Genomic DNA, 68890 nt, shown 5'->3' with positions numbered 1-68890 from the left:
GTAATGAAATGTTTGGTCTTTGTGTGTACATAATTTTTATGCTGGTATTTATTCTTGTGCTATTCATTTACTTTTTTGTTATTATTAAAACAGACAGAACCGTATTGAAGTTTGACTTTACTTGACACCAACTTGAAGTTTTGCACTTAAATTGGTATACTGTCGCGGTCCAAACTAACATCTTTCGCAAACTAGTGACACTTCGTTAAACATTAAAACTTCCCAAATTTGTCGTACGTGAATATTCTTTCACAGAAATTCTTATGCTTTTACTATGAGTTGTTGTTGACAACAATTTCAATCCTGAACGCTCGTATAGATCGTCGCTCCCAATGGCGCAAACAATATTTTATTGAATGTAAAATAGTTTTAATTGGCGCTGTTTACATGACATTATCCACCTCAACATGGGGCTATTGCTTCTCGTTTTGCTTCTCGCACAATAGCGCCTAACTCCGATATTTCACCACAGTTCCCTTGTAATGATGGTATGAAGCAGCAACTCCCTATGTTGATGATTTACAGCAAGTGTGCTTCTCAGTGCTACGGGCACCCGTCTAGATACATAAGCTAAACACACCATCCAGGCATTTAGGGCTCGCACACAGTAGGTAGCTCTCAGTAGCACTCAGCAGGTCATGACAACCCCCTGCGGTGTTTGAAGCACACCGGGAGCTGAAGTGCGATAAAACGTGTAAACGCCGCATGTTTCAGAGAATCCGCCATGATTCGAACGATAGCGTTACCGCTTCGAACATTCTGGTTGAGGGAATTTAGCCAATGCGAATGGGACTCGCACATGAATACAAATGTTTCATAATACGATTATCGATACGCCAGTGAACCGCCTAATGTTCATAATTGGTCAAGTCAATTAACCAGTATCAATTTGTTTTCTAAGGATGCCACTAACGAATACTTACATAGCTGTGACTCGTCCCATCATATGATTTATTTTTCGTGTAAAATTAAAGTCGTCAACGAACAATGATACCACTTGTCACGTACTGTCTCCCTATTCGAAGTCAAATTTGCAGTATAGTGTGTGCCAACACATGAACGTTTTTTTCTGCTTCATTGTTCAATCATGCATTCGTAATAAAAAACGACAATGTTTGCTTCCCTCCATTGCATCAATCGTTATGTATCAGAAAATAGAGATACGTGATCAGTAACCCAATTGGTCCCAAGAAGAGCAAAAAACAGCATCAACACCTTCAGTTTTGTAACTGAACACTTGAAAACGTAACTCTTCTTTTTATGGTGTAATTACCAATATTTCGTGGAAAATGAGTCATGATTATGGGTATTATCAATATTTTTATTATTATTTAACCATAGTCGTTCACTAAATATGCACAACCGAAACCACGCGTCTCCATTCAGCTATGGTTGCGATAAGGTCACTGGAAAGTACTGTACGAAAACTATTCCTCGATAGGGACAGAACATAGATAACGCAAAACGCAGAAGTCATGTACCGCTAGTGACACATGTTACTCACAGCGCACACAACACGATGCCGCGACCTGTTTTGTTCCGCCTATTCTTGCATTTCTTCTCAGGCTTCGTTTCTCTATCATCGCATCAATGTCAATGTCTGAAACACTCGTCAACTCGCATCCCGGGAATTCCTTCAATCCACACGAAGATGCTCGCGTGAAGAAAGCAACAGCCACAACGGCGTTCCGTAAATTCTAGACACAACAAACCCCTCATTTGGCATTAGTATGATTAATGATCGCGCTCTTTTTAAAAATAAATCTTGCGCCCGTGCAGTCGAACGATTTTTGAGATGTTTGGTAGAAACCACAGGAGTAAAATTACCTTTTGCTCGTCAGTATCTTTGTGGTTTTCTTCGATCGTATCAGGATGCACCTTTTACTAGTGTTTCAGTTTTAGCTTAACAACAGTTTTAGTTTTATCATTTGTAGATCATGTGTTAGTAATTGTGGGTGTATGTTGGTGCTTAGGTTATTTCTATTATAACATCAGTTCCAGAAAGTGCTCTGCTGAAAGTTATCGCCCTCTTCGCTGTTTGTGATGTATTCAGACACATGGTAAAAGGTGCCGCATCTTCAAATACCATATTTTGCTGACGGCCATGTGGGTAACTTGAGTGATTCTCTTCTGTAGCGATTCACAAGTGTTGATGGTTTATACATCAACACATGCATGCCGAGTTTTTATTCAAGTATTATGCAGTCTGCCTAAGATTGCCGAGAATCCGAGGCATGGGTTCGTTGTTTCTTGTGCAAAGGTGGGCACACTTCAAGCAAAAAACTATTAAGCCCTCTGACACGGCCGTGACGTAAGACCAAGGGGCAAAAACACGCGCGTACTCAGTACAACGGAATCAGCAACTACGGCACCAACGGAAAGGTCGCCGTAAAGGTACAAATGGGCCGAGGTTCACCTAAAGAAAACGGAGGAGAACGGAAAACACATCAAAAAAAATATCTCAACTACTCGACAGCGTGGCAGGAAGTGGAATGAAAAAATATCAGCGGTGAAGACTGAAATGCTCTCTCATGACAAATGAAGTAAAATAACAGGTTGCACAAAGAATGATGATTTCTAAGCTCCGGACATTCGAATGGCGGCACGAAACGTGTGCATGTGCCGACTTAAATTCACGTGCCGTCGAGTTTTTGCCTGTTTATGTTTTGCCACTAGCACGAATGCATTCCTAAGGGCTTGAGCTTTTTACGTTTATTATTATTTGTTGCAGCCATGTTATTCGTCAGTCACCGGTTCACGTCGACTGACGGATCACAGTAAGCATCCGTCAGTTACATTACGTCTGCTTTGCCTGTGGTTGACCACAAAAACACATCGCTTCCGAGTGGCCATTTTTCATCGCTACAATATTTAATTTATGCAGTTCATCAAAGCAGGCCTGAGCCGGCAGATGGTTGGCCGATAGTAGCAATAAAGGTGTACTCTTGTCTGGTTTCGCATCCGCATTTTTCGTTACTGTAAAAGTACGCAGCTATGTTGAGAAATTATCGCTGCGTGCAGCGATAAATGTTCGTTTGAGGGTTTCAAAAAAGTCGACAAGGGTCGTTTGGAATAGCTTTCGCTATCTGCAACTATTTTAAGATCATATTCTAATGAGTAAATAAAGTTTATTTTGTTTTTCGTAGCGTTCAACGTAACGTAACATAACAACATAACATAAACAATTATGCTTATTAACATAGCCAGCGGGGAAGAAAAGAGCTTGAATGAAATGTGCTTTTGACGAATGATTTGGCGACCTACGAGCTTTGGAAATAAATTTTTCATATTTCCCAATTTTCTGCAACCAAAATTATATTTTATGCATAAATGTCATGAATGATCCTTTCAAACAAATATTCAACAATTGAAAAATATTCAGCCGTTTTTTTATATAAGCAAATAAAAAAATGTGTCGTCACCCTGTATTTAACTTGAAATAGTTATTCTCGAAAAATTCGTAACATGTTCTCCAAGCAAAGAAATGTCAAACTTTTGATTCCTTAAAAAAGGGTGAAAGGGAAAATAATTGACAAAACAAAATGTTTTCTTTATTTTTTTTTTCATTTAAAAATGCTTTTTACTTCGCGTAAAAAGCGTGGCAAAGACTCTTTTATCTCGAAGGACTCTACGTACCAAACGTGTTTCGTAGGATTTGTGGTTTCCTGTAATTCAGGGTTTGTGGCCTCAAAATATAACTAGCACTTGCCTTGCCAACTCCATCTAATCGATCCTTGCCTATGTAGGCAGTACGTGTTACCGAACTCAGCTTCATCATCAACCCTCTCTAACTGTAATTGGGATGTTCGGCTAGAATCGTCAGAGTTCGAGCAGAAAGAACAGACAACCCAAAACAAAACGAAAACAATTTGTCTTTCTGTACAAGGGAACCGACAAAAAATTTACCGCCTCTTTCTAACTAGATTAATGGTACCATGACCTTCAACGCCTAACCGCTTCATGACACGATGTGCTCCCATTTCACAGAACTTTTGAACCAAGGAGAATATGCGCACTGTTCTTCTCGGAGCAAATAAGTTATAAGCACTCCAAACCGTAACATTCAGCAGTGTTACTGAAGCACACTCTAAGTGTGGAGCAATCCTAGTCCAGTACACTGTCGGTACTTAGCAAGTCGTTGAGTTCACATTATGGTGGTGATAGCTGAAGAAGTGAAAAACATGAAGCCCATAAAACCGCCAGATCAACAACCAGATTTAAAACAATAAATTCAACAGTTTTGTTTTAACATGCAAGACGCGCAAGAACCATTAACATATATTAATCCTCATCACCTCGCGCACAAGTTCTCCCCGATACCATATCTGGGTTCTCTGCAAACGACCGGAATTCCAAATCCTTGAATGAACTGCTACCCGCACAAATGAACTATTGACGATAACGAAATGCCCGCCCGACGTTCCGTTCTATTCTCGAAGTTCCCGGAGCAGTGGTACCACCGAACATTCGGCGCTTACCACTTCGTGCGGTTGACATTGTAATTTTATAACTACTATAAATTATACTGTCGTCATCATCGCTCTCGGTTCGCTCAGTTTAGCATTTTTAAAACGAGCTACGGCTGGCAAGGATAACCGAACGCGTTCGGTGTGGTTTGCGTTCCCCACTTCCCTTCCTGCCCCTCGGTTAGTCAAATTCGCTAGATTGCATGCTTGAAACCGGACATAAAAAAGACGAAATAATGTGCACAAGTCGAGCGCACACCCCCCACAGGATATAATGGTGGTAAGTGTGCAAGAAAAACCGACTGTAACAGGAAAAATGTGAGTGTTTATCAAATAAATACACATGAATAACAAGAGCCTAAATACATACACCATAAAACACGATACTCCTTGAACAAGGAACCACTCCCTTGTTCCGTTGCTGGCGTTTGCTAGCGCCAAACAGCGGCAGTGAAAACAGGATTAAGGGATGAAATGAGCGCGGAAAACAGCAGGAAGCATCTTTTGCTTCTGCCACCGAAGGACGGAGAAGAAAAATGGACCGTGATGTGCTAATCTGCTTAAAAATATTATGTTATCATTTCTTCTGACTGTGGCCTCAGTGGGTGAGTGCGCCTTTAATGCCGCAGTTCGCCGGAGCGGATAGGGTGCGGTTCGCCACCCCAAGAAGCCGACAGGTCAAGCAATCATTTGTCTCCGAAAGTGGACTATTTTCTCAGGGGATCAATAAAATCACCGCTGCTAAACGGTTTGAAATTTGATAAGGTTGTGCTTTTATTAAGGGATAATCGCCCCTACGCCCAATGCTCACCGTTGGTGAGCATAATCGTAACAAAATGCTCACAACCGGGCCACAAAAACTCCAAAGGAATGCGCTTAGACATCGCAAGAGGCGCCGTCATCACTTTCGCAACGGATAGCCGGCACCTATGAGGCCGGCAACGAAATGAAACGGAAAACGAAATGTTTTGAATGAGTTTGATTAACGACCCAACATGTTTCTTGTTCTGCTTGTTTTCTCGCATCGTTCTTAGATCGCGTAGAAGATAAGTGAAGTGTTCAGGGGCAACGTTCTGCTAGCGGGCGACCTCGCTGTGCAGCTGAACATTCGTACTGACGAATTGGAGACTATTTTTTCACTAAGCAAAAAAACATAAACACCTTGGACATACGCCGCTCTACACTTCCCAGAGCCCTCACATGAGACGCCTTCCCTCGAAACATTAGCTGCGGGTCGCTTTGATTGGTATCCGCCTATGAAGGAACCATAAAAACCCCAGTGGCTGACCTGCGGGCAACCATCGCACGCAGAACATTCTAAGCAAAGAGAGCCGATGTGTAAGAGAACAGCATAGGCGTGAAAATTAAAATTTACTTCGCTTGATTGCAGCGTCTATTAGAGGTGGCTTAAGTCGTAAAACCGCGCATGATTGGCGTAACAAAAACTATCCACCAAGCGAAGGGAGAAACCTTTAATCAATTATATACACGGACACTCGGTCTCACCCATAGAAACTCCCAAAAATGAAATATTCACGTCTCCCAAATTCCACCGCCATATGTTGATGTGCAGATGGTCCCTAATTCTACTGTGCTGCCGCTAAGTTGCAACCAACGATTAGAGCAAGTTTAATATCCTTGGCGCCCAAACAGACACAGGATCCAATATGTATGCAACAATGGATTAATTCACTTGTTTCACGAATTCCGGTTGCAGTAGCATTAAATAATAGGCAATTCTAGCAATAGAAGTTACAATGAAGTACCTATAATAACTTTTCTGGTCTGTAAAAGACAACTCTTCCAAACACGATTCAAATCAACGGTGTATACGTTTTGTTTTCCTATATTTTGTTTTTCACTGGTTGCTTGTTGTTACAGTCACTATTTACGCGTTATCAATAATTTGGTGCGCTCATATAAAAAGGATGATAAGACATTATGAAAACTAATGTAATCGTCCAAACCCCAAAATTATCCACACTGTGTCGAAACGGCTTACGGATTTCGTGTTTTCTTCTATGAAAAGTTCATCTGCAGGGAATGTTGATAAAGACAGAACCATTCTTTGCATAATGAAAGTCTTTAAAAGTATAGCAATACGGGTGATGTTTGGGATTTTTTTGCTAAATTCCTTTGAAAAGGTCACGTGAGAAATTCACTTATTTTAATTCAGTGTATTTAGTGGAAGATTATTCTTCTTTAAATGCCACATAAGTCAGCATGTTTGAAACAAGTTTAATAGATTGAAAAGAGCAAAAATGCTCGTCAAAAGTGGAATATTCCTCGTTTTGAACATTCTTCGATTTTCGCAATACTTCACGAGATTTTAGGAGTGTTTCTAAACGATACTTGTTTTGGCTCATAATTTTCCTATACTCCAATTTCCAGCTGTGGCAGAACAATCAGTTCTAACCCTGGCAAGACCTGCGGTTAAATTGTGCGATGAATCGTGGAAAATAAAGCTATTCGGAAAAAAATATTTCGACGGAAAAGACCGCGCGCGTCATCCGTGAATTCTGATCATCATTCTTCCGTTTCTTTTAGCGCCACGATTTTAAATGTCTGGCCGCACCCTGCGTGTTGCGGGCACAGGCCATTTCACTGTGCCACAAAAATTAAACATACCACCGTCCACCAGATCGCGTTACAGCGGGGAACAAAAGAATCTTAGATTTTCCGAGCAGACGCCTGTTTTAGGTTTATCTATTTAAGGACACGAAACTGCAAACCAAGCATGTGTTGCAGTATCAAAAGAGTACAAACACTTACAGAAAATATTACGGCTCGCTTTTGAACGTGAATGATGCAAATATTATTGAATTATGAAAACTTCTTGTTTCATAACTAACTTAAAACTATTGCTTAGCAAATGATAGTAAATGTTGTATGAACAGGCAGTGCGTAAAAAAACAGTTAAAATTAACCATTACTCAAAATTTTACTCAAATTGAGTTTTATTATCGCGATTATAGCAGATAAGGATACTTTTCCCAGTTTATTTCGACTGGTTTCTATTTTCAGGAAGCTTTCTTTTCGTTCAACCTAATCACAGGACGGGTTTTTTCGATTTTTTATTCCAGTCCAGTTTTTCTCTGTCCCCCCCAGCGTTTCGCGTACTACCGTTCTTCGGTAACTGCGGTTATTTTGCATATTAAAGATATTAAACGCAGTCCTGTAATTGTTTTTGCAAATGGCTTAAATCCAGTCACTTTCTGCCAGTGGAGGAACTGGCTACCAGCGCATATTTACGACCAATTGCAAACATTACCGGTTGTATCGTATGCAGCTAAGAATGACTTTTCCTTTTTTGAGTGAGAAAAAATACAAGAAACCTTACGCTTTACATCTTTCCGTTCGAAGATAGCCAAGAAGTGTCACGGTGGAGCGGGAGATACAACAGCAACAGAAATTAAATGACTTTTAAAAATAGAGGAAAATGTTTTACGAATCACTTCGCGGCGCGGCGGCAGTCTACGCCGTGCACTTTGTCCTTCCCTTCACCGTCGGAATAGGGCTAAGGACAGGATGGATTTTTCTGGCCGATAGCCGAAAGGAAGCATACTTTTTATTTTAAATTTATACTTTTTTGCTTCCCTTGAGCATTCTCCACCCAATTCTGCGCGATTTGTGGGCCTTTTTTTGGTCCGAAGTTTTTATCTTCAAACATAAAATTGCTTCTTTTCCCCAGGACTTCGATGTGAAAACGTTTCGTTCGAAGTCGCCGCTTGTTCAGGATGTATGAGGAATTGTCATATTTTTTGCGTTTTTCATCTGCTTTTCCGTGCTACAAATTTCTGTCGTCCGAAGCTACCGCGGCATCTCTCTCCTTGTCTCTTGTCTTTCTAATTGCCCGTAAGTGGTTGTATGTTCTAAATCCTCCGAGATGCCCTGATTTGATTCTGATGGTCCACTGTCTTTCGTGTTTTGTCCTTACGTAGCGTGTAAAAGAGACAGTCGAAATCCCTGTTTCATTTTTATTACACACAGTCAACGGGCCCTAGTGTGGGGATGTTTGATAAATTGCGTGTCTGTGACCTCCAGAAATCAATGTTTCTCTTTCCACTGCCGAAAAAGGCGACCACGGTGGCCCAACGGTTGATCTCCTGATGACAAATCTCAGTGACCAAATGTTTTTCATAAAACACTCCACACACACAAACAGTTTCGGCTATCACAATGGCAACGTCCGGTGCCGTCGACGGTACAGGTGTCAGCTTGTCCACATAGCGCCATATCTGAGAGCACCCTCCTCAACAAACAAACACACGACGCACGTATAGCTCGAGTACAGTTTTCGCACATCACGCCACCGGAGCCTTGCCGAGGTTCGGGACAGGGATCAATTGTTTACAATTGACATGCGGTGATCAATCAATCATTTTAGAAAAACGATTTCCAACTGCTGTACCATGCGCTACCGTACGCCAGCCGATACTTCCTCCCAGTAGATGTAACCAAGCGATGCAGACAGACACAGCGCGAGAACGAGAACATTGGGGAAAACACTCTCAGTCTACATTAGTCTTTCCCATGTGGTACAATGAACTGCTCGTTTCAGCAGGGTGGCAACCCTCGTGTGCTCGTATGGCTGCGAAAAAGTATTGACAGCACGCTAAAAGCCTTGGCGAACGAAGGAAATTTTACAATTTTACCATGGCGTCGATACATCTTCTTCCCGTCTCCGTGGGCCTCTTTTGGATGTTTGCTAATAACGTACTCGTAATGTCGTGCCGTATCCCGCGCACTGATCGGGTAATGATTGATTTTATGGTAAGCTGTTAAATCTTACCTTTCTGTCCTCGATGAATGTGCTTCATGAGAAACGAAACGAGATTTCGTATTTTTAAAATGTAGCCTCGTTGATCGCTTTACAATCGGATCGGATCGTCCGAACGCAATCTGGATACGAACGCAAATTAAAACACAGCGCCGAATTTTTAAAACTCCATGCCGAAACAGTCGTCAACGGCAATGCAAATGTAGTTGACTTGTTTCTAGGCAATGGTTTCAGTATTTACCACGGAGCGGGTGAGGTATCAAATCATGTCCCTTCGATTGTTTCAAATATTGCCTTCAGGAATGACAAACACAGACAAAATAATGTAAAGGATGAATTTTACGTAAATGTTTTATTTATTTGCTGATTATTTTATCCTTAGATGGAATTTTGTAAAGTATGTTCATAGTATGGACTCTCACAACAGTATTACAAAATGTTTAAGCGATTTTGCAACAAAGAAACGTGGCGAGTAGCAAAACCTTATGGGATCCCTTCAGAGGAGATATATGCATGTGCCACGGTTTATAAGTTTACTTTATGGCGCAATGATACACAGAGCAGAGTTCTTCCTTCCGGGACAATAGGGCTGGCACATTCTGGAACTAGCAAGTTTCAAAATTATCCTTCAGCCTACTCTCAACACTTTTTCTCATACTTCATTTTACCATGAATCATTTACTCCGAATTGTGGTGGCCACACGCCTGGCAAAAGTTTTGTGCATAGTCGTCTCTGGTGGGGTTTCCCGACGCTAGGGACCAGTTTTTACGTTTAGTGTTTATGATGGTGCTACTGGATGATGTGGCGAAAAAATCTGTTCTGCCAATGATATATCCTCTTTTAGACAGATAACGATACGGTGTGTAGGAAGTGAGTTGAGAACTCCTCATTTTCCTTGTTCTGCACTCATTTTCCTTTTCCATACTGAATGGAGGTTTGAATCTATCACAATGCTCCGCAATTCGCTTCATCTCAATGCTTTGCGATGTTACTTGTTATATCAGTTACTGGTATGAGGTAGTTGTTATGCGTAAGAGTAGAGAAGAGTAATGTTCTACCTAAGCTTTTCGCTTACGCTTTTGGGATTTCCGCTGGAAAGTGTTATCGTATATATAATGTATCTGGGAATATTGCCGTATAGTTCGCTCATCAAATTCTATTACTGTCCCATGATCCTTTTCTGAGCAGTGTGATATGACTAAATTTTCCTACGAGGATTGTCTTTCAAGGTCGGAAACAAAAATATAGAATCAACAATACCCGTAAGGACATCACACATCGCCTCGTAGAATATGTTTCTATCGAGTCCAGTAACATAATTTGCTCTCATATTTACTCAATTGTAGGTTGCAGCCAACATTTTGAATTGGGAATTTTCAATACTAAATAAAAATTCATATTTGCCAGCAAATTCATATTTTGTATTAGGATTTTCTCAGTGTAGTGATTGATATCTCAAACAATTTCAAGTTTATGCTTACACTTTACACATAAAAGTGTGAAGAGTGCCACACCAATTAATACAAAAAACGGGATCGAATGTACATCTGCCGAGTTTCGGCCAAACGGAATTAAATCAGCCTATTTCTTAAGCGGAGTGTTACTGCGGGTGAAAAACGGGATGCATACGACAATATTGTGCGAAAACTATCGTGGCCATAGCTTGGTGAAGCTCAAACGTTGACCAAACAGTAACTAACGGCCAGGAATATTCTACTGGGTATTTGATAGGACTTAAAAGGGTTCATTTATTATGAGTTGCTTCCGTGTGGCCAAACACTAAATTCAGATCTCTACCGTCAACAACTGCACCGTTCGAAGCTAGCGATTGACCATAAACGACCCGAATCGGCCAACAGAAGAGGTGTTGTGTTCCATCAGGGCCACGTAAGGGCACACACGTGTATAACTCGCCCAAAACTCAAAGAGAAATTGGGATCAAGATAAGATTGTGAAAATCGTTACTAGAGTTTTTCGTCAATAAGAAACAAAAGTTTTATGAGAGAGGCATTATGAAGCTACCTTTAAAATAGGAAAAAATCATACAAATGCTGCCGGCTTCTGGCGAGCCAGTTTCTATTTTAAGACGACAAAAACTTAAGCATACACGTGCAAACAAATGAAAGGATGTCAAATTCAATGAAACGGACTCTTCTGTTGACTGTTTTTGTTTGCTTACCTCATCTTTATTTTATTTGCATCAAACGCAAATGAGAATTTCAAGAGAAATTCTAGCTAAACTAAATTCATAGTTTATTTATACTATAACTCAGGTAGTGGCTCGTAGATAATTGCTCGGTTTTCAAGCGAAGGACAAACCCTGACACTGCATCATCTTGAGTGCAAAACTTTAAGTTGGTGCGAAATACGGCTCGGCCCGTTCTAATGATAAAAAATATAAAAGTATTTCAGGTTTTTATTTTCTTGGTCTGGTATTCTTGTAGTAACTTTAGCTTTTCTACTTTTTTAACACGGTTGAAATTGAATTTCTTCAAAATAACTTGGATGTTTTCTTTACATTATTGATAGTGTAGCTTTTGTTATTAAAAATCGTCTACAACTAGACTAACATCCTCTACAGGTTGTATAACCAACCATACGAAATTTACTCAATATTCTGCCAGTTTTGACCATTTGACCCGATACTGTATAGTTATTTTATTACTGTAAACCATCAATCGATGATGGTTTGATTCATTTGGATATCGCATAAGAATGTCATTCACATTTTCCGACCAATTCAGCTAGTACGCGGTAACGGAAATTGACCATACAATTTAACTGACCACCTTCAATTTTTAGCCGTTAACGCCATTTTTTACCAAACCCTTCGATAAACGGCATTATAGCAGTTTGAACGACAACACGAGAAACGTGGCGAAAATCAAATTACAATCAAATATCAATTACCATTAAATAATAAATTATCGCTCACTTCTCTTGTGACTCTGTTGTGACATTGCCATATTTCTCTTGAAGCAGTAGTTACAGCAGTTGTTAAATGCTGACCAGCTTATTAACAAGCGTAAGACAAGCTGCAGAGAAACAAAATTAGTTTCATTTTTCAGACACACCTGACTTTCATTTTTAACCAAATTGCGTTTACACTACGTGCACTGCTCTGGCCTTTGATTTCAATTTTGTTTTCCCATTTTTTATACTTCATGGCGCAGCTGAGTTTGTCGCGGAAAATGGACTCCCGCGACGATTGCGTACGGCCTACACCAATACCCAGTTGCTAGAGCTTGAGAAAGAGTTCCACTTCAATAAGTATCTCTGTCGACCAAGAAGAATTGAAATTGCCGCAAGCCTGGACCTAACCGAGCGACAGGTATGTTGATCCAAAATGGTACCGGCCGAGCTACTGAACTTAAGTTGCAGTTATATGCGTGCTGGCCATATGTGGTTGCTACTTTCTACCGTTTGTTTGCTTTCTATTCGTCGACACACACTCCAGGTGAAAGTATGGTTCCAAAACCGACGTATGAAGCATAAACGACAAACACTCTCCAAGACGGACGACGATGAATCTGGAAAAGACGATTTGAAAGGTAAGATTTCTTTGGTTCCCCTGGTATCTGCTAATGTAACTAGCTTCCTAAGTTCTACACCGCTTTATGATTCCGACAGATTCCAATTCGAAAAAATCTTGCCAAGGATGTGAGCTGCCGTCGGACGACATTCCGGACTCGACATCCAGCTCACGGGGTCTTAACAACAGCACTCCGACCACCAGTAAGTCACTGCTGTGCGCTGTGTACCACAAAAGATGACAACCTAGTGTACAATTTTCTCTCGTCAATTTTCCCACGCAGTTACGCCAAACTCGACCGTCGAACTGGGCACTCCCACTGGCGTTGGAGGTGGAAATGCGGTCAGTGCTGATTCGAGTGTGGCATCTACAGGCAGCCTTGATGATGATGAGGAAATTCATGTGAAAGTAAAGAAAAAACCGGATGTGAGTAACATTCAAGCATTCGCTTAAAATACCTAAACGACTGAGAGACGTTTTCTGATCTTGGTTTTTGGTTCCAGATGGTCAAAAAAGAATCGGTGAGCTCGTCGAAGATAACCAATAGCAACCAATTTAAAGGTTTCGATGGATCGGGCTACCAATCAAAGAAGGATGCCGGTTCGATTCCCATACCGACCGCAGCACCCATACTTATTCCTCAGAGTCCCGTCTCGACGTCAGCCATCTCACCAAATAGCAACAATAACAACAACAACAACAACACTAGCAGTAGCAATAACAACCTACAAGCATACTATAATCAACCGGCTCCGTACGCTGTTATCAAGCATAAGCTGCCACATGGGCCCCAGATGCACGTGTCCAATTCTCCGGCAACCACCCCGGGAGCCCCAATATCTTGTGGACCATCAGGTGGCGGAATGTACTACACTGGAAATAGCAAACAAGAGTACTTTGGCAAGATGGATTCTAGCTTACACTACCCAAACTACCAGCATAACCCGAAGCCAGCCGTACCACCACCGTCCGGAGCCGCCTCTCAACATCTAATCAATGGTGTTTATACAGGAAGCCACGTTACTCATAAACCCGAATACGGTCAACCGTTGAGCGGGTTGAAAAGCCTAAACAATAAAGCTCTGCTACAAGACCCAGCATCGAAGCTTCAACAACAGCAGCAACAACCAATGCTGCACGAAGCGTCGTTCCACCATCAGAATCAACTCTACTACAACAACTGTGACCCTGGCGTCAACAACGCCACGGCTCAATACAGCGGCAACGCACAATTCTATCCGAATGACTACGAGGGCCAGCACGAATTTGGCACAGGTTATTACGAGTCTGCGAAGGGAGCTGCAACCACGCAAGACCACTACGACTATGAGGGCATGGGGGCATATCACCACGGCGTTGTACCCGTTGCTGCCGGTGGCACTATGGATTATCAAACTAACGGTGCTGCGTATATGGGCATAGGACTCGCAAATGATGGCTGTGAAAGCTTCCCATTCCATCAATCGCCACCAACGGCCTCCAGCGCTTATTACGACCACCATCAACATTCCCAGCATCTGCAGCCACATCAACAGCACCATCTCCAGCATCAACAGCATCATCTCCAGCATCAACAACATCATCTCCAGCATCACCAGCAACATCCGCAGCACCTCCAGGCAAACCAACCTTCGCCGATGGCTCATAGCGTCGAGACGAATACATACAATGGAACAGCCGCCACAGGAACAGGAAGTGTTCCGATTCACTGTCTGCCACCAGGAGGCGCACTTTCAGCAAATGGCTCCGGCGGCAATCAGACGCCGGTTCCAGGCAACGCAGCCGCCTTGGCCAGCCTAGAAAATTCCAACTCATCGTCTGATTTTAACTTTCTTAGTAATCTTGCGAACGATTTCGCGCCAGAATATTATCAACTGAGTTAATTTGAAACGTGCCGGGTACTGGGCAAACAATTATCTCGTGTACAGTTTTGGTTGGCTCTTGAACATTTCACGAATTTCAAAGAAACGAAAAAAGCGCTTTTGTTTAGGTGTTTTTAGCTTAGCTAAATATTCGGATCACGGCGAATCTGAAGTCGCCGGAAACAAACTACAGCATTTGTTTAACGTGTAAAACCACGTGCTTCATTTTAGATTAATCGTGCTGTCTGTTTATCGTGTTGCAAAGTAACATGAACACAGCAACAATGGGGACTACTGACAGAGTAACAGATCACCTTTGATTTTTTCAAAATGCCTTTTTTCCTATTTTCGTGAGGTTAGGTCATTGAATGTTACAAGTAGCATGCTATGAATACTTCTTTGCAGTTTTTTGTTTCACTCTCACCTTTAGACAACTTAATTTTAATATTGGAGTTACAGCTTTGTACATAGAAGGACGTTATACAATTTTAAACTACATAAACTTAGCAATGCAATCGTATATCTTAAAAACGTTACATTAATTAAAACATCATTACACGCATTGAAGTAAAAACAGTCACACTAGTATAATTTTGTAAAGGTTTTGTCATAAGTTTAGCTAAACTATTTGGGATGAAAACGGTAAACAACATAAAACGCAATGATAATGATGAAGTCCGTGCAGCACTATTAAATTATACATTTTATGTATAAAGTAAGACCCAATTATTGTGAGAAAATGCAAATGATGCTACTTGTAATAATATTAATAAAACGAATCGAAACCTATCTCATCATTCTTACTTTAAAAAATATCTAGGTATATTAAATAACATTTTACCATACAATTGCATCCGATCTCCCTAAGATAAAGACCCTGGGAGCGACGGGGAAAAAGAGACATCTTGAATTTTTGACTCGAAAAAAGCTGCGACTTTTGATATTGCGTAGAATATCTTCATCTGCGCCGAGTAGTCTAAGCTAATTATGCTGCAAACGGTAAAGCGAAGTAGTGTAAGTATGTTCGTAACATGTTTTATATAGTAGCTCAACCAAGGTTTTTATGGGTAAAGCTTTTACTAATAATTGAAAGAAGAATAATTTTAAGGAGCTTTGCCATGTTTTACTGCTTGAAAACGTGCAATTTTATTTTACATAAAAATGTTTTCTACTGTACTTAATATTCAGCTTAAATCGAAAAGTATCCTAAAGGTGTTCAGATGCAGGATGGATGTCTGGCATATCTATTGGTATCGCTTACATGGTTTGGTGTGGGGATGATTTAGTAGGATATAAATATTACGAGCTACGTATTTGGTGGATTTCTGCTGTATTGTACCAGGAAAGTAAATTCAAGATTTATTTTGAGAACTTATTCTTACTTATTTAGAACTGTTTTCTTTGTGGTATGTATCATTTGGTCAAACGATTATCGAACGATTGTGTTGTATTAAAATTATTGTTCAACGATTGTATAATTAAAAGTCTACCTGTGGCCTAGCAACTTATCAGCTTAGATTTTACAGTTCTAAATATTTTACCACATTTAATTGTAGTATTATTATTGAAAAGGTTGTTGCAACCCCTTGGTTAATTTAACGCAATGTTCCAACTCCTTGTTGTTCTGCGTCGTTGTGTTTCTTGCGTTGCATATTTTGAATAAGCCGAATTATTTACAGCCCTAATAGTAGGAACCAGCATCTACTGCTCTGACGTCATATAGGCAAAGTACGGTATACTCATGGGCAACTATCTCTTAATTGTAACTGGGCGGCTATATGAGGTGTTCCGTAATGCTTTTGACATTACAGATTAATGCCAAACTGTTGCGCCTCTGTCAAAACGTTTACGGCTCGCGCGAGGCGTAAACCCGAGCGTAATTATTCTTTTCATACGCTTTGCTTACAAACAGAGGATAATTTATGTTTTTATTTGCTGGTCAACAACAGCAACAAAATCGGAAAAAGCAGATAAAAAAATTTAGAAATCAATTAATTTCTCTTCTATTTCTATTTTCTTGGACCAAAAACACGAACGTAAACACGTTTCACCTTTCGTTTTTATATTTTTGCTGCCACACGAAGCGTAAACGTTTTGACGTTACAAATTAATTTTACGCTAGTTTTCACGCTTCGTGTAGCCGCCTAGTTAGGTGCTAAATCGAAAAGCTTATTGCATCGAACGACGGGAAAGATTTCGTTTGTCTCTTGCGTTTGAGCTTTTATTTGTAAAATTTCACCGACTAGGAAACTGGAATATTTCGCCGCCACGCAACTTGATCGGTGCAGAAATATTTCGGCTCGAAATATTCCGCTTGGAAATTGACAACCGAATAAACGTTAGCAACGCGTGAAAGGTTATGGTTATGTTTCGTAAAAACGTGTTGCTGCATAAAAAACGTTGAATGTTGCAACATAAAACATCTTTTCTAAATTGCAATCATAAATTCAGATTTAAAATCCCGAACCGACCAACCAAGAAACGGTAAGGATATTTTTCCTTGCGCTCTCTTCTCTACTTCTGTTTTTCTGTTTTATCTCTGGTACCTCACCATTTACCTTTTCTTTCTCTAACAGAAACATTTTCCACTGGGTCTAAAGGGTTTTTGGGAGTATCGTTTCATTCGTCACCATACGAAATCCGAACGCCGATATTTGAATTTTTCAGGTCCTATGGTCTTTAATCCGAAATGGCGGTTACGATACGTGTGCAAAACTCGTGTAATTGGTCCTACTGTAGATAGGTTGTTTGCAAAACAATATCTACGGTACATTTTTTGCACAAATTTTGGTTATTCAGTGACTGCCCCTTACAATTATTATCACATACTTTTTGCTTCAATGAAATACACATAAAAATTGAGCAAAGTATACATTTTAAAACTGCTAAATTTTATAAATTTTACTGCTATTTCCAAGAGAATACCTCTGAGTCGTTCAAGAGCATAATTTGATGAAAAACTTTCGTTGAAAGTATAACTTAAATTATAAAGTGATACCTTATAGTTTAGTAAATCAGAAGATTCAGAAGTTTCTGCTAAAGTAATTCAGAAGTTTCTGCTCTAAGGAACCATATTTTGATTCATCTTAGGCATCGTAAAGATCGTCTCTACAAAGTTTTACAAAGACTTCTTGAATGGCTTTTGAAAATCAAATGCTGATGCAAATTGGTTTTTCATTTGTACTATAAGATGAAGCAATAGTTGGTGTACGATCATGGTGTGGGATTCTGCCCTAAGAGAGATTACTTACTAACTCATTCACCATGATTCACCATTCTATCCCATCTTCAACTATCGTTTCTTTACTTTACTTATTGGAATTCGTAATACGTACTAACTGTATACGCTGTTCGTAATACTGTTTAGATTCAAAATGCAAACTTATCGCATCCCTCAATTGAACCAATCTTTATTTCATTCAGTTTCAGTTGTCATAAATATTTTAATGCCCAATTGTTAGTTAATTCTAAACCACTGAATTCACACCCAAAAAATCATAAAGTATCGATAGATACTTAATCTATGCAGCACGATGTAAAAAAAACTTGCGATAACTTGCCAACAAAACAAACATTCCATAACGCTGCCATGGAATCTAGCGCTTGCGATATCGCTCAATTATTTTTATCTATATCATTTTTCAAGCAGACGCTATCACAACAGACCCCGTGCTTTCAGGAACGAGCTGTGATTGCGCATTTATGTCAACCAAAAAGACCTCATGTGAAAGTGGTTCTCCCTTCCCTTGACGTGATCGATAAAACATTTTAAACTTTGGCAAAATCCGAAATATAATCATATAGAAGCCTAATCTACTAATCCGAACGGGTTTTGCCGTAGCTGTTGGGGCTGATGAAACGCTAATCGCGAAGTTGCTGAATAATTTCTATTACCAATTTCCTATCCACGTTCAAATGGAATCCAAAACCTCGACACTGCTTTTATCGTTCGACATGTTGCGTTTCATACAGTCATGTCGTAGATGCAAGAAAGTAGATAATTTTAAGTAGTAATTTTTAAGCATTACCGATGAAAACCTAGGACGTACTCCAACTGCTAACACATCTAAAAAATAAAGTTATTTGAGCCAAAATATCAATCTCAGAAAAGAAACCGTTAGTTCCGCGTGCTTTGCACTAAGCCTTCAGCAACAAAAAAGGCCAACGAAAAGCTGAAAGAAGGGAGGAGCGACCGAGAAACTACGGAGAAAACGACCCCACACAAGAAAAATAGAACCAAAGCTGTTCATACGTATAGCAGAAAAGCCTACGGGTATTCTGTACACATAACCAAAAATATTGATTTTGACAACAGCGATGAAAATCGAAGATTGATTATTCCCGGTCTGTATTGTGTGTACCACGGATGAAAATGGAAAAGCCATGCACATGGTATCTAGCGAGTTGCAATACATACCAACAAGCACACTACGAAAAGAAATTAAACATGAACATTATTAGCAAGAATGAATTCATTAATGTTCCATTTTTCTGTAGACAAATGTCAATATTATCGCCCCAGAAACAGGAACAGACACCGAAAATGGCGCACGAGACAACCCGGCAGCAGCTCTTTTTTGGCAAAAATATGCTATTTCAATCTGGGCCCGGCGATTCCACACAGCAGCCCTTGATGGAGAAACACAATGGACCTGACCAGAGATAGCGTGCCAAACTCAACCGATAGATCAGTGGACACAAATAAGCACGTGAGAGCAATGATACGATTGTGTCATGAAAAAGATTTCGTTTGTTTTTCTCACAGCGAAGGAGTCCGCTACGCTGGACAAGACTCTGGAGCCACTGTGGCGCTTTAGATACGTGTTTCTAGGCCTCAGCAAAACCCACGTAGACGCTCTGACAGACAGCAGAATTGGCAGACTTAGTGACGATACCGTGAATATTTACGTCACTGATTTGGTTGATGTTTCGATGAATAGCAGTTTAGGAAGATGAGAGAGAGAGAGAGAGAGAGAGAGACGTGTCAAGAATCCGTCGAAATCAAAAACGTCGAAAATGAAAATCCTCACAACCAATCACGTTTAAACGGTATTTCGAACTAAGCCCTTTCGAGATACCATGGCTTCGGTGGATACGCAGTATGAAGCTTTCGGATTTAAGAAAAAGATTTGAGCGCATGACAACTCGAAAGTTTGATTCGTTTTCCCTGCTTTTACTGATACCTCCGGCCCTGCAACCGTACGATGACGCTGATAGCCGTATTGAGTGTGAGTCCGTACCCTATTTTTCGGGGCGAGTACAACGTGTACCAGTGCCCAGGCACAAGCTGACAATGTGTCTAACGTGTAGTATTTCCTTATCAGCGCAAACTAACAAGAAAATGATTAAGCACATTTGATCGTGCAGGTAACCCATCACAAACCTGAAGCTCTCCCACTCCGACTCGCGCCTTCCGGTCGGAGCTAGGTGGTGCCCTCAACGCTGTGATTTTTCCTTAGCTCAAACTCCAACACTTGCCGTTAGCTGCCTATTATTCTTATCTTTTACCACACTTGTCCGCCGAACAGACTGGACCTTCAGTACTTTTCTTTTTTTTCATTACTTTTTTGCCTTGACAGGCCATGTCGATTTGCGTGGACTAATCAATCAGTTTGTCAAATGCATCTTCATTTGTTTCACTTGCGCTCCCCGCTTACGCGGCCTCCGGATTTGCCTGTCCGCAGACGTGTGTTTGCCTTCACTTCAAGTTTACTTTACGTCGATTTCTTTTCTTACTATCTATTTATGTGCTTTTCAAGTCGTGGTCTAGCGAACAAACAGATGACGGAACACCCAGAAATTGAACCGAAAAGCCTTCCAAAACCGTAGTTCGGCAAAAGTACGAGGATAGGCTAAAAGATTCCAGGGGTACAGCCGAGATATCAGGTGGCCGGGTCTAAAGGTTGATCGAACTCAGCGATCGATTATTGCTCAGCACTTTGAATTCTAAATGCACAATATTCACAGACCGGATTCACTTATTTAAAAAAGTAATATTAATTGTTCTTTGCACTACTACTTATATAAATATTATACGTTATCCATCGATCCACCTCTAATGCGAAGTATTCCTATATTGTTTATGGACTTATTTAACACTTGTCATGTGAATAACCAAGTAAACCAATAAACCGAAATCAAGTAATAAACGACCAAAAATACACGCAGATTTGTGACACAGTTTTTAACGTAGACCACGTCCAGACGTATCATTCACACAGAATCGCTCGCAGTTAATGGACTGAAGCCATCCTTACGTTTATTCTTTCGCTCCTAACTGGAAATAACGAAAACACTACTCCGTCAAACCTTCTCGCATCGCCACCTGCCCAAGCTGCCTCCGATGCCTTTGTTGGGACGACCGATGATCCAAAGTTACTTCCTCTCACTTCTCACGACGCTAACAAGAGATCGACAGTCGACGATATTTTCGACATCACTTTTAGCTTACTGGATATCGAGTTAATTTTTGGATAAAGATAAATGAATATCAAGTTTTGTATCTTGGTTTCCCACTTCCTTCGGGCAGTTGTCCACTATCACCATCGCCGTTGACGAGATTGTACCAGAAGTGTACCAGATACGATCTAACGCCATCACAGGTATAAAATAGGATTATAGGAGAGAGAATGGACAAAAATGGAGAGGTCTTTCTGGTTTTTAACTCTGTTTTTATTGTTTGGAAAAGTAAACACCACAATGTCAATCCGTATTCAGTTTTCCATTTGAGAAAGAAATATCTTTTAAATTCTGCGTAAGAACTCGAAACCAGCGGAACAAACGTGGTTACTGTATTGTAAAGTTGTTACATGTTTTTGTTACGGGAATTCAACAACCTTCTCATAACAAAATATTGTAGAGAATAAGGATTGGGCACAGTGGAAATAAATCGTGTTCAAGAGGTCATCCGACAAATTGAACTATTTAAGACACAATTTGGCCGCATTTACCCTTCCACTGTGGATTATAGTGCACGGATCGCACAGCTGGATAAAAACGACACACCGAAATCCGACAACATGCCAATGGAAGCGAACAGGAGACGCGGCGAAACAACACGGAGACGCACCGAAGAGAACACGCCGATGTAGGAAGCAGATTCTACTTGGTGCCAGTTAATCGAATTGAATGTGTCGACCGAGAGTGTAAGCCGAAGATGGGTGCGCGCATATATTCCAACTTGTCACTTTAGATTCCATGTCCGCCGGTGAGACGTGAGAATGACGTGATGTATCCAGCGCTATCTCACCAGTCAACCGATCCATGGCATAAACCGTTTGAGGGCCAACTAATCACTTGCAATCAGAACTCAGCGGGACAACCAGTTTGTTACTCATATTCTCCACTGCTTAAGCTCGCTTCTTGCTCACATACCCTTTCCGCCGCACCCAGCCGCGGACCCAGTCGAGAAGAGCTGCTTTTTTGAATGGCGTTTACCCGTCGGTACCAGTTTAATCGCGAGCATCGTCCTGCTTTTTTCACTACCTTTAATACGGTCAACATGTTTTCGCTAATTGACCATTCCAAACGCCCCGCCGATCAGTAAACTTCTCCAAAACCGAGATGCGCTCTTGCCCCGATCGATGAAACTTATTTGTTTTGTGTGCTTTTTATATTCGATTAATTTTTTTTCACATTCGATTACCGTGTCCAACGGTCCGCTAACCGGTTCGAGGAAGAAGCCTGTTTATTCCCTATCGCACCTCCGAAGTTACCCAAGTCTCCTATGCACGAACTGGCATCGTTTTATCATTTGTTCCTAATTGAATTTCGTCTGTTTTCATCTTGCATCGGACAGCTGACACACCACTTAGACTGTTAATTAGATAGGCAGTTGAAGAGAAAACGCTGCAGTAAAAAGGCACACGAAGTATGGCAGGTATGTGAGCATGCTCTGGTCTCATGGCGCCCAAGACGGCCAAGATCATAATTCATCCTCTCGGGCCCGGTCCAGTCACTGGCGACATCCGTCGACGGCCTGTCATATGAAACGAGTGGAACAAAGGAAAAGGTAACGCTTACACGGCTTATTAGAGATAATCCTATTAAATGCGATCAATTCGCCAGCCTGCCACTAGCCGGTGTCTACCAAACATGGAAGGCTACTGGGCGGAGAATCGAAAAGCACCTTCTTCGGAAGTGAAGAGACTTTACCGTCAAGTGTTCCTCCCCGAGATGGACCGCTCGGTCCGAAATTCGGGCATGGTAAAGTTTGCCTGTTCCCTCTACTCTTCCGAACTGCGTCGCTCCAAACCGTGAGCTGAATGGATCTTGTGAAAATATTCTAAAATTTGCTTCACACACATTCTCAAAGCCATTCTTGTGAAGGTATTTGGTAGAAGGTGGCCTCGTTTCCGAAAGTGGTTAACCACCCAAACCACGTATTCAGTGTAACGACACTGTTACATGTTGTTACGATCTAGTCTATTGATCTTTTGTTGAGCTTCCCGCTGAGCAAACAAAAACTGTGTCACAAGCTGAGCGTGACTTTCATAATCTATCCAGTAGGAACTGTGCAACTTCACGATATGATTCTTGTCGTCCATACGGTGTGTCTTCATTCATCTTTTACCTAATGCAAGCGGGTGAGATACCGAGGATGCTGCCCCACAGACAGGAAAGTGTCAGCCTTTTCCGTTGCCTCGGCGCAAGGCAGTTTGCTGTTTATTTTAAGCCAATCGTCTCGACAGTTGTACGACAGCTTGACGTGTTTATATGTTTGAGAGATTATCTTTGTCAATCTTTTTTTTTTACTTCTCATCTTACCCCTTTGCTGCTCGGGGCAGGTTTTGCCTTTTCCTGCCTTGCTCTCGCTTTCATTCGTTGCTCGACTTTGCCGCTCTTTCGTAGCCAGATAGTGAGAATGTCAGACCGATCTGTAGGATTTGATTCTAATTGTTTCCAATTCCCAAATCGCACGTCTTGCGACCATTCATTATGCTACCCGAAAGATTGAGGGTTGCTCCTAGGAACTTTGGCCGGTGAACTCCTTGCTAATATCCAAATTCCTGCTGTTCGCAACTCCTTCGCGTATTCTCTCCTGTGGTTTCACAAAAAGAACATGGTCACACTCTGTTCCTTCTCAACGAAAGCCAAACCCCCGGTAATGCAGTCAACTTTCTTGGACCATTTGTGCTTAAGGATAACAAAATAGTGGCTACAGGAGAAAAAAACAGTCCACCACGATACGGAACATGGGCCGTTGTCTTTTCGTCATTGGTGACAACTCATTGTGGTTTTCGAACACCAACGTACAAGTCAATTTCGCCAGGTACGCACTATCTCCTTCTTGAAAAACATGTAGGCGGATGGATTTTCCTTAGGGATTTTGGAACACCCTGAGAAAAGGTCGTACTCCGATGGCAACATTGTCCAAGGCACGAGAATCCTTAGGCCCAACCGTCTGCGATACCTATGTGGCAATACGGTTCAACTAGGATCTTCTCCAAACTATCAGACACCTGTCCATCAAAAATTAAACCAACTGTCAACCAACACTGGTACCAATTTCCGGAAACGAAGAAGGAGGTCTTCCTTGTATTCAAGAACGATGCTGGTGTAGCTTTCACGCAGGTACCTTCAAATAGTTTCCACCCTTACCTTAACCGGTACCTTAAATTTATATTAAAACTGTAGTTTATGTACTTGAAGCATTCATTCTATTATTGATTGTATTGATTGATTTACTGATAGTATGGAATGTGTATGATGAGCTGCCGGTATAAGTTTTTTCTTCATGTTAAAATTTCTTACGGCGTCCCTTTACAATCGATTGAAGAGCCTGCACAAAATAACTTTTCTTATTTAAAAAACCATGTCCAATCAGTGTTGTTTAGTTACCTATACCAACTATGGAACTAAGAAAAAGTATCGAAATATTCATATTGTTCGCGTATATTCATAAAAAAATATTTATATCGTATGGCCTAGATGCTTTTGATGAGATGTTTTTCCTTCATGATTCGTGAACAGATCAGCCGAATTTTAGATTTGGCAATAAAAACGCATGGCTAGCGCATGTAGCTGTAGAGGTTTTTGTAATCTACTACCACATACATTATATCGTAAAAATGGAAACTTGTCAATCAGTTTTTACAATCACATCGTTCGAACAGTTACACATTATTCTTTTAAGTTGGGGACTTGCGTAGAGACGCTTAACCATCAGATCTCCTACTATACTGTAAAATAAATTAAAAATAAAGGTATTGTAACCATATTGAATTGCAAGCTGTGGAAATTATAACGATTTCAAAAAGATCATAAACCACACTTATATTTTGTTTATGGTGTATTGTAAGCTATTATACGTATTCTACACCACATATTTGTTGCACTCCTTACCAGTTGCATAAAAGTCTATGATGGTTTTTTTCACAAGTACAGCAGGTTATATGAGAAACATGGATTTGCAAATGTTATATGAATGAATATTACAAACATGTACAGCTCGTTCCTTGACAGAAAAAACAAACGATTGACATTCGTGGTATTAAAATATCTTTTTGTAAATTTTCTGTGAAGAGCAGTGAGTTCGATAAGGTTAGCCCTACGTTTTTTTACAGCAACCCGACCCCCGTCACAAAGAAGTTTATGTTTCATCTATTTAAGTTTCACAATGCTTCATTTAAGTATATTGAAAAGCCTTGTTCGGTTCGCTTAAAAGCTCGTCAACCCTGACAATCGTTCAAGAATTGCAAGATTTTCTAAAAAGCATGTTAATTGTAATACCATTTGGTTAAAGTATTCTCAAAAACTACCTAATATCTTTATTTTATGTTTTTATTTGTAAAAAGAATATCAATAACCATATTGCCTAAATTACTCTTAGCATTAAAATTAACATAGAAAACGCAGAACGTGACGCAGAATGCATTATTTTTCGGCATCGAGTATTCAAGAATCATTCGACAGCGACGATAACGAAGCCTGGTCTTGTACACACTTGGAGTTGGGTTGAAGTACAACATCCCATCGAATCTCCCGAATTGACGGACCGTGAACTGCGCCGCGTTGTACTAGTTATATTAATTATTAAATACGAAAACATCTTCAGTCTACACGCAAACGTAGCAACAACGAACGAAGAAGCTGTGCACATTTCTTCGACAGAATGTCCGTGCTGTCAACGCAAAGAACACCACAAGAGAGATCGCCGAGCAAAAAAACTTTTCCCGTCGAAGTAACAGCTATATTAGTTCTAGTCCCTCGCCTTTCGATCCAACTCAGACACACCAGTGGAAGATCTGTAGAGAGGTAGGTGGGTAGACTAACAATAGTTGAGGGAGTCCCGTGCCTATGCTCCCAGTAGAAGTTCCTCTTTTGCGAGGACGGAAACTCCCATGTGTGCCTACCATTTGGCGTTCCGACATTCGCTACCACTCCGGGTTCTTCCGTCGGTCGGTACCCTTGCTATCTCGCTCTAACACTCGGTCTTTTCTTCGGCCGAACCATCGAATGGTCTACTAGGATCCTTATGTTGATTGTCAAAACCGGATTCCTAGTCAAGGCTGATTATAAGCTTGGACACGGCACATTCATCGTGCGCAAATGCTTTATTCTGTATGCTCCTGTTTCTTTTTTGTTCACCCATATGCTTTCTTTTTGCTCTTTCCTTGTCTCCCTCACAACTATAAGCGCAACTCGCAGTTTTCATTGACTTCACACTCTCAAGAGCTACCATTGCCGTACTGTTTGGCATTTCTGTTACTGCTTCTGCTTCTGATGCTGTTCAGCCGGATCCAGCACGGTGCAAGACCCTAACCACTAGCACCCGGCAGAACTGAAATGGACATTTCTAGCAGCCATAGGAGCAACGGAAAAAGTGGAGGAAAAACACCAATCCATCTTTCGCTGTCATGTCACCTTCATATTCAAAATGCGTACATATTCATGTTGCTGTTAAGGTTCGGTTCTTATTCGCTTGCCTGTTCTCGTTCACTCACGTGCTAATAAAATCCATCCCGCTGCTCTCAGCAGATCGCAGATGCCTTCAACCTAATCTGCCACTGGACCATCTAGCACATATCTTTTCGACCGGCGTACCCACTTCCATGGTTGCAATATCTCGCACGTTCACATGTTCTATTCGCAACTTGTATCCCATCCCAGCATTTTTCCGTGCCCTTCCATCCACACACTGTGTTGTAAATATTTCCTTTAATATAAAACGGTAAAGCAACTGCCATCGAATGTGCCTTAAAGCACTTTTGGCGAATAAAGTTGTTATATTCGCGCAAAATACATAAATACGTATCCACTCACTATAGATCGTATCAACTCACTTCACCATTCAATTTTCATCGTATGATGGCAGCAGTAGCTGCGGCAGAAATATGATAAAAGCCGAAGAGACGACGAGACGCGTCTGACCAAGACTTGCATCGGATACCCGTTGGGCTACATTTAATGTTCGGCCAGAGCCTTTGGCATCTGTTTTTTGCTGCTCTTTTTTCAAGGAGAGTTTGTACTTATTTTCCACGTATCAGCAGATTCAGATCAAACAGCTTGACAGTTTGTACGCTTTTGCATCGATTGGCCAAGACTGAGTAACTTCACTGATAATTCCAATTATTTTCTGTCATTTCGATTACAACCGTTGAGTAGTATCATGAGTGGGATAAAACGTGTCACGAATACGTTTTCGCAACATTTTCGCACGGAGCACAAACGAAGAAAACTACAACCTTCAAATGCGCAATGTTAGCACCCATATCTATAACATAACTTTACGATGGGATAGCTTTTAATGTGCATACAATGACTTAAAACTACCATGCTGCGTTCATCCGAAATCCATCATTTTAACGTTGCATGCGCACGATTTAAAACGAACCCGGCCATCCTTATCACTAATATTGTGCGTCACGCAAAAACAACTCTTTAGCACATGAATTACGGGCATGAAGTTTACGGAAACGTTGAGTAATAGAAATTTACATGAAAGGAGTGTTGCATGTATTATGATTCAGGACAGTTTCAACTTTCTGTGTGAATTTCATGCCCGTTCATTGTTCTTGGCATAGAGATTGATGTTTGCTTAATATGTTTACCACAATCTTTTTCATTCATTAACGTTAATGCGAGGCACGGCTCTCATTTGCGAACGCCGAGTCAAAGTCTGTTGTGGATTAATAGTCAATTGACTCGAAAAAGAATAGAAACAGAACTACAGTTATTATACAAAAGTACATAAAAACAAACGCTGTTATCAAACATGGAATATATGCTAGTTTTTTTTTATGTTAACACCTTTAAAAAGAAATGAGTTTTTCCTAAATGAATATTTTCAACTCTGGGATGCATCCTGCAAGGGTTCAACGTATATTTTTTCCACATTCCGTAAACAATCGGCACTCTCCGTTACAAATTGCAACTAATATTTGAAGAAAATGGCAAGGTTACGCACTTGACGATTTTCAATATTCCAAAATGGGTGTATTTTACATAATTTTTCATGTTGCCCATTCACCTTTTTGTTATTTGAACGACACGAACGAAACTTAATTTTTACATATTGAACATTGTGAAAACCTTTTATACAATCCGTTGAAATTGAAACTATAAAATTAATTGAAATACATTATAAACAGCAATCAACTTCCCATAGAGGTTTCCTCTAAGATTTTTAAATTCGTAACAAATGTTAAATAACGTATATTTTTTCAAGAAAAATCAGCGAAAATGGCTATTGGTAAGCTACCCTCACATTGATTTCATATCACTTGCAAAGGCTATTTTCTGTCCAAAAAGTTAAATGCTATTGTATACAAAATCAGATCAAGAAAACAATAAATGTAATTCTTATAGAAGGTCGAAGGACATGATTTAAAATGAATAAATTTAAAGGGATAAGAGAATAATGCAATAAGTTAGAGACTAGACAAGTATGGCGAGTGCGTCTATAAGACACGTTAACAATAATTCAAAAACCGTAGTTTATGCGAACGGGGTGTAAACGTAGATGTGTCGCTTGAAAACTAATCAGTTTCTACGTTGGCAAAAAATGACTTTATGTCCCATAGTACTAAGACGAAAACAGCACAATGTATTAAAACCATAGGGCTTCGTGAAAAAAAAATCGTTTAAATTGCTTTAGTTCCTGCTTTTGCTGACAATCCCTTAGTCTGACACGAATTTGCAATGCGAAGAACGAGACAAAATAATAAAATCATCGCTGATAATCACTCGCTGGATTGTGTTGAAACCATGAAGCCGTCGACATGTTTTTCCTCACCCACGTCAACATTACGTCCATGAATGTTAAAGATGCTTCAAACACTCTCATTTTATCGTCTCTGTGTTGATCTATACGTTCATCATGTTACACGCATCCGAATCGTACCCAAATTGCGGAGAAACGTCTCAATTCCATCCTCTTGATAGAACCATTTTTATTGGGACAATTTTTCGTCTGAATGACTGCCGACAAAAGAAGAATGCGGAGAGCGAACAGTAAACATCGATGTGAACAAAAGTTGGAATACTTGGGATATCTTAAAACTTCCAAATTTTCCATCGAAATGCGGAAAATACCGGCCCGGCATATTTGTTTTTGCTTTTCTTTTGCGGCACTTTTTTTTCCATTGGTGTGCCATCCAATCGAAACAGTCAGCGAGCGTGCTGCGTCGTGATTGGCTCAAACTGTTCCCAGGCGAGAAAAAGGCTTTTCTCTTTGTTGCTCTCCCGAAGCTGGTCTCGTAAGAGAGAGTAGGCTACATGCCGCTGTCGACGAGAAAGAGAACACTGCTACAAGAAAGAGAGCGGTACACTTTTGACGCATATTAGCACTCTGGACTCCTGTCTCGCTCTAGCGTCGGCTATCGGAAAAAGATCCGAGGAACGCCAAAACGTTGGTTTGCGAACCTAAGGGAGAAAAACAGAGACCGGGAACGACGGTTTCAAAATCTAGTTACTAGAAAGTACAGAGACTAGTTTATTTTGAAATTTCAAATCTAACGGAAGCCCAAGGACGAAAGAAGTTTCAACCCAGTTGGTCAGTTTGTGGTCAGTTGAACACAATGTGCTTGGATGTGGAGATCGGGTTCGGTTTGCGTTTGCTATGAGCATAACGGTGGGCGAACGCTCACCAGTGTCGTATATTTGAAGTGGCGTTTTTACGATGGGAATGATTGTGGCGCGGCGCATAGTGATAAGTAGGAATCGTGAATGAGTGACCCGTGTTCCTACCACACTTGGGCTGTTGTGCTGTGGGAAAGGTTTACCAGTTCCAGTTCACATGTCTCGCATTGCAGAGTGATCATATGAAAGCAAACCAAAGTTAAAATTTAAAAGAAACGTCTTTTAACACTGTTCCAATCTCAAATTGCGTCCTGCCAATATGATAGACATTAGTATGTACGGAAATCATCCTTCGCATAGCAGTGGTTTTCAGAGCAGCGACCTTGGGGCGGGTGGCTACCCGTACTTCACGGCGGGCCACCACCATCACCACTACCATTTGCACCAAAGGCAGGCCTCGTCGGTCGGGTCACCGACTAGTGTGAGCTGTGGGCCCTCACAGCATCACCAAGCGCATCAAATGCAGCCTCATGCGAGTTCAGCGATACCAACGAATTTAAATAACAACCCGAGGCACAACGGCAGCCCTTCGGCCACCGGTACCAATAGCAGTACCAACAACACGGGCACCAACAACAACCCGGCTCCCTCCAGCAGCACTAGAAATTGTAACAGCAATAGCAGCAACAGCGCTGCTTCTAACTGTGTGAATGCACCATCCACGAATGTTCATCAGTCCACCTTTACTCATACACCCCACCTGTATAGCCCATCCGCAATCGAGTACGGCATCACCACCTCCAGTTCTCCAACCACCGAGCTGTATTTCGAAAGCGGCGATAGCCAGGGCGCTGCCATGTACTACGGGAGCGGTCAATCGGTTCCTCCGGTACCATTCCAAGAAAGTCGTATTATCAGCGCGGACAACGGACTCAGCTACACAAACTTGGACTATACAATGTACCACCAGGGAACGGGGCAAGACTGCAGTGATAGTTCAAGCGGATATCTGTCGCATCATGACACCAAACTGCACCTTCATCGCTATGGATCCGCTGGCTTCGCTGGCGGAGTAACAAACGATTTGGTTGATCCACAGCATCACCACCTGACGCAACACAGTAGTAGTTGGCAGCAGCAGTCGCTCTACTCCTCGGACCCCATTGTGCAGCATACCCAGCAACATGTGAACCAGCCTGGTACAAGTGTTCCAACACAAGCCTCAATGCTTGAGTCACAAATGCTTATGAGCGCAAATGTTTCGGATGATGGTGACAGTAATGGCGACGGACGGAGTGTTTTACAATTACAACATCACCACAACCATCATCATCTGCATCCAAATGCTGGCTTGCATGTGCAGGCGATGCACGCGCAACAGCACCATTCCCCGCAGCAACAGCAGCACCAACATGCCCAGCAACATTCGCAACAACAGCAGCAGCAGCAGCAGCAAAACCAACAGAACGCGCCCACTTATAAGTGGATGCAAGTCAAACGAAACGTGCCAAAGCCCCAGTGTGAGTATTTTCCCTGATTTCGTGTTTGTTTTGGGCACACCTGGATAAAGTGATGAAACGAGAAATCTCCGGTGTTTTCCCGTTTTCGTGTATGCCTATTCCTGACGCTTGTGTAAAAAGATACAACTCCCCGTGGGAGACTTATTCCCAACGGTTTAACCTTTTTATTGTTGCAGTTGCCTTGAAATGCTTTGAAAGTTCGCCTTTTTTCCTCGGTGAATTCAAAGACATGCATAACATATCCCAACACAGATCCGTTACACTGTGACAAATCCAAAATCTGTGATATAATCTAAACTAATCCAGAAACGTACCTTGGTTCCTCAATATATCTACAATCTACCCATCTCTATCGGTGGAAATATCTATTTTTGGGTATTGAAGATTTTTTTCAACATACACCCCAGCACACAGAGCACCAAGCCTAGAATAATACCGGTGGCGATAGTAAAAGAATTAAATACTCAACATGGTCATAAATTACACTTCAAACACGATTTCAGTGTGGCCTAGCAGTCCAAGGCGGCAAATGTGCTGTAATTCAAAAGGCGGCACTGTAATTCAAAAGACTAACGTGACATTCACCTTCAATGTTGTTATCGTTTGCATGACGATAATACACACCGGAGTTATAAAATATCCAGTATAACAAAGAGAAAAAAAAATATGACTTTACTCTGACGTTACAGACCGTCTCTATGAAAGTATGGCCAGGGACGCTATCTCGGATGGGACGATAAAGCATTATCGCAGCATCGATGAAGCCATAATCTCTGATGCCGGAGCATGCCGAATCATCGGCATGATTGGTAAACGTTTGTTAAATTGAGAATCGACACATTTGTGAACAATGCAAACGATAACCTTAAGCAGAGCGCTGTTCTCTTATTACACGTTTTCTTTTACAAAACTGTATTCAATAGTACTTATTTTACCATGCTCCAAAGCTACAAGTGAACAGACAGTCAAAAGTATTGCGATAGAGCAATGGAAATGGTGAATTTTCAACATGCAACAAGCGCTTAAGTGCTAGATAAAAAAAAATTTCTTGATATTCTGGCAGTCTAATAAGATCAAGGCAAATAAGTTTAGCGTTAAAAAGGTGACGCTTAAGTGCTAGATGAAAAAATATTTCTTGATATTATGATTCTGGCAGTCTAAAAAGATCAAGGCAAATAAGTTTAGCGTTAAAACGGTGACAAAACCTAAATTCGTTTCAAACAAGCTCAGAGTTTTCACTAGTTTTAGAAATCCCTACTAGAAACTAGAAACCGATACTGGGAGGCCACACGAAGCGTAAAAACTAGCATAAAATGAATTTGTAATTCCAAATCGTTTACCCATACACGTTTTTACGGAAGTGCAGCAGTTTGGCAATAATATGTAATGCCAAAAACATTACGTTACGCATCGTCTGTCCCCGTAGATAGAATTTATTCTTCTAATTGATGTTGAATTTTATTGGGCTCTAGCAGTTCCCGACGCGCTTCACCACGCCTCAATTCATCCTCATTTCTCGATTATCCTGCGTTTCAGAGGATCGGACTTTGTGATGACGTATTCGATCGTCTTCACTCTTCACTACGTCCTAATGCTCAATTGTTCTAAATGATCGGGCTTTCCTTCCCGTTGGATACATGTCAAAATCGCACCAGCTGAATTTGGCTCGACCCTCTCGCCCCTCCCCGAAGGTGTGAGAAGGTCAAACTTTCCTATTCACAATCCGGGGTCACAAAACTACGCTGTGCAAAATTTCACGCGGATTGCTTCAATAGTTTTAGAGAAAAAAATTGAAATATTGAAAATCAAAATCGATATAGTTTTTTGAAAACAATCTATTTTGGCAACAATTTTAAATGAAGCAATTCTTCTTCGGCTCAACTTGAACGGGACTCTGAAAGTCCAAGTAACGGGAAATATATTCGAAATTCTTACACATTTTTCCACCCAGGGACGGCTTGTATCTTACGCTTTTGCGTGATTCAACTCGATTCTACATAATTAGAAACGTTCTCACTGTCGCGGTGTGTCGATGAATTGTGTTACCACAAGAATTCGTTTTACATATTTCACAAATCCAATGCGTCACAGCAAACAAGGTCAATGCCGTAATCAGGTCTAACACGAAGGCTCCACGCGCAAATAACGGTAAGGAGAAAGGACATTCAGCGAGTAACTAATAAGGACTTTGAACGTTTGCGTTACCAGTCATGCCACAGCGAGTAAGGAAACCGGCAATAATTTGCCATCAGACATAACCGCGAAAAAACGTCCGCCAGACCTCAACTAGCTTCCAACTGGACACAACCAACTGGACTGTCAAAAATGTCACCCATCGCAATGTGCCAATAAGACTACTTCCTTGACAAAAACCCCCTGCAACCCTACTGAAGGCGGTAATTTCGATTGTCACTCAAACCGAAAACAAATATTAGTTTCTCTCCTACCACAATCGCTGTACCTCCAACGTTTTCACACTTTCTACACCTACTGCTGCCGCTAGTTTTATGTAAAAAATCGAACACTTATTACACTCTAATACACAACTTAAGGTGGAGATGACTTTAAATCGCAGATTCCCAAACAATAAACCAACACACGGACCATGTCAACCGTAGAAAAAATCATTCAAAGAACGATCGTTGTAGTAGAAGATCACTTCTCGGATAGACCCTAGATGATGGCAGTTTTCGTTTACCGTTGCCCACGAAACATGCCTACGACGACGACCTTTCAAATCAACCAGTAACTGAACACTAACAATAAGAACTGGTCCAAGAAGGGGCCGGCTGTGAGCAGTGGCTGCTTCTTGGGGAAGAACCGGTTCTAGGTTGATTTACATATTATTTAATTCATCGGCTTGGCTACTTAAAAACCTTGGAGTCTTAAACCAAGTAACACTTTCGCTAACACTTTTTTACAATGTTTACCTTGCACTGTCTCCCAATGGCCAAAAGTTTTACTTTGCTCGGTTGCTACAGTTTTACTTTCGTAAAGATATTCGCTTCAAAAGACCACCGCAAATGGAATTCTGCTGTTGAGTTTCTTTAGTAGCTACGTTTTGTCTAGACTCAATCGGGTATCGCACCTTGTCTCGACCTCGAACTGAAGTATAAATAGAAGATTTTATCACAGTACATAATTACAATATTTTCACATCAAGTGGCACGCAACACACCTTGCACCCTTCTTAACTGTTTCAATTTCACCGGTCAGCCTGCGAGGGACGGAACTCACACTGTTTTGGGTTGTTTCGAATCAAGTACACCCCCAACACGATCTAACGCTTTAGCCGGGAGCCTTAAACCATGCCGTGCCAATGACCCCTTGCGACCCCGTGCTACCAATAACTGTCAGCCGTATTTTCGTCATTCGGAGAGTATTTTCTTTGGTCGTGCCGTCTTTTGCGACTTTGACTTTGATCCATAAAATAATTAGAGGCACACATTCGTTTTCTTGTGCTCCCACTCTAAGTTCTCATCGGATCTCTGCATTACGCTCAAGTAGGTAGCCGGTGCCCGCGTTTCTAGGGCGTCCAAGAATTTGCCAAATATATAAACCGAAAGAGCGGGAAAAAAGTGGCCACTGAAACGAACCACTAACGGTAAGGTTCTTGCGCTTACGCTGAGCTAAACCTCTCTAATTTCCTTCGTGCGCTTTCAGGCACAAGTTGTCAGTGTTGGGGTTTCTGGCCCACGGAATTTAGCTTTGTTTTTATTTTCCCCTTATTTTCCCCCTTTCCCTAGCTTATACGACGCAGGGCTGCGGTTAATCACTCGTGCGCCCTGCGATAGAGGCCACAGCCAGCATGTTATTGTTTTTATATTTTCATTTCGTTTGTGAACGAATATTTGACCGTACGCGTCATTGAGGACGAAGGAAAAAACGAAGGTCCCGCGATGTGTTCACCTAGCCGAAGATGTCAACGAATTATTAAAGCTAAAATAACAAATTACCAACAATAACCGTACGTTATTCCTATTAATATATTGACGAAAATATAAACAAACAATTTGATTGCTAAAGAAATGTTTCCTTCCTGTTGGTTGCTGACAGGCAAGAAAAAATAATCTCTGGATAAAAGTGAAAGTAGCCATGTTAGGGTAAAAATTCTCATTGAAACATTGTAGCCGTCCAGACAGACGTCGAATAACGGTATAAAATACGTTAACTTTGACATTGTTCAGGTGAAAGAAATACGTCACTGCACCGCTCGGGAAAGCGGGAATTTCATCAAATCAACGCCTTCAGATCTCTCGAAGGAATTGTGGTTCACACCGGTAATGGCCAATCGATCGAAAGCGAAACGAACGAAACCCGCCACCGGTTCACCGCTAGCCGAATATCACATGGCACGGTAGTGTGGCATTTATGATTTTAAGGCCATACCATAACTTAATGTCGCTGGATAAACCACGAAAAGTGCTAGCCGATGTTGCCTGTCATACAGCGAATTAATGTATTTGCCTAGAAGGGACCGAACACACACTACAGTCCGTGTTACAGATCAACAGAGATGACAGCAAAATATTACAAAAAAATATTTCGACTTTACCTTGAACAAAACTAAGCGTTGAAATGAAATCCACACCTCGTTCGTACGCTCCAAATTTTCGTATTCTTACAAACATTCAGTTAATTTTCATTCTACTTCAAATTTCCTGCATGCTTTAAGGCGATTTATACGTACATGAAAACGTTGTACGATAACAGTAAACAGATTGATTGCTCCATTCAAACAAAAAAACCCGATAGCCCATCGGGCCATTCGTTTGGTCTCTAATGCATTTGAAGCGTTTGAAAAATCTCCATGTTTTCAGATCCCGAAGGTAACTCTATCCCGGGCACGTATGTGTCTTTCTTCGGAGTTTTGTGGTCGTGAATTCGTCTTATTTACACACGTCACCGGCATCGTAGCGATCGCAATGATCTTACGATCCGTTGCGTAACTGGAACGATACCTATACCCGATATGCCCAATATCCCTCACCCTCGGAGCAACGTTTGACAGTGTCGCGTGTCGAGTAGATTGTTTATCATTCGTCGACGAAAAGCCCAACAACGGGTAGCGGGTCAAGTGGCTTTTCTGGACTATTGGATGTCAGCATCCGTCTATCGGCCGTCTATCCGGTTACGAGACTTCCATTCTTGAATCGAGTGTTTCGCAATCCTTTCATGTTGTTTGACGACCTCCGCCAGCGCAGCTCAAGCAACCACACAGCCTTGTATCCTTATGAATGAGCCCTTACTGCAGAATGCTCCTCAGCACTCTCCGCCGGCCGCTGTGTCACCGTATTGGTTTAGCCGTTTGCCAGTTCCAAAACTATCCATTACCATCCAAATAAAGGACGCTTTTAGGGGTCTTGTAGTACTCGTTGACGGTGCAAGGCCGTCAATTACGGTGGCTCACGTTGTTTGCGCAAGCTGTGCACAATGCGACTAAAAACTGTCGCCCACCCCTGGAATGTTAATGTCAATATTAGCCGAGAGAGCGTACCTTTTCCCTTGGCCGTCGGTCGTTCATCTCGTATCACGTTCCTACCAATAATGGACGTGCTGCGCGAAAAAACGCCGTCGGCAAAGTGAGGACCAGTTTTCGCCCGCCAAAAACCGTCGGAAAAAGAAACACAAAACATCAAAATGTCATAGAACCCAGCGTTGGGGCACATCGGGCATCGGCATCGGCACAACGAAACCTTAAGCCTGCCAACCACCGCCCACAGCTGCAAGTGTTTCCCAGCATCTTTCGTTCATGGCTTGTCACCCGTCGCCGACGGGCAACCGGCGGCTTGCACCAATACCACCGTCACCGGCATCTCATAAGAAAGATCTCCAGTTCCTAGTCAGCCACCCGCACCTTCTCGGCTAGTTGACTGGGGAGTATAATCTATTAATTAAACCTGTCAGTTTCCGCACTTCGGCCGTAGGGTTGCCCTAACGGTTGTAAATTAGCGCTTGTTTGGAAATTCAACAAGTTCACACCTCTAATCGTACTGATCCTTCACTCTTCAACCGATGGGCTCTTCCACGAATCAATTTTGCTTCCCTTTAGTCCCCCTTTCCAGTAGACAGCGAAGCCAGTCAGCCTTGTTGGGAGTTCAGCAAATAACCTTGGATAACGGCTACGCTCAAGTTGGTGATATCTTAGCTTAAAGATAAGCGAAATTTCTCAGATTTATTTACATATTGTTCAGGGTTGGAGTATTCATCCAACTTCCGGCCATCCGGCCATATGTTCTTAGAGGGTGTGGATAATGTGACTCAAACTTGAACTGCGCCAACTGCCATTTGCCGTTATTCAAAAGTTGTTAAGATAAAGTACTTTAGTAACATTTGCCAAGCGAATAGAATTCCAAGATAGTCGAAGTCAAAGACGGTTCAAAGAACGCCAATGAAGCAGTAGGAATAACAAGCAGAAGACTCGTAGGCTCAAGGCACAGAATACCGAATACCTCATGTGATTGATAAGTCACGACAAATGATCTCATTTCTATCGCAGGTTAATAGCGCTCATATGTGGCTAGGGCTGACCACGAAACCTAGCCAAAATGTTTACTCGCGCTCACATTCATCGACGTGTGTGTCGCGCATGTTTTTGGACGGCTCTCCGATAGCGCTCTGAATGCGCAACATATTGCGCTAGCCTGCCAATGCGCACCGAAACGAGGCTCCCCGGACTGAACCTATCAAAAACAGTAGCCAAAAGGGCTTATCAATAAATAAATGTTTATCAGAAGTACATCAGCAACACGCGGTCGCTGCAGTGGAAACGGGAAAGCATAAGGGTTGAGGCTGATAGGAAATATTTGGTTCATACGCTGAAAAAATCCCTTGGCTATCAACCGTAATCGTAACGCTTGCGTACTACAACACCAAGCAGTGGCAGTGCGCTGTAATCGCTTCCTACTGAAGTAGAATATAATAAAGTGTTCCAAATATTTGATTTGCTGCTTGCCAGTAGTAAATATATCGTGTGAATGAGAGGGACGATGCCAAATTTCCAACGTGTATGTGGGCATGTACGTGTCTTCACAACTGGTTCAACCATTGATATCTGATACTGATTCGAGGGGGATTGCAATGCGACTTTGAGCGGTCTTATTGCTTCAACGCAGCCCATTTGGTCTTCAGATTGACATCACGTCAAGATAACGCTTGTGAAGCTTCCTGTGCACTACGCAATAATAATCAATCGTTGGAGTAACACACTAAAATCTCAACCGATTCTATCTTTCATAGTCCATCCGTACGATTAAACCAGCTTAACACAACTGAAACAATCAAATCTCCAATCGATGTCCATTTTCACCAACGGATCAGAAAGCCAATTCTGCTGAAATCTCTTCTGTGTTTGCGCCGCTATAAATAGAGTTGATAGAAATTGTTTACTACAACTTGTCCACTCCTATTTAGATTGCTATTGTTTCAGTTGCTGTCAAGAAAAAAATTATCCAAAAAACTAAAACTATCTCTATTACTGAACTGTCTCTATGATCTCAAGGCTCATGTTCCTTTGCGGTTCAAGCCAGCCAAAGAAGTCAGTTAGTGGCGTTTTTATTCTTTTGTATTATAGAGACTTTTAGCTGTATTCGCCTAACATTCGGCTCTATTTAGTTCTAATTTAATTCGGCGTTGCAAACCCTAGCCTTTCCGAGAAATGTAAACTTGTAGGGGGTTCTGAAGTACTAAGAACCCCGACTCTGAGGGAGTCGGCAACTATGGTTCGTTGGCAAGGGCTCACAAAGCAAAAGACTCTTTTAGAAGTAACAGCAGGGAGCCCCAACTCTGGGGGAGTTGGCGACTATGAGTCATCGTCTAGGGCTCCCAAAAAAATGACTCTATTCTGACAAAAAGTGATTCTTGAACGCGTTTTATATTCCTTTGGGGTAAAGGCTTTGAGAAAGTCTTATGCCGCACCGGAGAAAATTATACCGCTACTTCCCCGGCGTCCACAGTCCTCCCAGTCGTTCGCACCACCGTAACTAGAAGACCGTAGATTCCTCCATTTGTGTGCTGCCTTGATGCTTGTAGCTGTATGGAGATCCTTGTTGCTTCCGTAAATACAGCCAGCCATCCGCAGCACCGGCGAGCCGAACAAACCCGGACGGGCGATCGAAATTAAGGAGGTAAATCTTGATGCCTCGCCGCAATGGCAAACAAAGGAACCGAAGCGACCACCGAAAAACCACCCAAAAGAGGGCGACAGCCAATCATGTTCCCAAAATTCAATATTTCTTCTTCTAGACGCCACATTTCACTAGTTTATCTTAAAATTGTGTTAGTGGTGTGATGCTGCAAAAAGAATGATAAAATAAGACACATTTGTTTCTTTTGTACTTCTAGTAAGCAAACCTGTAAATGTACAAACTCCTCCCGAATACCATATTTCACCGCACATCATAGATCCTCTACGGGGAATTCCAAGCCATACGACAATTGGTAGGTATAAAACGTATCTTAAAGTACGAAAATATTACGATTTATAATATTTTTGCCTGTTCTAATTGTATACCGTTCTTCTGTCTCTTGTTTTTCTCTTTTGTGTTCGACCCTATGGCTCACAACTTATAATTTCACAGTCGCTCCGAGTACCGTGTCACCCCATCAAACAAGTTTTTTAATTAACAATAACAGTACCGGACGAACTAATTTCACCAACAAACAACTTACCGAATTGGAAAAAGAGTTTCACTTCAACAAGTATCTGACAAGAGCAAGACGAATAGAAATAGCAAACGCGTTGCATCTTAACGAAACGCAAGTAAGCATTACTTCCAGCAACGGTTGGCAACAGCCAGCTGAAATACGGTTGCTTAGAAAACTAATCCGTTTTTTTTTTATTACGTAGGTAAAAATCTGGTTCCAAAATAGACGCATGAAGCAAAAAAAACGAATAAAGGAAGGGCTTGTTGCACCAGAAATGCAAAATCAATCACCAAAACACTCCTCCATGATAAGTGCTAACGAATCTTCGGTGGCAAACCCTACAAACTCGGCGAACACTACGGGATCGGCAACAAGATCCTCTTTGAACGAGAGCAACGAAAACAGCAGCGAGTCTACCACGATTTAGACAACATGTGGAATTGAAAGAAATTTTTTCTCTCCTTTTAATATCTAATATGTGTTCCTCGCTCGTGATCAGTACCTCTACGGATGATCGAATTTTCAATCCAGATTCAACACACGAGTTGTGTTGCCAGTTGAATCACCGCTATTGAAGCTTCCATTGACTTCACAGTCCTTCACGATCAAAAAGTTACATTAAGTCCAGCTACAAGAGCGTGGCAATTTGTCATTTAAATACAAGCACGAGCACGGCTTGATGAAGTATCCTGAACGAGTAACAGCTGAGGGGTGTAGAAAAGTTAAACTCATAATTGTTGCAAATCGTTGCATTATTTGGTTATATCAAAAAACGCTAGTCTTTCGAAATATAAGGATGATGAACTAAAACCTCAATTCTACTAGTTTAGTACACTACACGAGTGAGGGCAGACAGCTATTGTAGACACGCATTGTGTTATTCCTAAAAACACAATAAATAAAGTTCCAATGTTCCTGTTTGGTAGCTATTCATATACCAAAATTTTTCTAGTTTCTAGGCCGTACACAGACATCGACATTTTAAATGGGCTGTTACCTACAACCGGGAAATGGCATCTTTTATTTGAACAACAAAATGCTTTAGAAGAGTTTCGACAGGTATGAACTAAAGTTACCCATTTCTGTGCTTTAGTCTGTTAGATGCTATTGTTACTGTACGACAAAAACTAAAACTTGTAGATAAGGGGTTATTAAGGGTTAACGAGTTGGTGGACGAATGCGCTCTCCTGCGAGCGGTGCAGGGAGCCAGCACCGCTCGGCGGTTGCAGCTGCCGGATGATGATGAAGAGATAAAGGGTTATTAAGTACTGGTAAATTGATTTTGCAAATAAAACAATACTTCAGAATTGAATGTCTGATAATACAACTACTGGTAATTTATATCAAATACAACATTGAATTGCAAGCCATAAACAAAACTTTATTTTGATTTTTTTTATGTTCCTGTACACTTGTCCTAGCTTCTACCTCGCATGCGCTTTAATGGCTCAAACTTACCTACAAATGGCTCAAACTCATCCGATATACTATTTCAATTCACATGAAATATTATTATCATAATCATTAATTATTATTTTGGTTTTCATACGTATAGTATTTCAAGGTGTTATGTTGCTCAAACGTACTGGTATTAACGGTATGCAAAGTAAGCGAACAAACTTTTTGTTACATAATTCATTACTTTGCCCATACAAGATTTTAAACAAAATCAATATCACATCAGTTAACCATTCACGAAACTGATACATAAGCTGAGGCCACCCGAAGCGTAACGTAATGTTTTTTGCATTTCAGATTAATTCCAAACTGGTTGCGCTTCTGTGAAAACGTTTATGGGTCGGCCGACCGCAAATCCGACCGCCAAACCCGTTAACAACAGCTTTGTTTACCAACAGATTCAAACATTGTCCCTTCTGCCGAAGACCCATTTTGTGACAGACCTACTTTTCAACACTTGTTTGGTACTTTTGAACTAAAATCACTTAAACTTAAAACTCATGCAGCATAATCGACGGGTTATTATGTCGGTCAAGTGTGCGAAAACGAGGCATTGAAATCGAGAACAACTATTTCATGTACAGATTACTTTCTAAAACCCAACTATCTTTTGACATTTACATGATGTTGCCAAAACTATTGTTTCCCGAGTATATTCTTTTCGATCGGACTATGAAAGCAGCTTTACAGGATTCTGTGAGCAGACCAAGTTTGGTGGAGGCTGGTTGGTGATACAGCACCGATTCGATAGATCGCTGAACTTCAATCGCAACTGGACCGAATAGCGGAATGGTTTTGGTAACATTGAGTAAGAGTTCATTCTCGTTGAATAACGCATAATGCAAATAACGCCCTTCCAATTCCAACCCTAACTCTATCTTATTCGATAAGCGCTTTGAACAATCTCTACTACTTTGGACGCCTACCGTAATGAATGATTCTTCATCTTTATCTTCAATTACAAGCGCCGAGTGGTCTTAGCCTGCGACAGAGACATTGTAACCTCTGTTGCTTACTGTAATATTGTTTTTTCGAACGAACATCAGTGTTTTCAACGAACATCGAACGAACGGACAGCAAAATTGGTAGCATTGGTTCGTAGCAAAATACCATGTACGATAAATATGTACTATAAAAATATGTTGCCGCTCTGAACTGTTTAGAAGAGCCTATATCGTCCTTCAAGAGAATTTACATTTCCAATTTAAACAGAATTTTTATTTTACTTACAGAATTTTAATTAGCTTTACCAAAAGATTTTTTTATGAACGAGCATTTATTATAACCGCATAAAGGATTCTTATCGTTTGGCAATGTTAACGGAAAGGTACGAATCCGACAGATGAATTGTCATCTTGAACAGTTCGTTTGTTTGTCACACGGAGTTTTGTTTCGTTTACAAGCCGTGATTCAGAACTGGAAGTACCCGGTTTCCATAAAGATATCATCTTAGGGGACCCTGTGTTAGAGTGTGCAGCAAGCTTATTGATTTTTTCCGCTTCCCGGACCAAAAATCGGATCCCGGACAAAAATCGTGGACTTAATCCTTGCTCCCGGACGGATGGGAAAAACTGGTTCCAGGAACATCGGTAGCACCATTTCATGACAGCACGTCACGGTAAACAAAATTTCACCCCCAATCGAGCGCTTGGCCCGGCCCAAAAATGGTGCACTTTTGTAAACTGTGCCAATTGCTGCACAAAAATATGGATTTCATACAGTGCGATGAGACGAACGTTTGGCTTCTGGAAACGGTGTTTGCGGTAAAGGTACGTTGACCGCAATCGGCTGTCTGAAGAATAGCTTAAAAGGTTTGTTGTGTTTGTTTTTAGATTACACCGGTTAACGGGAGGGTCGAACCTATCTGCCAAAAGTGTATTCGCAAGTACAACAAGGTGATGAAGGACCTGAAGAAGTCAAACGGTGGGTACCCAGTATCGCGGCAAAGTTTCACCGATCACAAGGTACTCTCCAATGGAATCGAGTCAGATTCGTGCGGCGCTCACATTGAACAGCAGCAACACGCGCCGGGAGGTCTGCTGGTGAACCACACGACCGTGCGTACAGACTCAAACCAGTACTTGGTGGACGAAGAAAGCAAGGAGATCATGTTTACAGGGACATTCGAAACCAATGTTAATCACATGGAAAACAAGGGCTTCTCACTGAACATCAGTGGCGATGCCGCGACCGTCTATCGAACGACGTTGGGCGACGCTCACGAATCGTCAGAGGACGATAGCTCCGATGAAAAGAGCAGTGTTGCGGACGAAGAAGATGATGAGGAGGATACAAGCGACGAATCGAGTGAAGAAGATGATGATTGCATGGTTTCATCTGATGATAGCGATGAAACCAGCTCGAGCTGCACTAGCAGCAGCAGCAGTGAAGATAGTTCTTCTGAAACTGCGACAAGCCTCAAGATGGAGGAGGACCACATCGTGCGACCGAACGCCGTAAACGAAGAAGCCACTGCCCTGTACAGCTCGTACCTGGAAGCACCGTTGTTGCAAAATCTTCCCGAAGGCAGCCTTCTACAGTCGGCTGAAACTGATGAGGCTAACGATGTGAATACCGACCTAGTGGCAATTTCGCAAGAGAAACCGGTCGAAGGAGACGACTTGGAACCCTTGCAGTTGGCTGAACCGTTAGCTGAAATCGAAGAAAATCCGGTAACGAAGGTAGACGCACCAAAGAAACCGAGAAAGCGTAAGAAAAGTCGGATCCAAAGCACAGCGACGGACCTCCCGGTGAAGAACTACGAGTGCCTCGTGTGCCAAAAGCGGTTTTCGAAGGCGATCTACTTAAAGGTGCACACACGAACACACACGGGTGAAAAACCATATGCATGCGATATCTGCTTCAAGAGCTTCACGCAGGCATCCAGCCTGAACACGCACAAGCGCTTGCATTTCAATGTGAAACCATTTGAGTGTGAAATATGTAAACAGCAGTACACCAGTGCGGGCAACTATAAAGTTCATCTCAGGACACACACGCAGGAAAAGCCTTATGCCTGCAGCTACTGCGATAAGCGATTCAGTCAGCATTCGAGTAAGAAGATGCATGAACGGGTGCACAGTCAAGAGAAGCCGTATCCGTGCCAGGTGTGTCTGAAAGCATTTAGCAACGTGAGCAATCTGACTGTCCATATGCGCATCCATCAGGGCTTGAAACCGTACAGATGTGATAAGTGTGATAAAAGCTTCGCCCAGTCGCAAACGCTGAAGACGCACTACATCTCGGCGCACACGGATGTTCGCCCGTTCCAGTGTGATCGCTGTCCAAAGTCGTACGCAACGCTTTCCAATCTCAATAACCATAAACACACACACTTGGATGAAAAGCCATTCGCTTGCGAAGCATGTGGAAAACGGTTCACTCAAAAGTCCTCTCTTAAGACACATTTACTGTCCCACAGCACGGAGCGCCCGTTTCCGTGCGATGATTGCACAAAGTCCTTCAACACGCAGTCGATGCTGAATACGCACCGACGTAACATGCACTGTACTGAGCGGCCGTACAGCTGCCCGAAATGCAGCAAATCTTACGCACAGGAAACGAGACTACGGCAGCATATGTTCAGCCACGAGGAGATCAAGCCCCACGCGTGCCAGCAGTGCGATAAAACATTCACCACGGCTACCAATCTTCGAATTCACCAGCGCGTGCATTCAGGCGAGAAGCCATTTCCCTGTCCAACTTGCGGAAAATGCTTTTCGCAACGATCTTCTCTGCGCACCCACGAAATTCTTCATCTGGCTCCAGAACTGCGTCCGGATGCGGCAAATACGTGTGTGCCGGAGACTGACGGGCAGCCCGGACAAATGACGGAAGGTAGTAAGAAGAGACGTAGCAAAAGGCTCGAATGTAGCCCGTGCGGAAAGATCTTCACGGTGCGTAGTCGATATCGAAGTCACATGAAACAGGTGCACCAAAGGGAGATCACTGAGGGCGACAAGCGGAGCAGGAAAAACATGAATGGATTTGCGTATAACGAGGAGGTTAACGCAAACAGCTTCGATGGTAATGCAGGGATGGCAATAAATGCACAAAACAATGTTGGCGATTGCAATGAATTGTTTGTGGCATCCGGTTCCGCTGAGACGACGTACATCATCGATCACAACATATCGGAGCTTACTCCTGAAGCAACAGCACTGAAGTCCGATGACGACGAAGACGAGGAAATTGACGACGAAGAGGAGGAAAATGAAGCGGACAACGAAGGGAAAGTAAAAGTGAACGCATTGCCCGAACAGTTTTACTGCGGTCGAATGCTGTCGGAACAGAACTAACTAATCCGCTAAGTGTATGTGGTAATCGCTGTTTGTTTAATGGAATAATCAACAACAAATGTCGAAATCGGAAGATCTCTTAGCAATCGATAAGCAGAGCTGTTTTAGTTTTGGAACGGAAGGCATTACAAATGTATTTACCGGTACGGAGAACTACAGTTCTATAGGTTGGGAGCATCCTTAGTCAATCACAAATCTGGTAGCAGATCGTCGATCGCTCAACTTTGTATGTGCAGTGTTTCCTCGAGTCGATCAAACATCGTGTAATCGATTACTCTAATCGTTCGATCACGCAGGTTTTTCGAAACCCTCCCAACGACCGTCAAAGGCCGCAATATGGGCAATATTGTATTTATTATAATCATAGATATTTTAGCTGAGATGATATTCTACAATACATGCACATGTATCAAAGATTAGTTATAAACAAATTCTGCGAAAGAAAACGTCTTTAAAACGAAGGAACGCCAGAAAAACGGGCTTTGTATATCCAATGCATTCTAAGATATATTTCGGCGCTATAAATGGGCAAACTTCAAGAAGTAGGTATCTGTGATACTGCCGAGCTGTTCTCACCATAAGGCTTGAAGATTTTTCCGTAGTGGAATATTGTATCACACTGAACTCTACTCGACTTGGCGATGTCTTTCTCTACTTGATGTGTCCACCATCGCGTAATTTTGCCAGCAATGTATCAACATCTGGTAACACGGAACCAGCCTGTCGTACTGGTGGATCTTCTACTGAAACGATTTCGATGCGGGGCGTCGTATCCACCCCCAAATCTTTAGCGCTCACTTTTTTGATCGGTTTCTTTTTAGCTTTCATAATATTCGGCAACGTGGCATATCGGGGAGTGTTTAGCCGTAAGTCTGCACTAATCACGGCCGGAAGTTTGGCCTTAATGGTCTCGAGACCACCGTCAATCTCACGCACCACCGTGAATGTGTCTCCGTCCTTGTCCACCTTAGAAGCGAAAGCAGCTTGCGGCCAATCCAGCATTGCAGCCGTCATTTGTGCCGTCTGGTTGCAATCGTCATCAATTGCTTGCTTTCCCAGAATGACCAGATCAGCTTTTTCGTCCTGTGCCAGCTTGGCCAGTATTTTGGAGACGTGAATAGGTTGTAGCAGATCGTATTCCTTTCCCGTCACCTCGATGTGAATGCCTCGGTCGGCGCCCATAGCCAGTGCAGTTCGCAAAACTTCCTGGGCCTGGGTTGGCCCTACCGAAACGGCCACTACTTCGGAGGCGATTTTTTTTTCCTTCAATTTCACCGCTTCTTCCACGGCGATTTCATCAAAAGGGTTCATCGAATGCTTCACACCCTCGGTCACAACTCCGGACTTGTCCGGTTTGACACGAATCTGCAAGAAATTAAAATCTTTAATCAGCAGTCACGCAAAATCTGCGGTAGCCTTCAGTGGGTAAAGCGGGCTCAGTTGTATAACGAGCAACCGTTTACATTACATTGGAAAACTCGTTATCAGTAATCGCCCTTGCCACAACCGTTGCTAACCGCCTCACCACTTGGTGTTCTGTAAACCGTAATGTCGTACCTTTACAGCATAGTCGATTACTCGCTTCACACCAACCAAAACACGCGACATTTTAAAAGCAGCCGTCTACTTCGCAATTGTACACAAACGAGCGCTGGCAACAGGTGCTACTTTTTATCGGTGATGAATTTATTAATTAACTAGGCACAGCAATTGCTTCTGGTGGACTCTGACCTTTTTGGCATGTGCCGTTCGCAAATCAGCCTGACGTTGGGAGCAAAGGTCCTTCGGAAGAGAGAGATGATACTATTATCATCTAAAGTTTGTTCCTTCTCAGTATATTACCGTAAGTAATATGTGGCTTTTCATACAGCATTAACGCACACCAGACATTCCGTCAAGATGCGAAATCTGTCGCTCAACTCGGTACCCGTCGGGAAGTGACATTTCCATTGAACGTTCCCGAAAGGAGCTGCTTGAGTAGTTGTCAAGTAGTCGGCTAAGCAAAGTAATCACACAAATCCAGCAATAAAATTCACATAAACACTGTGTCTAAGTTGATAATTTTCACTCTGATTACAGCAATTACAGCACTGACAAACACAAGAATCATTGTAGATTACAATCATCATTCAAAAAGGAGTTCGCAAGAAAATGCTTTGGAAAGTGGCAACTGAAAACATTTAGCGTATTGGCGTATTGACCCGACGTTTTGTTTATTTTCTAAAACTGAAGCAGAACGTTTCCAGACTAAAGCATGGCTAGTTCGACACCATTAATGATGCGTTTGCTCGGCAGCTCCATACAAATTGCACACCGCGCAGGCAAGATTATTCGGGAAATAATGTGCCGTGGTGATCTCGGTATCGTAGAGAAGGGCAAAGATGACTTACAAACCGAGGCCGACCGTTCAGCACAGCGTTGCATCGTGGCCTCCCTTGCGAGAATATTCCCCGGAGTAACTATTATCGGCGAGGAAGGGCCCAGCGATTTGAACGTAAATATCACCAACTGTGCATCCATTCTATCACACCTCTCATAACATAACGAATATAATTTTGCAGGTTCCCGATGACTGGTTGATAACCGAAGGAAATTCAGAGTTTTTGGAAAAACACAAATGTCCTGAGCCATTGGTAGATTTGAAAGAATCTGAGGTAGTGATTTGGGTGGATCCATTGGATGGGACGAGCGAATACACCCAAGGATTTCTCGAGCGCGTCACTGTACTGATAGGCATTGCTGTGAATGATCGTGCTGTGGGCGGAGTGATTCACCAGCCGTATTACCAAACCGATTCCGGAGATTTGGGACGCACTATCTGGGGTCTGAAGGGCTGTGGCAGTGGTGGTATGGTGTCGGTTCAACCACCCTCAGATAGATTCTTAATTACAACGACACGTTCACATTCCAACACGATCGTGCAATCCGCCTTAGACGCATTGGTTCCAGACGAGATATTGCGGGTCGGAGGAGCTGGCTACAAGGTTCTTCAACTACTCGAAGGAAAAGCGCATGCTTATGTTTTTGCAAGCAACGGTTGCAAAAAGTGGGATACTTGCGCTCCGGAGGCAGTGTTAGAAGCTAATGGGGGAACTTTAACGGATATGCTAGGCCGCCACTATCAGTACGGAGAAAATGTGAGCTTCGCCAACAGCAGCGGAGTCTTGGGCACAGTGGCCGGCGTATCACATGAAGATATTCTTTCCAGGATTCCTGACACAGTCAAGCAGGCTATGGATAAGCCCTAGAATTAGATTAGGCATGTTCAGATGCTATGTTGAGATTTTTATTTGTTGAAAACATCGATACATTAAATTGGCTCACATCAAGCTAGCTGCCATCACCATTTGTATTTTCGCTGTAAAGATAAAAAACCACCCATAACTGATGCTCATTGCCATAGCATAATCGGTAAGCGGAAGCCAAAATATGCAAAGGAAAGAAATGCCAACTACAGTTTTGCTATAGGGCGCTGCTTCAGCATAGCACGAAGTTCGCGTCTTAAGATTTTGCCGCTCACGTTTTTTGGAATTTCGTCCACAAAACGAACACCACCATGTAATCGTTTAGCTGGTGACGACCGTTCTGCCACATACTGTCGCACTTCTTCCTCAGTCAGCGAGACACCGGGTTGTTTGACGACAAAAGCTAATGGCAACTCGCCGGCTATTTCATCTGGAACCCCGACAACCCCTGCGTCTTTGATTTTTGCATTCGTCAGAAGGATAGCCTCAACCTCAGCTGGCGGGACTTGGTAGCCTTTATATTTAATTAACTCCTTTAGTCGATCAATAATGTAAAACTCGTTATCCTCATCGTAATAGCCGATGTCGCCCGTACGAAGCCAACCTTCCTTGTCTATTGTCTCGTTGGTCGCTTTTTCGTTTCCGATGTAACCCTTCATAATTTGTGTACCTTTGAACAACAACTCGCCGGGGCGATTAGGCCCAAGAGGCTTTCCTGTTTCGGTATCAATTACCTTTGCTTTGGTGCCTATCTGAAGCCTTCCCACACTTCCCGGCTTATTTGAGTCGGTTGCCTGCAACAACGTCGCTAGCGTTGTTTCGCTCATTCCATAACCTTGCAGGACGTGTTTCACACCAATGCGTTTTTTCACCAACTCGGCAGTCTCCTTGCTGAGCGGGGCAGCTCCACAAATCATCGTATTTATGCTGGACAGGTCATAACTTACCACCAACGGATGCTTGGCTAGAAAAACCATCAATGGTGGCACTACAAACACAAACGAGCAACGATAATTCTCGATACAACTTAAAAATAAACCTTCCTCGAATTTGGGCAGTGACACAAGCTTCAGTTTGTTGCAAAGTACGTTAATTAGTGTTAGGCAACCAAACGCATGGAACCACGGTATAACGCTCAAAACCACGAGGGGGACTTCGAAGGAAGACTTTAAGTCGCATAACAATGCAACGCTGGCCATTACATTTCGCTGGGTCAGCTGCACACCTTTCGGTAGGCCTGTAGTTCCGGATGAACAAAGAATAAGCGCCACATGTTCGTCCACGTTCGTTGGATAAATGGGGAAGGTGTGAGGATTGAGCGGACTAGTTTGAGTTACAAACTTCTCGTACAGGGTTACATCAGACGTGAACGGATTTTCATCTCCAAAGAGAATCAAACGATCAATAAAACGAATTTTGCGACCAACAGATACGACTCGCTCAGCGGAGTACGGCGATATGAACATAATTTTTGGTTTCGATAAGTTGATCGCATGCTCGAATTCACCTAGAAATGCGAAAGGAAAGGTAATAAAAAACAAAAGAAAACGCAATTAAGACCCTATTGCCATGATTTGGCAATGGCCGCTTATCTTAACTGCTTTGATAGTGCTTAATCATTCCCTATAACACAATAGGGGCATCAAGCTGGTCCTCGGCGCTGCCGTTATCTAATAAGACGGCGTCTACCAAAGCAATTAGAGGCATGCGATAAGATTTCAAGTATTTTTAACGCGCTTACTTACGCTCAGTATACGTTAGATTAATTGGAGCAACCGTGGCGCCTATGAAAAAAGCAGCATAAAGTACTACAGGAAACTCCAAACGGTTTTCGCTCACAATTCCAACCACATCGCCTGACCTTAGATCGGTACACCGTAGAAGGCAATCGGCCAATCGCACTGCGCTCTCCAGCAACTCCAAGTACCCCAATTCACTTGAATATACGCCGTCGATCTGGTTTGCCGTACATCGACATGGACGACATGAAAATGAAAAAAAGATTTGCGATTTCAATATGTAAACTTCCAGCCGGGCAATGCGAGGTTAAAGGTGAGGGTAGGGATTTTTTCAACGCTTACCACAGCAACGCCATCGCCATTTCCTAGTAACCTTTTATACAAAAACATTCCCAACGAACCACAACCCTCGGTAATGTCTGATGGTTCTGGCGCGCCGGAAATAACAAACTCATCCTTCACACTGACTAGACAATCACTCATTTTCACGGTTTTTCTTAATGGTTGTTTTGCTCAACTGATACTCGGAACTTCCGACCGCAACGTTAAATGCCAAAACGGTTTTGAAAACGCGAAACGCGGGTTTTATTTATTGTTGGGAAATCTCAAATCGCTCGCTCTGGCTTGCAATGACAGTTCTGGCGAACGTCATTTGTGGTCAGCAACAAAAAAATTGAATGTTCTTCGCGTTATTCGACGGTTACATATTTCGCTGGATTTTTTTAATTTCATAATCCATTATTGTTTTTATTATTAGAATGGATTGATTTTAGTTTTTTATTTACCCATATTCCTATATTACGTACATTACAAACACTTGTCATTTGCTTTGCCGTTGCGCTGATTTCAAAGCTATTTATAGTTAATGGACTTCTTGCGGAAAGAAAAACTTCAAACGAATACCACAAATCTGTTTTCTTTAAACACTAGCAGTTCCCAGCGCGCTTCGCCACGCCTCAATTCATCCTCATTTCTCGATTATACTGCGTTTTTGAGGATCAGACTTCCCGGTGATGTATCCGACCGGCTTTCCTTCCCGCTTCCCGCTTTCACCAGAACATTTCCCCACCAACAAAACACCCCACAAAACTCCCGCCTGCAGAATTTGGTTCGATTTGCTCGAAAACGTTTGTATGGCCGCCCCTCCCCCGAGGTATGGGTGTCCGGTCCGACAATCCGGTGTCACAAAACTACGCTGTGCACTATACGCGACTATACTACCCCCAGAGCCAAGCAAGTTTAAGCAAATAGATCAATTCTTAAAATAGTAAATAGTGTCGTAGAGGTTAGAAGTAACTGTTGTGCGCTCCTTGCAATGCTTCTTCGAAACGTTTCAGTAACGCACTTAATTGTCGCTTTAGGCTGTCCTGTGGCCTGTTCCATGTGGCCCCAAAGATCATCGCTAAATTCACGCACTAAATGCAAAAGCCCGGAATAGCGCACTACGCGAAAGAGCTACGCTTTCCGACATACCACAGTGTCGGAAGTCAGCGGTCAAACAGAGGATCAATTCCCACGCTTGTAGCCCAGAAACAGGTGCCAGCAGACAAATAACACCCGCTAACCCCTATCTGTGAGAAATAAAATGTTGTTTTTACGTCTCCGTAAACGATTTGGCATTACAAAACGGTTTTACGCTAGCTTTTACGCTTCGTGTGGCCCCAGCTCTAGCATTGGATTTATTTGAATGCTTTTGGATTTTTTAAAAATTTATTTGAATACGAGACTACCAATTTATCACACAAAATATGAAAAAAATATAGGATAGTGTACGCACATTTAAACGATGCGATACACATTTTCTGTAAGGCGCACTATCAGCGGATCAAGCACCTCTGGTCGAAGCTCATTTTCCCAAAGCCGATGTAACAAATGTTCGGCAATTGCCAATGCACTCATCGCTCTCCTCTTTTCCTGGTCAGTTTCAACTTTCGATGTGTCCATCGTGAAGTAAATCAACGCCCTGTCCACCTGTGGTTCTTCAGGATCACAAAAGCTGTGGAAGGCTTGTGCCGCTTTCGGTGGGATGTCCTCGAGGTTTCGCACGACCATCACACCTTTTTCTCGTAGTGGCAACGTTTGCTGAGCTATAAACACACCAAAGTCTTCTTCGATGTCGGAGCGCTTAAAATACTGACTGTCCAACAGGATTGGTTCCGTACCACCGAAGCAGCCGGCAGTTATTTTCGTGATGTTTTCTATAAATCCATTCATTGTGCTAGTAGATCCGTGGTGCAGGAATAGGAAAGTGCCGGGCTCCCGCCGACGCCTCTCTCCAGTGGCACGTTGCAAGCTGACATTCAATGCATCCCACAACGTATCATCGACCGTTGCGAAGCTCGATTCTAATGTGTCGAAACGAACACACACTGGCATACTAGGTTTTGAGGTCGGGCTACTAAGCAAATAGGCTGCCACCAGCAAGGAAATTGCCAAAAAAATTGCGATCACCACAAAATTGCCAATGCCCTCAGTGTCCTGCGACAATGGTGGTGGAACCGTATGCCTCGGCGTAGTGTTTTCGTACTGAACTTTCCTACTTGTAGGCAGCGACTCATGCTGACTCATGCTCAAGGGCGGTTCCAGCGATGGCTCTCGTTCAGTTCGTTCCATTTCATCATCATCTTCTTCCTCCGTGAGGTCCACTTTATCTCGGAGCAATATATGTTCGCCAATATATGTTTGGCTTGTGTTCATTTCTGTGTCTGCTTCGTCTGTCGTAGAAACTTTGTACTGGTTTTCGATGTGTTCGGCCGACGGCCGCCGCGTCTTGTGTATAGGACCGCGGCGTTTTGGTCTTTTATCTGAAACGTTAAGCTAAACCGCACAATACAACGCACATTATTGAACAGAAATCACCAGTGTTTCAATAAGCTGCCCTTACCATTGTTGGTGAGCTGGAAATCTGTTTTTCTTGACTTTTATTGCCCGACATTCTGCGTGTTGATTCTTCGCTACCGAAACGTCATTTTGATCGTTTGGTGTTTGTTTCTTTTGTTGTCGGATGACGGAATCGGATGACAGTTGAGCGCACAAATGCGTTATTATTATTATTATTATTAATTATTACAAATTATTACAAATTATTATTATTATTGGGGGTATTATTATTATTGGGGTTAATTATTCATCACTAAGGTTTCAAATGTTTCTCAATTTTTTTTCACTTCTTTTTTACTAGGACGGAGCTTAGAAACAATGCAACTACAGGAATATTTTTAAATTTACATGCTTATTGTTGTGATACTTGCAGAACGCAACGCAAGAAATCAACATCGATCCGATAGACAAACGTACCAAACGTGGTTTAAGCTCTGGACACACGAGAAGTAAAACCTAGCGTAAAAGCAAAATGCAATGCCAAATCGTTTACGCTTCCTGTGGCAAGCTTAAAATATAAAAAAGTTTATACCGAAATTTTCAACGTGTTTACATTCGTGTTTTTGGCCCGAAAAAATAGAAATCGAAGAAGTAAGTTGATTTCTGAAGAATTTTGTCTGTTTATTTAGATTTTGTTGCTGTATCAGCAAGATGGGATTGAGCTGAGTAAAAAAAGGCCAATCTTCCGGCACCAGGACTGCACATCCAGGACCATTACTAACCAAAAAGAACTGATGAAAGAGATGATCATTACGTCGATCAGGATTATGAAGGCGATAGATGCAGATAATATAAGAAAATAGAATAAGAAGTTTACGACAAAGGAATTAGAATGTCCTGTACCAGCCTACCAAGCACACTAATTCACCGTACTTCCCGAACAGCGGGATTCATAGTATACTGGGAGTGATCACGAAGAAAAAATGGATGGTGCCATGCTTAATGAATCATGCTGGTTTATTGTCTGCTAAAATACATTGTTTTGTACATGAATCTGTAAGCTTGTGCTTCCAGATATGCCTCGGGGAAATCTCGGACGGTGTCGAGCTTGCAACCGCGCAACTATATTTGTTGGTGCTGTTGTTCTGTAGTTAGGTAGTTCGGCAACAGTTTTTTGAAGTGAATTTGACTTAAAATTGAATTGAAGTGTTTGTAGAAATTGAAGCGATTGCCAACGATCCGGAGTGGATTCAGCATTTATTGATCGTCGCCAACAACGTGCAGAGGCGTCGACGAAGATGGTGGATGCGGACAATCTTCTTTAGTCGGGAAGAAGACGCAACGTTCTGCTCAACAAAATACTAGAAGAGCAGATCAACGACAAAATCATTGTTCATCAGTCAGTCACAACCATCAGTTTCTAATCTCCATGTCGTTCTTGAGTTGTTCAATTTCCATTTCGATGCTATTCATCGCTTGATATAGTCTTTCGATAATCAAAGGATGGTATCGAATATCGAACCTATCCATCCAGCGAGCTACAAAGCTACCCATTATGGATGAGAACCATCGGTGTCGATTCGTTATATCGACCGGCGCCTGCAGCGAAGCAGCAAGCTCATCATCATTTGGATGTTGACTCGTTGTGGATGCTGCTGCAACAGGGGGAGTGGGAGCACAGTATGTTGAAGCAGGTGGAAGCAAATTTGAATCGGTATTTTGTGAGCTATGGGGATCATTAGATAGGTCATCATTGAATGAAGCAAATAAATCTGTCGATGGGCTATTTGAAGTGTTGTTCGAGATATCAGGAGTGATATCGACAGAAAAATGGCTAGGAGAGGCAGAGACCGGAAAGCTATTATCTGAAGAACAGGGAACTTGTGTTATGACCGTCGATTGCTGTCGATCGATTGATGTGTCGATGGCATCGTGGGAATGTGATGTTGGTAGCGCTAGTCCAATCTGAAAATCCCCGGATGAAAACCATATATCAAACATCAAGTACACTAATCGGCGAAAATCCGGGAGCGATCCGGACCGCTGTCCGCACAATTCTTTAAAACGTAAAAAGCAAATATACACCTTCTTGCATTCTACTAACAAAATTGACCAAAAAAAATGACCATCACTAATCACCTAACCAAAACTTTAACTTTGATTTTGAAAACTAACCGTTCCGTCCAGCGGATCCGGAGCGTTCCAGATCACCCAGCTCACTGCAGCTTACGCATTAATCTTATAAATACTTACCAGTTTTCCGCTTCTTTTATTTTGTTTGTTGACATCCATTTTCTTGCTGAAATTGAGATAAATGTATAGTTAAAATTAAAAAACCATCACAAATAAGATCTTTACATTATCCTGTTTGAAAACAAAGTGTTTGCAAACAATGTTTACGCTCGGTTTTAAGCTTTGTTTTACACTCCGCGAACGTATAAGCCTTTTTGAAATAAGTGTAAGCGATTTGCCATTACCCTTTGCTCTTACGCTAGGTTTTACGCTTCGTCTAGCACTAGCTTTAGAGGTTGACGAAATTGGACGCTTTACGCTTGCAGAAAATTCAAAAATATTTAAAACTTGTTTCCAAAGTGGTGAATCTTCAACTCAAATATGTGATAATTTCGATATGGTGGTTTTTATTTCCACCTCGGTGGTTATGCTAATAAGCAGAATTGTCGTTTTCGGGGCTCAGAAAACCTACACGTCGTGCAAAAGAAGCCAATGCACCCAAAACGAGTGAATGTTTGGTGCAGATTTGGTCTCGCGGCATCAGCGGCCACCATATTAATGAATAAGGAGCAGCCGTTACGGTCGATGACGTACGCTACCGAGCATTTGGTGGATTGGTTCTTTAGCGAAGAACCAATCGAAGCTTAGAACTTAGCCGACAATTAACATTTAGTTTCACATTTGGTTATTTAGCTATACAGCGACAGCCACGATCGATTGTTTGCCCCAGCATCAATGCAACAGCGAATGGACAGAATCGTTCGAATGAAGGAACAGGGCTCGGTTCGCTAATAAGAAAACGAAGAAACGATCGTCACCGACACAATGTAGCCGGCCCGATCCATCAACGTGACCACGGTGCCGGGTCCGGGCTAGTGAATATCTACCAAACCTAACCCCATTTCGCAGTGGCGACCAACAAAAAGCCCACCACATCCATTAGTTAGTGACCAGGACTGAACAGAAAAGAAATTCCTGACGTATCCTGGCGCAGCATTGGCCGAAGGATTTCGCAGCCAACGGCAAAATTTATCGGTTAGTAGCCGTAGGGTCGTCTTGAAATTAAAGATCAACCGCCATTTACCAAAGATCAGAGTTTTAAGCCATTTGCCAATTGGTTCAATCGGTCGGCTCGCATTCTTCACACGCACCTAAGCAGTGACCGGACCTGACGCGCAGCAGGTAACCAAACAGCAATAACTAACTAACAATCAAAATACTTATTCTTTAGCAACACAAACACAAGGATTTATCATTATTCGAAAAGACGCCTTATTCGCACGCACGGTGCACACGCCACAAAAAAGCGCTAGACGGACTTTCACAGAACTCAGCTCTTACCTTTAGGTTTACTAACGAAAAACAAAATAACAATAAAGCGGGCGAAAACAATTAATGCAAGTTCATTCGCTTCGAGAAGTTATAGACGAATGAAGCCGCGCGTTCAAAATCTCCAATAACACAACAACGCATTAGAAAATAAAGTTTGACGTCCGGGTAATGAAAAACGCGAAACTAATCGTTGCGTTCCAAAATGCGTTGTGCGTTTATATTGGGGTAATTGGTTTTATAACCGAGTTCGTATTTTTTTATAATTTGAAAGTTTGGCTTAAAAATGTCAAAAAACGCGATAAAAAGCCACAAAAATTGTTATCGATTTAATGAAATATAGAAACAACATCTGGGTAACATCTGTGCAAGTAACAATGCGTAACAAAATGGGGGAAGAATTCAACCTGCATGTATAACCGAGTAGATTTCAAAGACAGCGATTGAAGAGGTAGAATAGAGAGAGAGGATGGGAATCAAGAAGTGAGAAAGATAATTTGTTTTCGGAATGTCAAAATATTGAGAAATCACTAAACCAACTTTTCTATTGACGGTGTTGTGGAATTTTCGAAGAACGAAGGAGATCAATTATTAGCGTTAGCTCGATATACGGTGGATTGTTTGAAACCTTTGTCGCCATTTGACCTGCAAGCTTTATCTATCAGTTTTTCGGATGCTTCTTTGTGATATATGTGATTCAACATGAACGATGCAAAAGTCAGCGTCAGCTTTTCGTGCCAGCGATGTCTGCAGCCAATCCATGTTGATGATACATTTGCTAGCCTAAACGAGCATTCGCTCGCCGAGTTGGCGTTGCCGATCAATGCCCACCTAGACTTAGATTTGGAGTCGCAGTCCGTCAGCTTTGATCATCTGGTCAGACCATTCCGTACTGCGGAATCGACGATTGATACCAACGGCGGATTCATGCTTCTTTCGGACGGTCCGGACAAAGAATCGCTTGGTCAACATCTCCGTATCAAAGCAGAGCTCTTTGATGCGCTATCGAACAACTCAGAAATAGATCACCCGCTTTGTGACGAATGCACCGATACGCTGCTAGAGTTGATGGACAAACAACTAAAGGTGGCTGAGGAGGAATGGAACGACTACAACAACTATCTAAAACGGCTTGAAATGACGGATGATGTCCCGGATATTGTGCAGCTTGAAGAGGAATTGAGTGGGTTGAAGCGTGACGAAAGTAAACTTCTTGAAGAGTTGGCCAGTCTGTCCCGCGACGAACAAGCCATCCGAGGAGGAGTGGAGGAGCAAGAAAAAGAAAAGCAGCGACTTGAACGAGAGGAAGAAAAATACTGGCGCGAGTATACGAAGCATCGGCGGGATGTTATCACCACTGAAGACGAATTCCGTTCCCTCGAGTGCCAAATGGCGTATGCTCAATGTCAGCTGGATAAACTGAAAAAAACCAACGTGTTCAATGCTACTTTTCACATCTGGCATTCGGGGCACTTTGGGACGATCAACAATTTCCGTTTGGGACGGCTCCCATCTGCACCGGTGGACTGGTCAGAAATTAATGCTGCCTGGGGCCAAACTTGTCTGCTACTATCCGCCTTGGCGCGAAAAATGAGTTTCAGTTTTAAGCAGTACCGCCTTGTGCCGTACGGTAATCATTCCTATATTGAACTACTTGGGGAAGGTAAGGAGCTTCCGCTCTACGGCAACGGAGGTTTCCGGTTTTTGTGGGACTCAAAATACGACGCGGCTATGGTTGCCTTCCTCGATTGTTTGCAACAGTTCAAAGAAGAAATTGTTCGACGTGATCCGGACTTCTGTTTACCTTATCTGATGGAAAAAGGAAAGATCGAAGATGCTTCGACTGGAAGCAGTTTCTCGATTAAGTAAGCATGGTCACTCTTAGTGTATTACGCCTCTGAATTTCAAGCGATTTTTTCGTTTTCGTTACAGGATTCAGTTCAACTCCGAAGAACAGTGGACCAAAGCGCTGAAGTATCTGCTCACCAACCTGAAGTGGGTATTAACCTGGGTATCGTCTCAATTCATAGAGGAAAAACGATGAAGGATAGAACAGCAGATAGAATAAACAATTTTTGTGAGGCGAAGCCAACGTAATAAACGTATCAGTTAGATACAAACTATACACGATTAAACAGTTGTCGTTACTCCTACAAACATGGTTCAAATTTTCTTGGTAACACTGTAGAGCAAAATCTTACTTTCTAATGTAATTGGAGGTTTCTCATTTCTTTTGTTTCGATGAGATCAGATAACAACTCCTACAATTCGGACGAATAGATAATGCTATATGCTTCTTTACTGGTCTTACACTCGTAAAGTAATGCCAGGCACTTTCTTTCCGTTCTGCGTAAAAGAATACTACATGTTAAATTATTCTATGTATTATTAGTAACAAACACAAATACATACGGGGAATTATTTTTCGAAGTTGATTATTTAGTTTTAGTTTTTTTATTAGCAACAATTAGTAGTAACTGAAGAGGTATTCGACTAAGTGTAATTTTTACCTACTAGAAGAAACAAAGCTATTAAGCTATTTCGGTTCGCTAACTGTTATTGAAAGAATTATACAATCTATCTGTACTGTTGTAACAGGATAAACATGAAGAATGCAAAACAATATATTACACATAGGAAAGAGATGAAAAAAGATGGATTAAAGAAAATGTTACACAAACGAAAGCAAAAAATGTTTAGGTGAATCGTATACTTATACTTTAAAATAAAAAAAAACGACACAAAACTACTTCAACAGACATTTTACAACAGACCTATGCATTTTCTATTTTTTTTTACTTTTGAATTATAGAGACGTTTGGCAGTAGTAGCCGATATTTGCCTCTGCATTTTCTATTAATGTAAACAATGTTGGTAACATCAATTCGTTTCGTTGAAATACGTCTTATTTATTTCGCAACAGCAATGAAAATGTAACAAAAGAACATCGGAAATCAAATTACTGGAAAGTTTCTCAGACTAGCTGCAACATCTTTCCGATCAATCGACGAACGAAAACAACAAAGAAATATCGTCACTAGTTAATTATTTTCGCATTTCCAACTCGCATTTTAAAACTAACGATGCCTAATTCCTATTGAAGATAAATGTTGCAGCAGAAAAGATTGTTATTCAAAATTGCCCCGCGTCATTAAAAAATATCAACATAAGCAAAGAAAACGAACATGCATAAAAAGCAAAGCATTTTAAAACTTTAAAATCAACGAATCAACTTAAAAAAACCATATGCACACTCTTGTCGTTACTATTCGTTTGAAATTTCTTATGTTCTGCTAATATCTTGTTATCTTCAAAGCAAAAGATTATTATCCTACATTCGCTATTTTCGTTGAACGAGGCACATGTTCTTCATTGTGATCTACAACGTAATTCATTCAATTCGATGCTATAATGGCGGAGGCATCAAAGTATCTTCGGAGTCTTCGGTTTTGATTTTCTTTCCAGCCCTAGGCTTAGTTTGCAAACGACGTTTTCGACTTAACAAGCCTTTGGTTTTCGTGTTCGTATTCGCGTTCGTAAGTGATGGTAGTTCCGCTTTCAGTATCCGATACTTTTCTCCGATTATTCCTGAACATTTTTTGGCTCCGCACAAGCACGGCTGCTTCTCGCCAAATTTCTCCCAACAGTAGTCAAACGTGAGTTCGTCATTCTGTGGACCATTAACATTTACAATATATTATATCATGTACTAACATTAGCATCTTCTTTTACACCCGACCAGTACTCAGGACTTACCGTATTGATGTCTTTCAGCGCAAAAATGCCTATCACGCGTGTGTTGCCGACATTCCACTTTTGTATCTCACAATTGGGCTCGCACGAATGGTTTATGAAGCGTGCGAGATTGCCTTTGGGTCCTGCGTCAATGAAGATTTCTGCATCGAGTTCCAGAAAGTAGAAATTTTGTTCCTTTCGCTCTTCCATCTGGTTTAGTCTACGTTGAAACTCTTGCTTGTTGATGACCTCGCCAACGTATTCAATAACGAATTGCCCTTGAATGAGATTTGTTTTCGTCACAAGCCCATGTCCTCGGTCGGCGAAACGACGCACTTCTAGCGCTGGGTAATCCCTCTTTGCAAAGCATTGGTTCATGCACCGGTTTTTGGCGGAGCACGTTTTTGGGTTGCACTCCACTAAAGTAGCGCGATTGATGCACGATGAGCCAATGCCACACGGATCGTCATCGTCCACGCAACAGTTGCACACAGAATCTAATATTTCCTTCGATTGCAATGATCTGCGGTAGGATTGCTTCAGGGGGGCAATGTAGCGATTTGCCTTGATCTTGAAAAACGACGGCGGCCTCGTATCCTCCAGAGGGTTTTTAGTTTTTCGAGTTTCCAAAACATTGAATATTGTTCGAGCTTCTTGCATAGCTTTATGATATCGCTGGTTTAAGGTTCCTGACTTTTGAGCTCCCAGGTTCTCAGAGTCGCCATTATCGTACAGATACATTGATCGTCGATTAATCCAAGCCATATCATGCGTAAAGAAAAACTTCACACATATGTCTCCCGGCTCGTGGAGCATTTGTTTCAGATTTTCCGGTACCGCAGGAGGTGGGAGTGTTAGTGCTGGCCACCAACGAAATTTTCCCATCTTAACCAAAACTATTTCGTTATATAACGGGAAGCGACCGTACTTGCACATGTCGCAAATATACTTTCCTTCCGGGAGTAGCTCATTAAGACATCCGCGGTGGACTGCTATGGGGCAAGTGTCGCACAGCACTAAAATGTCGTCGCCTGTTTTGCAGCAAAGAAAGCACCAGTTAACATTTGTCGCTCTCTCCAGTAGACTGTGCTTCGGACAAACGATTTGCTTATTAGTTATAAACTGTGATCCGGCGGGAATACACCTTTCATCCGAATGGTACGCGGATGGACACTGGGTGCATCGCACTAAAGCTAACTTTGTGTTAGAAGATTTGCCTTTGGGATCATCGGACACACACGTATGGCACACGTGATAGGGACAGATGATGGTTTGTTGATCCATTTCTCGGTATTGTGGAAATAATGACAAACAGTTCAAATGGTAAACTTGTGTGCAGGAATTGGCGATGCAGCGATACTTCAGCTTTCCTTCTACTTCGGATTGTTCATCACTGCAAATGAAGCACTTCCTCCAACTAACATCATCGTTATCGGCATGATGAATGCATTCGGGACAGAGAAAGCATTTCTGTTCTATCTTTATGTTCATAGATTCCCGCGCCAGATCATCTGTTGTGATGCAGTTGATATGCACATGTTGGTTACACTTGCTACATTTCACGACGTCGTTTGGTTGCTGGCATATATTGCAAACGTAACCTTTTGGAAGGCCGTTAGTGAGGTAGTTTCGATCGAGACAAAAAATAAACTTCTCCTCTAGACTCTGATCTTCCTTGCGCGGACGTGATTGTCTTTTCGAAGCTGAATAGGATTCCGTTTCTGCATTTTCTTCAGCCAGGTTGATGCCGAAGGCATGAAGAGCCTTCCACAATGATTTATTCCTTTTCAGAGCAACAGTTCGTTCGGTTCCATTGGTTTTTTTTTTAAGACAACAAATTTGCTTCACATAAGTTTGCAACTTTTCCTCCATCGTAGGATCTGTGCGCCCATTGAAGAGGAACAAACGGATGAATTTCATTAACACTACGTACTCATGCAGGTCAAATTTATCGGCAACCACTGATTCGTCATTCGAAACGTTATGATCCAATGAACGAAAGAAACGGTCAATAGTGTTCTCATAGAGCGTAGACGAATGAGCGGGACGGCTTTTATAATTTTGCTTTCCTATATCCGTCACACTGTAAATGTTCTCATACGTAAGACTTTCTGACGATTCCGACCGCTTTATGGTATCCGAAAAGTCTATTGCCCCATCGTTTTTCGTAGCTTTTTTCAAACGCTTGCGTGATGATTGCTGCTGTTTTAAATTTTCTTCAAATTTCTCGAGACGTGCATCAAACGGTAGCCTACAGTAAGATTCTGCTATTTCGCAAGCTGTTTTCCAAACCGCTTTTCCTCGCATTGCCAACTTCATCTTTGTTCGCACTGCTTTTCCAAAATCAAGATTGTTCACTCTAGTGCAATAGTTATCCATTCCATCGAAGGGTATTATTAACGTTTCTTTCAACCAAGCACGACGACCATTGTCTCCAAAAAACGATACGTGTACTTCCATAGAATGTTCCTTGACAATAGATTTCCGCGTCGTTAGCCCCGAGTCCGGGTCTGAACGTATGATACAAGGCCAATGCAATTGATTCTTACTTTGAGTACCCCAACAGATGTCCGCAACTCGTATGTCGTCAAAGTTAATGGATGAACCCTTAGCACTGTCTGCATCATATGAGCGATGGAATACACTAGCAAGACAATCTGCATGCAATGGGGAAGCTAGTGTAGATTTTTTGCTGGAATCGTTGTTGAAACTAATATCCATGCCAATAATGTTGATTTCATCCATTGCTAACAGTTCTTCACTGGACTCTTGCATCATCGGGATCGCTACATCCATTTCCATCTTCAATCCGTCGGATTGCAAGAGCTTATCGTTGTCAACCGGTAATTCTAAAGGCTCTTCCTTCACTTCCACTTTCTGTGGCCAGTTATCTGGTACGACATGAGATGGATCTGCCTTCGGTTTTGGTTTATATTTGGCAGGTGATCTACAATGGGTAGAAGGGACAAACTTTGCCACATCCACCGGAAGGCAGTTCAAGTTTTCTTTCTGTTTCTGGTGGCGTCCATAACGACTGACGCGTTGGTCTCTATTCACCACAATTTCTGTCATTTTTGGGCTCAATGATGTTTGTAATTGTTTCAGCATGCTACGCTCTTGTTTGGATCGAACAATGATTTCCGCGCTCTTATTGGCCTTTCTCGATTCATAGTCGATTAAAGTAGTTTCTCCCTCGCACGATGAAATATTTTGAGAAACTTGCTGCATTTTGGGAGTATTTTCTTGGCACTCTATACGTCGCCGTGTAACAGTCGAAGAGAATAACAACAGTTGTTGTTTCCTACAATGATGGGCACGAAAAAACAACAAGTTGCCTTAAAATGTTCAGCGATTATCCTTCGACGATCTTACCCGTGTTATCTATAGTAGGTTTTGTTTTGGTTTGAGCGAGTAGTGAATATTTCTTTTGATTAGGAGCAGGGTGCAAGTTTTACTTCAAAACCCCCGAATGCACTACACGCGAAAAAATCGCGCTGGGTACTCATATGTGTTGAACCAGAACTTCACATTCTATTTGTATATACGAAGATGCAAGAATGCGCATTAAGAAATACCGCCAAAAGTGTGGCATAACGCAACGAACACGGACGTTTGACAGCTGTACCGCTTCAAACAAATGAAAGGTTATGAACGCATATTAAGTTCTGATATTGAAGTAGAATGAGAGAACCATTGCATAATTAACACTTTTGTTTTGTATATTAGTGTACTTTCATATCTCCTTACGGGTTTTTTGAAGCTTTTTTCGGTCGGTGGTTCACTACAGTTTTAACACTGGGCATCGACGCTTGTAAAGCGTAGTTTGCTCCAAATTTTCTCTCTGTACGAAATATGATTGCAACCGTAGCATCAAAACTTCTTTGTAATGTAATGCATCTGCCAAACACTTTGAAAAAGTAATATTGCTTGCCGATGCTACAAACAGTTAAAAACGCTGTGTAAATCTTAAACGAACACGAACGAACAAGTCGCAAGTCGCGGTATTATGCCAAATCAGACGCCTTCACAGGGTTGTGTCATCGTTTCGAATGACAAATCATCAATGTTCATGACAAGTCGATTCAATCGTCTTATGCAGTCCAAAAATGTTATTTTGTAAAGTAGTTTACTACAGATGCTGTACATGAATGGAAAAAAGCACTTATTACAGTTAAAAAAGCATCTCTATATTCGTAGAGATTTGGGAACATGCCTCTTTGACGTTATACAGTTATACAGCTTTATTCCTCGTCATTATAATTTTTTGTTAGTACATGATTATCGTTAAGTCCGAACTATCTACATCTATCGTCGTGGGAGGTGGTTCCCTGTTGATTACGTATCGACGTATAAGTAATAGCCCAACATTGATGGCATGTAAACCAACCGGCAAAAGTAAAAGCCAGTAACAAACACCCAACGAAGCCAATCCTTTTGAGCTGTACGGGAGTTGTACGGTGAGTGTGTCGGTGACGGCTATGTTTTCCTTGAGTGTGTTTGCAAATAAAGAACCCCACAAAATTAAGGATAATGTGCTTGCTCCAATAGCCGCTCCGTTCCAAATGTACAGCCCGAAAACACTGAAAATTGGCTCAACGGGATTGAATAAAACATTGATTATGGAAAAACTTGCAGCAGTTCCGGCAAATCCAATGGCGATACCAACAAACACAACTGTCGATATCCAGAAGCCTGTGTTGATGAAGTCACTACGATTATGAGGGCTTGAATTCTGGCGCTGCTGGGAAATTATTGGCTGACTTGGTTTTTCTACTGTAAGTTGTCTAGATGTTCGTAAAGGACAATCAACTGGTCGTAAACCTTGTAAAAGTAGCAGCACTTCTTCCGTTCGGCTATCCTCTGTATCTTGACAACTGTATGCGCACACATACTCGCCATAAAGGCAGCTTACTAAATAATAAAATAAAAGAATTTAATTGTAAGAAAGACGTCCTTTTGTGAACGGGTGCACTCCACTATTATAATTACGTACTAGTTAGATCGAAGTATCGTTGATTAGGCAGAAAGTTCTGAGTAAGCGACCCAGTAAATAGGCCGTAGTTGATTATACTGTTTTTATAGGCACTGCTTTCGTATGCCTCCGAATTAATCTGAAAACATGTTTACTTTTATTAGTGATTAAAAAAAAAACATTTCATTATACCCAATAAGGAGTGCAAAGCGACACTATGAGACTTGTTAGAGATGCACAAGATAAAACAAATGTGGCGAACAGTAGATTCCATTTAGATTTCGCCATCGTGGTGTTGCGATGTCTTTGCAATCGATTCACAGTCCAGCAGGGTTTTCTTTAAACGTGAATTATTTGTTTTTATTCGCATCTGCTTTTTGTTTGCAACGTGAATCAAAGAAAGCTATCACCTCTCCAAACGCAAAAACTGAACTGACTCATTCTCCAAGGAGGTTTGATGCGCGCTCCGTGTCATAAGAACGATAAGAGAATAATTGGCCATCAAAGTGTGATAGCTTGCCGTTCTCTTTTGTATTATCAGTTTATCTATATTATCAGTGAAGGTGAATAGGGAAGTATTCCGAGCGGCAAGCATTTGTTGATATGACGGTGTGGTGACGTTGCGGCGTAGCAACGTCCGTCAAAACGTATAAGTTTTGGCCGAGGCGGCATTACAAATTAATTTTACGCTAGTTTTTACGCTTCGTGTGGCTCCTGCTTTACATCTTTACTTGTGGAGAAAAAAGTAATGTAATGTAATATATCGTTTTGTGTCTAATTTGAGAAAATGGTTTTCGATGTGTGATTTAAGAATTCATCTTGCTCAAATTCGCTATATCACACAAAGATCTGATATTTTGTGTTTATGGTCCTTTGCTCCAACTGTAGAATCAAAAAGCACAATGTTTGATTTCGAAGTTGCTCGAATGTCGAAATTTTGTACTTTCGAAGCATGCTGCAGTAACTGCAGGAACGACCAGTTTTTAAGCGCAGTTGACAGCAAATCTGTCACAGTGAGAACTCAGAAGCGATCGAATAAACGAACGAAAAAAGAATTACATAGAAGTTGATGTAATAAAGCTGAAATTGTGATAAAACTTGCTTCTACGGTACGTGTTGATAAGTGCTTCAATAAAATAGTGTAGTGTGCATTAAATAGAGGCTATGAATAACCTCGATTAGTATCTACCGGTGGTTCAATGTGTGCCATGCGGCCCATGAGGAAGTTTGGCATTTGCGTAACATTCTATAGACAATATCGCCTCATACGTATAAAAATTAAGAAACATCCTTATAGATTACGCATGATGCCTTCATTTAACATTGGTTGATCATTGTTGCTATTGAGTAAAATAGAACTTCACCAAATGTATGTTATCATTTTGATTTCCGGTTTGTTTTGTTTCATGTTTGCGTAGACTCGCGATAGTTCCTGGAAACGATGGAGGAGTACGCTAGAGAACCATGTCCTTATCGGATTGTAGACGATTGTGGCGGCGCATTTGCTATGGGTTGCATCGGCGGTGGCGTGTTTCAGGCGATCAAAGGATTTCGGAATGCACCTTCGGGAATGAATCGGCGGTTGGTATGTAAATGTATTGGCAAAAGATTTTATCACCGAACGATCGTATATAGCTGAACGAGGTCGTTTAAATCATTGCAGTTGGGCAGCTTAACAGCAATTAAAAGCCGTTCGCCAATCATTGCGGGGAACTTTGCTGTTTGGGGAGGAATGTTCAGCACTATCGACTGTACTCTTGTGCACTTTCGCAAGAAGGAAGATCCGTGGAATTCGATCATAAGCGGCGCTGCAACTGGTGGTATTCTCGCTGCACGCAACGGTGTTCCAGCGATGATCGGTAGTGCTGTGATCGGTGGTGTCCTGCTGGCATTGATCGAAGGCGTCGGCATTATGTTTACGCGCATATCTGCGGAACAGTTTCGCAACCCTGCGCCACCAACAGATGATCCTGCGGCGCTAGGCGACCCAGGTCAACAACAATCGACGTCTTCAGCTTCATCTTCATCGGCGTTTGCGTTTGGACAGCCGAGTCAGAGCAACTACCAATGAAAAACTCCTGACTGGAATAGTGTAACATATTCCGAGCGGTCGATATGAAGTAAGCGAATAACAAGAGAGTCCCGTAAAGATTAAGGATGTGTACATTGTATGATTAATTTAAACTGATGAATGTAGGTATGATTGTAGTATAAAGCTCACTATATCTCTATAAAGAAAATGTTATGGTCAATTTTAATGCTACGATTGTGATTATACTGTTAGCTACATTGACTGTCTTTTCCTTCCAGAGATGTACATAATGAATGTGCGAATGTTACGTGTAAGATGTGTGAAAGAAGAGCGATAATCATATTGTTGAACGTAAGAGACCTAAAAGCATGATTTATTTTTATTGAAAATTTTTGTCGATTGATTTCCTTTTATGTAATTCATGCAAAAGAGCAATCCTCAAAGAAATGACCAATAAATAAAGCTGCTAGTTTTGTTACTGATACCAGAATATTTAAAAAAAATATTGTTTCACGAAGGACTTATAATTATAGAGAAATACTTTCGAAGTTCGACTTGAATAATATGAGCCGTGTTAGCGCCGTAAAAAACTTGTTGACTTAGTTTTACTTAACTTTGAACGGATAACAATTATGAAGCTCTGCATATCTACTTTATCATTTATACGTGCGACGAAACATATAAGATAACCAACATCAGCCAACCAATCAACCAACTATAATCCCCAACGGCTGAGTGGTTTTCGTTTCCATTGACTTGGTTCTTTCATAGATTAACCTACGCAAGCAGAATATTCTCAAATCTTCTCACCAAAACAGCACAAACTGTAGCAGTGTATGTAACGAATGTAAGCTAGAAAAGAGAGTTCTTGTAAAACTAATTGAAACAATTGAAACATTAAATGACAATGCGATAAATACGAATCCTCATTGTTCTATAGCACTCAATTGGTCTATTACTCACCGTTTCTGAACACAGATTTATGGCAGCACTGTTTTTTTTTAGAAAGCTGTGGGCCACGGCTCCGAAAGGAGGCCCGTGCCCGAGTATTTGGCCCATCCTAGCCAGATTCCAGTTGAATGATGTTGTCCAGACAGACTCGATCTCCAAAATTTTCGATCGCATGTGGTTTTAGGCATCCACGAACCTGGGACACGCGAACAGAACGTGCTCCGGATATTCCACGATTCCACAGGTCGTAA

General features: G+C 41.8%; 12 protein-coding genes across 15 annotated transcripts in view; 6 read left to right on the top strand and 6 right to left on the bottom strand.

Annotated features, from left to right (window-relative positions):
• LOC131207120 (homeotic protein proboscipedia) overlaps window positions 1-14662 on the top strand; it is a 16800-nt gene extending 2138 nt beyond the window's left edge. The window contains 5 exon segments of the mRNA XM_058199729.1: window positions 12421-12578; window positions 12705-12798; window positions 12878-13011; window positions 13014-13205; window positions 13283-14662. Of these exon segments, the coding sequence (XP_058055712.1) occupies window positions 12421-12578; window positions 12705-12798; window positions 12878-13011; window positions 13014-13205; window positions 13283-14662 (1958 nt within the window).
• Window positions 14663-29981: 15319 nt separating this feature from the next.
• On the top strand, window positions 29982-40255 carry LOC131207633 (homeobox protein Hox-A1-like). The gene is made up of 4 exons (XM_058200254.1): window positions 29982-31182; window positions 39526-39621; window positions 39762-39943; window positions 40031-40255. Exons 1-4 carry the CDS (start codon window positions 29982-29984, stop codon window positions 40253-40255), a joined length of 1704 nt encoding a protein of 567 aa, XP_058056237.1.
• Window positions 40256-42948: 2693 nt separating this feature from the next.
• Window positions 42949-46015, top strand: LOC131209734 (zinc finger protein 502-like). The gene is made up of 2 exons (XM_058202863.1): window positions 42949-43055; window positions 43119-46015. The coding sequence occupies exons 1-2, from the start codon at window positions 42951-42953 to the stop codon at window positions 45582-45584; spliced, it is 2571 nt and encodes an 856-aa protein (XP_058058846.1). The 5' UTR covers window positions 42949-42950; the 3' UTR covers window positions 45585-46015.
• LOC131209737 (electron transfer flavoprotein subunit beta) lies at window positions 45734-47396 on the bottom strand. Its single transcript, XM_058202869.1, has 2 exons — window positions 47142-47396; window positions 45734-46949 (listed from the first exon to the last, which is right to left on the bottom strand). Exons 1-2 carry the CDS (start codon window positions 47190-47192, stop codon window positions 46236-46238), a joined length of 765 nt encoding a protein of 254 aa, XP_058058852.1. The 5' UTR covers window positions 47193-47396; the 3' UTR covers window positions 45734-46235.
• On the top strand, window positions 47192-48924 carry LOC131209736 (3'(2'),5'-bisphosphate nucleotidase 1). 3 transcript variants are annotated; one of them, XM_058202868.1, is made up of 4 exons: window positions 47192-47589; window positions 47664-47747; window positions 47820-48078; window positions 48146-48924. In XM_058202868.1, exons 3-4 carry the CDS (start codon window positions 47839-47841, stop codon window positions 48830-48832), a joined length of 927 nt encoding a protein of 308 aa, XP_058058851.1. In that variant the 5' UTR covers window positions 47192-47589; window positions 47664-47747; window positions 47820-47838; the 3' UTR covers window positions 48833-48924. The 3 variants fall into 3 exon arrangements, with proteins under 3 accessions (XP_058058851.1, XP_058058850.1, XP_058058849.1); XM_058202867.1 differs by having other exon boundaries at window positions 47193-47589; window positions 47664-48078; XM_058202866.1 differs by lacking the exon at window positions 47192-47589 and having other exon boundaries at window positions 47610-48078.
• LOC131209735 (uncharacterized) lies at window positions 48831-51176 on the bottom strand. The gene is made up of 3 exons (XM_058202865.1): window positions 50911-51176; window positions 50575-50785; window positions 48831-50336 (listed from the first exon to the last, which is right to left on the bottom strand). The coding sequence occupies exons 1-3, from the start codon at window positions 51049-51051 to the stop codon at window positions 49036-49038; spliced, it is 1653 nt and encodes a 550-aa protein (XP_058058848.1). The 5' UTR covers window positions 51052-51176; the 3' UTR covers window positions 48831-49035.
• A 1023-nt stretch (window positions 51177-52199) lies between these two features.
• On the bottom strand, window positions 52200-53527 carry LOC131210582 (uncharacterized). The gene is made up of 2 exons (XM_058203851.1): window positions 53453-53527; window positions 52200-53385 (listed from the first exon to the last, which is right to left on the bottom strand). The coding sequence occupies exons 1-2, from the start codon at window positions 53501-53503 to the stop codon at window positions 52348-52350; spliced, it is 1089 nt and encodes a 362-aa protein (XP_058059834.1). The 5' UTR covers window positions 53504-53527; the 3' UTR covers window positions 52200-52347.
• A 1191-nt stretch (window positions 53528-54718) lies between these two features.
• LOC131211070 (uncharacterized) lies at window positions 54719-57040 on the bottom strand. The gene is made up of 3 exons (XM_058204420.1): window positions 56962-57040; window positions 55642-55687; window positions 54719-55353 (listed from the first exon to the last, which is right to left on the bottom strand). Exons 2-3 carry the CDS (start codon window positions 55678-55680, stop codon window positions 54802-54804), a joined length of 591 nt encoding a protein of 196 aa, XP_058060403.1. The 5' UTR covers window positions 55681-55687; window positions 56962-57040; the 3' UTR covers window positions 54719-54801.
• A 441-nt stretch (window positions 57041-57481) lies between these two features.
• LOC131208776 (beclin-1-like protein) lies at window positions 57482-59581 on the top strand. Its single transcript, XM_058201662.1, has 2 exons — window positions 57482-58814; window positions 58882-59581. Exons 1-2 carry the CDS (start codon window positions 57652-57654, stop codon window positions 58991-58993), a joined length of 1275 nt encoding a protein of 424 aa, XP_058057645.1. The 5' UTR covers window positions 57482-57651; the 3' UTR covers window positions 58994-59581.
• A 262-nt stretch (window positions 59582-59843) lies between these two features.
• Window positions 59844-64596, bottom strand: LOC131212724 (nuclear receptor binding SET domain protein-like). 2 transcript variants are annotated; one of them, XM_058206703.1, is made up of 3 exons: window positions 64057-64596; window positions 60706-63985; window positions 59844-60619 (listed from the first exon to the last, which is right to left on the bottom strand). In XM_058206703.1, the coding sequence occupies exons 2-3, from the start codon at window positions 63910-63912 to the stop codon at window positions 60356-60358; spliced, it is 3471 nt and encodes a 1156-aa protein (XP_058062686.1). In that variant the 5' UTR covers window positions 63913-63985; window positions 64057-64596; the 3' UTR covers window positions 59844-60355. The 2 variants fall into 2 exon arrangements, with proteins under 2 accessions (XP_058062686.1, XP_058062687.1); XM_058206704.1 differs by lacking the exon at window positions 59844-60619 and having other exon boundaries at window positions 60757-60962; window positions 61021-63985.
• Window positions 64597-64951: 355 nt separating this feature from the next.
• On the bottom strand, window positions 64952-66066 carry LOC131212725 (uncharacterized). Its single transcript, XM_058206705.1, has 3 exons — window positions 65849-66066; window positions 65678-65795; window positions 64952-65595 (listed from the first exon to the last, which is right to left on the bottom strand). The coding sequence occupies exons 1-3, from the start codon at window positions 65942-65944 to the stop codon at window positions 64952-64954; spliced, it is 858 nt and encodes a 285-aa protein (XP_058062688.1). The 5' UTR covers window positions 65945-66066.
• Window positions 66067-66667: 601 nt separating this feature from the next.
• Window positions 66668-68572, top strand: LOC131212726 (mitochondrial import inner membrane translocase subunit Tim17-A-like). The gene is made up of 3 exons (XM_058206706.1): window positions 66668-66765; window positions 67075-67241; window positions 67320-68572. Exons 2-3 carry the CDS (start codon window positions 67098-67100, stop codon window positions 67725-67727), a joined length of 552 nt encoding a protein of 183 aa, XP_058062689.1. The 5' UTR covers window positions 66668-66765; window positions 67075-67097; the 3' UTR covers window positions 67728-68572.
• The last annotated feature ends 318 nt before the right edge of the window (window positions 68573-68890 follow it).

This window comes from Anopheles bellator, chromosome 2 (genome assembly GCF_943735745.2).
Source record: "Anopheles bellator chromosome 2, idAnoBellAS_SP24_06.2, whole genome shotgun sequence".
Classification (NCBI taxonomy): Eukaryota; Metazoa; Arthropoda; class Insecta; order Diptera; family Culicidae; genus Anopheles; species Anopheles bellator.
Note: the sequence above shows the minus strand (reverse complement) of the source record. Positions and strands in the feature narration are given on the sequence as shown.

Coding starts and splice junctions, on each gene's coding strand:
- LOC131209737 (XM_058202869.1), bottom strand. CDS start 47,192: ATGTCGCGTGTTTTGGTTGGTGTGAAGCGAGTAATCGACTATGCTGTA. Junction 46,950..47,141: donor TAATCGACTATGCTGTAAAG/GTACGACATTAC, acceptor AATTTCTTGCAG/ATTCGTGTCAAACCGGACAA.
- LOC131210582 (XM_058203851.1), bottom strand. CDS start 53,503: ATGTCGGGCAATAAAAGTCAAGAAAAACAGATTTCCAGCTCACCAACA. Junction 53,386..53,452: donor TTTCCAGCTCACCAACAATG/GTAAGGGCAGCT, acceptor TGTGCGGTTTAG/CTTAACGTTTCAGATAAAAG.
- LOC131211070 (XM_058204420.1), bottom strand. CDS start 55,680: ATGGATGTCAACAAACAAAATAAAAGAAGCGGAAAACTG. Junction 55,354..55,641: donor ATAAAAGAAGCGGAAAACTG/GTAAGTATTTAT, acceptor GGGGATTTTCAG/ATTGGACTAGCGCTACCAAC.
- LOC131208776 (XM_058201662.1), top strand. CDS start 57,652: ATGAACGATGCAAAAGTCAGCGTCAGCTTTTCGTGCCAGCGATGTCTG. Junction 58,815..58,881: donor GGAAGCAGTTTCTCGATTAA/GTAAGCATGGTC, acceptor TTTTCGTTACAG/GATTCAGTTCAACTCCGAAG.
- LOC131209734 (XM_058202863.1), top strand. CDS start 42,951: ATGGTGCACTTTTGTAAACTGTGCCAATTGCTGCACAAAAATATGGAT. Junction 43,056..43,118: donor AAACGGTGTTTGCGGTAAAG/GTACGTTGACCG, acceptor GTTTGTTTTTAG/ATTACACCGGTTAACGGGAG.
- LOC131209736 (XM_058202868.1), top strand. CDS start 47,839: ATGGCTAGTTCGACACCATTAATGATGCGTTTGCTCGGCAGCTCCATA. Junction 48,079..48,145: donor AAGGGCCCAGCGATTTGAAC/GTAAATATCACC, acceptor ATAATTTTGCAG/GTTCCCGATGACTGGTTGAT.
- LOC131212724 (XM_058206703.1), bottom strand. CDS start 63,912: ATGCAGCAAGTTTCTCAAAATATTTCATCGTGCGAGGGAGAAACTACT. Junction 60,620..60,705: donor CGCTGAAAGACATCAATACG/GTAAGTCCTGAG, acceptor AATGGTCCACAG/AATGACGAACTCACGTTTGA.
- LOC131209735 (XM_058202865.1), bottom strand. CDS start 51,051: ATGAGTGATTGTCTAGTCAGTGTGAAGGATGAGTTTGTTATTTCCGGC. Junction 50,786..50,910: donor ATGGCGATGGCGTTGCTGTG/GTAAGCGTTGAA, acceptor ACGGCAAACCAG/ATCGACGGCGTATATTCAAG. Junction 50,337..50,574: donor TAATCTAACGTATACTGAGC/GTAAGTAAGCGC, acceptor TCGCATTTCTAG/GTGAATTCGAGCATGCGATC.
- LOC131207633 (XM_058200254.1), top strand. CDS start 29,982: ATGATAGACATTAGTATGTACGGAAATCATCCTTCGCATAGCAGTGGT. Junction 39,622..39,761: donor TCCAAGCCATACGACAATTG/GTAGGTATAAAA, acceptor ATAATTTCACAG/TCGCTCCGAGTACCGTGTCA. Junction 39,944..40,030: donor TGCATCTTAACGAAACGCAA/GTAAGCATTACT, acceptor TTTATTACGTAG/GTAAAAATCTGGTTCCAAAA.
- LOC131212725 (XM_058206705.1), bottom strand. CDS start 65,944: ATGGCGAAATCTAAATGGAATCTACTGTTCGCCACATTTGTTTTATCT. Junction 65,796..65,848: donor CGCTTTGCACTCCTTATTGG/GTATAATGAAAT, acceptor ACATGTTTTCAG/ATTAATTCGGAGGCATACGA. Junction 65,596..65,677: donor ACGATACTTCGATCTAACTA/GTACGTAATTAT, acceptor TTTATTATTTAG/TAAGCTGCCTTTATGGCGAG.
- LOC131212726 (XM_058206706.1), top strand. CDS start 67,098: ATGGAGGAGTACGCTAGAGAACCATGTCCTTATCGGATTGTAGACGAT. Junction 67,242..67,319: donor CGGGAATGAATCGGCGGTTG/GTATGTAAATGT, acceptor AAATCATTGCAG/TTGGGCAGCTTAACAGCAAT.